The sequence below is a fragment of the Heptranchias perlo genome, chromosome 16 (genome assembly GCF_035084215.1).
Source record: "Heptranchias perlo isolate sHepPer1 chromosome 16, sHepPer1.hap1, whole genome shotgun sequence".
Lineage (NCBI taxonomy): Eukaryota > Metazoa > Chordata > Chondrichthyes > Hexanchiformes > Hexanchidae > Heptranchias > Heptranchias perlo.
Genome location: NC_090340.1, coordinates 3706238 through 3778326, shown reverse-complemented (window position 1 = coordinate 3778326; position 72089 = coordinate 3706238). Strand labels below are relative to the sequence as shown.

The window sequence follows — 72089 nt, the reverse complement described above, 5'->3', positions numbered from 1 at the left end:
CATGATTATGTTCGTAATTGGAAATGCCGATTTTAGACTAGTATTTACTAAATTACACTCAAAATCGCAATGCCTGTCGGAATTTTATGTTTGGGGAATGCGACATTTCGAAGCAATTGGATTCACACTGCATTGGTCAGACCACGCTTGGGGTGCTGACTTCAATTCTGATCACCCGACTAGAAATGATATACCTGTACTGCAGATTCCAAATGTTAAGGGGTTGAACAATGAGAAAGAATTAGAAAAGTTACATTGTTACAATCTGTAATGAAGGGACCTCATGTAAGTACACATAATTAAAGCAAACTGAGGAATTGAATACAAAACAATCCATGAAAAAGTGCCAGATGATATAATTGAAAACTGGTAAAAGTACATTTTTAAAAGTTCAGAAAATAACACTTATTTACCCAAAGACTGGCAAATAGTTGAAACAAGCGACATTCGGGATTTTCAAAGTGCTTTGGAAAGCTGTAACGGGTGATCAGGATGCTTGTTCTTGTTTTCCATTATGTTCTGAAAAGAAGTGAAATTGATCAATGCTGTCAAGACAATAGCAAACACAGGGAGGGGCAAATCCTGCCTTTGTGCGACAAGGATGATACCGTGTCGGCAGACGGTTTTACATTGATTCTCTATCTCCAGCTTTACACCACGCACAAAATCACAATCTACCACATTGATTTCAATGGAGATAAAAATTGGGACAGATGTATAACGTGCTGCCAACTCGCTATTAACCATTTTAAAGTATTGCACAAAGTCAATATCTACCCCAATAATTCCAAATGAGATTTACTGGGACAGATTTTCACCTTGCCGACCCGCTGTAGAAGTGGCGTTACCTATCGGCCGTTCCTAGTAGAACCCGCTCGATTTTCATGTCCATTGATTTCAGTACCGATTGCAAAATTTGAACTTTTCCATTCCTTTCTCGTTTCTCATCGCCTTAACATTTGAACTCTCTCTAGTACTGGTGTATGTTTTATGGTACGGTAGTCAGAATGTAATTCAGTACTCTAAGCGTGGCCTTTGCTTTTAAATAACGCAACCCCCTCCCCAAATAAAATTCCTACAGCCATTCAGTTTGCTATTCTACTTTACCCAGTGCCAGTTTAAAATCACCCCATTGGGTATGTATATGGGTCTGATTATACAGACGTTTTATTGAAAATCTGTTAAACATTATTACTATTCCGTATTCTTTGTCCTTGGGTCCTCCTGACGCGGTTTCTAATATAATCATCAGTGCGAATATCAGTCTGCGATCCAGGTGATATATCTCTTGGTTTTTTCGTGACTCCCAATGGCTTTTATCACCCCTCACAACCTCACCGAAATGTTGAAAATCTCGCATAACATACCCAAAACACACGCCATTATATAATTAAATATGCAATTTTATGTTATAATTTCTAATCCTATACCAACATTAATTGGTCTTAAAGCAAACAAATTCACAGCAAAAATAAATAAAGCATAAAAGGGAAAATGTGAAACGTTTCCCTGACATTTATTTGACGTGGCAGCGGCTGTGGTTGTTTTATATTGTCCCTAATCTCATCGAAATAATTTTCTTTAATCCGGCACGGATACCCGTGTGTTTGTTGAGAAATCACACAATTCCATTAATCGATTAACTTACATTAGTGATCCTTAATAGATTATCGAATCTATATACGCTTAGCGAGCATATGCGTGTTGTGAAATTTCAAACGTCCTGGTGATATATAAAATATATACACTAATCACAGTACGGGGTGAAATCGTTTATGTGCCCGCCATAATTCAATAGCATTAGAAAACCTAGTCAATAATACGCAATGCGGTAATTGATGAATAGAGTTAGAGCATTCATTACGATCAGGTTTTCGGCAATTTGGAAGCTTCCTTCACTTAACTGTGTGACTTCGTTTTGCATAATGATAGAAATGAGAATTATACACGGCAGAAATGAAAATAAAGATAAATGAAATCAGATAACAGCAGTTAATTTCTCTTCTGCAATTAGACTTTATTAAAAGTTAATGAACACTTACAAAATGAATCCAAACATTATACTATTGACTGCAAGGTTTAGAACAATGGCATTCATTATTGTGATGATAAAGCCATGATTGTTTTGAAATGGTAACTTTGCAACTCCATGAATTATACTATCAAGTTCTATGTCAGAAATCGAACCCCAAGCTTTCGGTCAATAATTGAAATTTACAGCAGACTTAAAGTGAAGCGCCATCAGTGGGGAACTAAATTGGACCAACTTTTTTTCTGCAGGGAAATCTGTGTAATTTTATCGTTGATCCGAGACTTCCATACTTCGTAAGGGCGCTGACAACTACGGTTATTTTATCCAATATTAAAATGTGCTGCTTCTCAAACTGATGATATTGTTTGCAGATTTCACCGAGCCAGTAAAATGTAGAGCGGCTTAATCAATCTTCTTCTCCTCTGCTCCTTGTGCAGCCTGAAGAAAGATAATTTAATATCGTGGTTGGAATGAATGGAGATAGAAATGAAGCACAACTCGTAAGTTTAACGTCTTCAATCAATTGCCTCTTTGGAACCAAAAAAAATACACCTGCTATAAATTACCTTTTACTCTATTTAGTTGATGTTCAATAACTAATGTTTATTAGTAAAGCAATAGTTTCACAATCCACACATGAGAAGTGATACTATGTCATTAATATGAAAACTTGATAGATGTAAAAGGACGCTTGCTACGCAATGGACACACGCTTCCGGAGAGGACGCCATTATTCTGGATTGCTCCGTTCCCACCTCTAAGACCTTCCTATTCTGCATCCCCTATTTTGTAAACTACGATTGCATGATGCATTGAATCGAATTAAATCTTTGCAGAAAGTAAGTGTTAAATCTTCTAATTTGACTAGAAAATCGCACTGTCATACTTAGAGCCCCAAGATCTGCACAGATTCCAATGTTTACAATTAAATCCTTAATATCCAGCCAGTGATTCTGAATTGTTTTCAGTTAGCTGTCGCGTAAATTTAACGGCGCGACCGATGTCATGTCATAATGTACTCGATTCGATTAATCAAAAAGGTCTGAACCGAGACCCTGTGATGGTGAACGGTTCCTTGGATTTGACACCAATTCATAAAAGAATGATACCTATCCAAACACAGACCGCAAATGATGGTGATTAAAGTCATTAGAATGTATATTGAACACATATATATATCCATATATCCATATTCCCTCTCTCTCTATATATATATATAAAGAGAGAGGGAATATGGATATAGTCTTCTATTTTTCTGAGCTTTAATTTCACTCTATGATGTGGAGCCAATTGTCATACCAATCAGTCTTGGTGTCCTGATGCTGCCACAGGTTCCTGCATTTTTAAGGTACAAACAAGTTGCAACTCGTGACGCATTATTGTTTCAAGAACGGCTGTATTAAAATCGAACATCTAACATGGAAATTTTCAGAATTTGGGGTGCTTACCTTTACTTCTCCTTGAATTGGTGTCGCTTCCAAATTAGGACAAAGAGCAGTAGACATAACAGACCATAACCAATGCATCCAGAAATCAGCAGATAAATGAAGTTTTGACCGCCTACGAAGTTAATATTAAAAAAAAGATATCAAACATAGTGGAGAATATTGTCCACTCAATTTGCAAGATGAAAGATTGTGTTTTCAGTAACCCCACAGTGTAATAGTTGAGCAGCCATGTTTTAACGACCTTACCAACTCAGTTGTTCTATTTTCAAACCATGATTTCCGAAACAAGAATGTTTTTGTTGGTCAGTTACATCATTGTCAGTTTTGTAGCCAGTGGAATAAAGCTGCATTTTACATGAACCCTCTTGGCGCGATAGCTGTGACTTCGTGCTGTGCATTAATTGGAATCACTCTGCGGTTGTCAGGAGCTCAGGAGATCAGACCCTATTTCCTTGTAGGCAGGACGGTGTTCCCTAAAACTGCTCTGCACCAACACTGTAGCGGGGATTTATTAACAGCACAGTTTTAATGAAAGGTCCAATGGGGTGAACATGATAAAACCAATTATGCTGTGGGATGATTAGACATCGATTCTTGTCGGCGATGGTTTGCTTGTTGCAATAGTCATATTGAACAGGGTGGCACTCAGGAGAGGCCACGATGTGGAGCGACCAGTGTACACACTGGAGTAATTTTAACTTTTATGTTGGGGGTGGGGGGCAATTGAAGTCAATGGAAAATAAAATCGAGCGAGCTGTAAAACGGGCTGCGGATTCGCTGTCACTCTTGCCCAGCAATAAAAGTTACAACTAACTCCACCGTAATCTGAGAATAAAGGCTGCTCCGCGCTTGGAAAAAAGAGTAACACGTAAAATAAAATCAGAAGCGGAGCAAACAAAACTGAATGTTTATCATTGAATAAGAGAAGGAAATTTAATACATTCGTAAGCTTAATTCTTCTTTTTTCACTTCTCTATCGCAATCTGCGAACATTGATATAGTAATTACTAAAACGTTCAAATAAATCCATGATGAACCTAATCATTGATTTAGAACTTTTGATTTATATATTGAAGTCATTTTCCGTGCAACAAGTTTAGAATATTGTGTTATGAATTAACGTTAAGGGTGTCCTTGATGATCAATGAGGTTTGAACGACAATTGAATATCTCGGTTATAATGTTGGCCTCTTTACCTGCGTCAGAATATGTAACAATGTGTGTGACAATGGCCGGTGTCTCGAAGGTGATGTGAGAAACCAGACAGATATAAATAGTCCCGCTCTGAGCAGGCTCTGTCTCTTCCAAATAGCTGGAAGCGTCATACAATCCCTCTGATTTTCGGTGTTTAATGACATGTATCCCGGTTGTCACTTCGATACCATCTTTATACCAGCCGAACGTTACATCCCCAGGGTAAAATGCAAACGCTTCACACGCAAGTGTCAGGGACGCAGAAGAATCCCTTCCGGGTACTTTGGAGAAAGTTTTCAATGGAGTTGGAGGTACTATAAAATAGAACATAAAACATAAACAGAATAATATCACTCTTAATAGACAGACTGTCATAGCTTAAATCGGTATTAGGGCTTAATTGTATTTTTGTGCTTTGCGAAATAGTGTTGTTGTTTGCTTACCACTTACCACTTTTTCAGTGCACGTATGGAAGTAATGAACATGCTGTGAATTCTAATGAACCGAAAGCCGAATATAGGCGGGGGGGGGGGGGGGGGGGACAAGAAGAAAGTAATGGACAATTTCACGCTTGAAAGGCATATAAGCCGATCCTTGTTTTCTGGCTGGAACATCTCAACTTCTAACAACAATCATTGTATTGCAGATCGGAGTAACCTTTATTTGCAAAATTGTTTTGATTTATTATCTCGCTTTGCTCAAATTTGGATTGGAGAGAAGACATCGCTATCGATGGGTGAAGCAATCCCACTTGGAATAAAAAACTGGGAGGAATTGAATTTACTGCAGGTTCAGGCTTTCAAACGCGGAGCAAAGTATCAAATAAATTAATAGCTATGTTTATTCCCGCTGAGCTGGATAGATATAACACTGCAGCCCTGATATCATTATGTGACAAATGGATTTTTACCTGTAATATCAAATTTATTCCGTTCATTCTGGTTTTAATTTAAGAACGTTTTCTGCAGTTTTTTATAATCACAACATTTTAATGAAACGCTGCAATGCTAGGTAGAATATATTGATTTTTACCCTGTTACATGATTAAAATATGTACGTCTAAAATTAATTAACTTCCGTTGTTATTATTTTTAAACACCAATATTCCGTCGCGTAAAATATAATCACTGCAATCGTTCTGCGACATTTGTTCAATTTGCTACGAACATTATGAGTCAGAATTGCATCGCTCATTCTTTGCAATTTTTATACTTACCCCATACAATTAAATTTGATCCAACGCGGCTTTCAGTTGTATTTCCCTTTTGTTTGACAGCGCAATAATATATTCCAGCGTCCGAGAAACTCACGTTGACAATCCGAAGAAAGCCGCTGAATTTGCTCCTGAAACCGGACACTTTTCTGCTATCGCCTGCTGTACTCAGGTATTCATATTTACCCTCTTTCCTCCAGTCGATGCTCACCAGTGAGTCATCTTGAAAGAATGGAATTGAACAATGAAAGGTCACGTTTGTACCTTTGAGTGCGTTCGCGCTTTCAGGAAGTTGAGTCACTTCCATCGAAGTATCGGCGGGAACTATATAAAAATATAATTAGTTAGATGACAAAAAAACTTCAAGAAAAGAGAAAATGTAACTGAATGTATGTAAATAATAACGAATTCATTGTTTACATTGACACTGAGTGAAAAATAAATAAACAGCTACCTGCGCAAATGATCCACAAGACAGAGAGACACAGAACCACCTTACTTCTCAGCATTATGAACAAAGTAATAGAGGTCACTTGCTGAAGGCGATGAATCTCTTCGGGTTTGTAAGAATGCGTGTGCTGTGACGTGAAACACGTGACAGTGACGTTTGCCATCCTGTCTCTGTGGATTCCGGAAATGAGTTTCTTCTGTTGCATAATATTCACTGGACTTTCTGCACTGAATATTTTACCACAATTATCCATCGCATCGACAAGAAGGAAACATGAATTATTGCAGAAATAGTGAGAATTTCAAATTGAGCGATAACGTCCACTTTCTGAATCAATTATAATAATGAAAATAACCAAATTGCTGGAAACACGCAACAGTCTGATTAATGCACGGAACGAGAAAATAAAGCTGAATGTTTCGCGGCAAGATTCTTCATGAAAACTGAAAGGAGTTTTGAGGGAGATCTCCACCAAACATTTAAAAAAAATAACTTTCTTTTCTCCATTCAGATGCCAGCGGACAGTCTGTGAATTTTCAGCATTTTGGTTTTTATTTCAGATTCTCAGCACTTCAGATATATTTTGCGCTTTTGATCTCACTTTCCAACACTTGCCAGTGTATTCTGTTGATGGTCTCGCACCTCCTAGCCCCAGTTTCCAGGGGAATCCGTTCAGGGAGTTAAGTGCCGCTGTTGCCTCAGCTATGGGATTCCAAATCGAATCATTTCTCCGTTGGTTGCAAGCATTAGCAAATCAGGGCAGAAGTTACAATATGTGATATTGGGCTAAGTTTGCTTAATGCTTTCGACATGGCATTGTGCAGTATTTCACCGGGTACATTTAAAAAAAGTAAAACAGGCTAATGACTATAATAGTGGACAATGTAACACCACACAGACGCGTTTTGCGGTCACAAGCTATTGCACGCAGGAGAAATTCCTGCCAACTGCTCCCGCTCCGCCGGCGTTACTTCATCGGACATGTGACTGACCGAGGTTTCCGCTGCATATCGGATAAAGTAATTTCAGTGCAGCAGAATTAACTGAGGTATTTCCAGGTTAATAATTTCTGTATGCGAAAATGTGTTGCTATTGAAGACAGTGAGGGAGATGCGACCCGCTTTAAATCAGACATGAATGGAGCGGTATATTTTCGCTGCTAGGCGGTTTGAGTGCTTGGATCACATGAACTTGTGGCGATACGTTATAATATGAGCAAGCTTCCGGTGTATATTTGTCCAATATTTTTTTGCAATTATTGATGGGTAAATATAAGATCATAAATTCACTTGCAACTAAGCAGCGTCACGTGAAAATTCTTAACCACATTTACAGAGCCTTCTAATATTATAATGTATATTTCAGTCTTTGGAAAGGCTGTTTTGGTAACGAAAACACCTGGTTCCCACAATGAGGCAATCGTGGAGGCGTCAAACTGAAACTGTGGCCACGTGATAGAGTGACGCAACACGTTACGCCCAATCCCCCGTGATGGCTGTTCAAGTGAGGATTATGTTCCCCATTCGAGGACACCCTCCACCATGCAGAATAGCTAGAAGGAGGCACAGCAAAAACACTGAGACTGTAATTGACAATTGCTGCCTCCGCAAGTGCCAACCCTATGGAACGTTAGCCGCAGTTGCATTCCTCTGCATTTGGGTTATTGTCAACCAGTTAACTAGTTCTGCACAATAATTGCCAAGTAAGTGCGCATCTGAATTTTACTGTGGTTAGAGGGCACCAGTGGGTGGGCTTAATCTGCCTCTGTTGCATCCCTGTATTTGTCATCCTCCAATGGAAATAAGTAAAATGATAGCCTGACTTAAGAAAAGCATTTCCTTATTGGCTTTATGCTGGCTCCTCGCGGATAATTGAAAATAAAAAGTTGCTTCAAAACTTGTGGCCATGGATTGTAATCAATATGCCCTTAGAAATGCAGATCCTTCCTCCAGTTGACGCAAATTCCGAGGCCTTCTCAGACTCATTTCACTGACAAAAACGGCTAAAGAAAGATGAATATTTCCGACCATGAATGCAAGAAATAGAGAGCATACAATATTTTGGACACTCAGAAACTGCAGTACAGTATAATTTCACAAGAAAAACATACTATTTAGGGAACAAGCTCCTTGTAAAAAGCTTGGCAATAAGTAGAAGGACAGTAGATCAATTTTAAAACTTTTATTTTAAAATGTCTGCTGTCACAACATGGGAATAAATATATATGGCAAAAAGAAAAAATATAAACAATTTAGAAATTCACATTGGATAAAAATCAAATCTTCAATGTTAACAGTAAGCGGTCTGGTACAGGCATTTGGATATTCAGTATCATAAAATCTCTGGGATCAATCTGCAACATATTGGCAAGATAAGAAATACTGTAGTGTACAGCAAGGCCAAGAAGCCAGGAGTGCGTTAAAAGGAGGACATTAAGAAAGTAACAGAGTAGGTCCAGTATGAAATGGGCAGACTAGAGTCTTTTCTTCAACGATGCAACAAGCGGCAACCATAAACAAGAAGAAACAATAGCCTTCTATAGAAAGCGAAAGGGGGCAGACCATGCAACGGATGGAAATGCATATAAAATGGAGCCGAAAAGGAGGGGAGGGCAAAAACCTGGGAAAATTCGCATTCCACAAATGATGAAACACATTGATATACAAATAGGATATATTCCGTAGTATAGTAAGGGAAAGGGTGGCTCCCAAACTTTATGAAATTGAGATCCAGGAAATATATCAGTACCTTTGATTGGATTATTTTATCTTGGCCAAATGAAGGAATGAGGAAGAATAAATTGGAATGCATCGATCTGCACTGAAGACAAGTAGTGCAAACATAATCCAACGTGGAACTCTCCGAAACTAATAGGATGTGATTAGATGTGATGGGGTCGATTATGTTGACGGAGTCAGCCGAAAGCACCCGGCCCCCGCAAGAAATTCGAGCCATTTTCATCGGGCATCTTTTAAACGAATGAGGCCAACGGGGTTTAAAGGTCACGGTCTCTTGTCGACTAATTGATGGAACCTGATTGCTATGATTAGGCAACAACTCCATTGTCATTGTATCACGTAGTATAACTGCTCTACTGCACTGCCACAAAAATGCTCCTCACGGTTGCTTAACACCCACATTCTCCCACGAATCGACTCTCAGGGTGGCACAAGGTGAACTAAATTGAGCATGGTCTTTTTTTATCGAGCTATTACAATGCTTCCATCTTCCTAAGCGAGCGCCGATAGACAGCTCGCCGGTGGCGAGGAGTGGAGCAGGTCAAATAGCCCATCAGCAGAGACGGTTCGTTTGGGCTGATAGCGGGGTAGTATGTGTGGGGGCAGGGCGGTAGATATTGGTGGGCGAGAATGTTAACCAAACGAGAGGGGCATTTTATGTGGCAGTGCTGCAGAATAGTTACGTCATAGTAGCCCCACAACAGAGTGTCCAAAACCATCCAGCCACTTTTCTGTGAGGTACCTATCATCAGGGTTAGAGTTACTGAGCATTTGAATAACAATGAGTTGATTAAATAGATTCAGAAAAGATTTGTGAAGGATAGGTGGTGCTTTTGAGGAGGGCACTAGGATGGAGAAAACGGGAGTGTCTTTGGATGTTATCTATATCGGACTGCAGAAATCATTCAATGAGATTCTGCTCAAGGAATGATTCGCAAATATAAAGGGGCGAGGAATTGGAGGTAACTGATTTGGAGGCGGGTGACAGAGCAGAAATAAAGTAATGTACTCTGATGGTAGGATGCAACAAGTGGTGTTTCCCAGCGACCTGCATTGGGGCCTTAGCTTTTCAACATATATATCAGTGACTTGGTTCAAGGAACAGTGAGCTGTATATCAAAGGTTGCAGATTACACTAAGTTCGGAGGAACAGTAAGTTGTGCAAATGGGAACAGGATGTTATGAAGACACGTGGACAGACGATGTGGGTGGGCAAAATTGTGACAGATGGAGTTCAATGTGGGGGAGTGTGAGGTCATCTACTTTGGAATGAAGAATGACTAATCCGACTTCATGCAAACCGTCCTCATAAATTAACATATTAGGACCCTGTGTCATTCCGGTACCCCTGAGCTGCAGCGCCCCCAAGTCCAATATACCCTTCCTGAGGAGTGGTAACCAGAACTGGAGGCCAAATGTAACAAGATGCCTGTCTATGTCCCGTGCATTTTCTCTTTCCTTAAACTTACAGCGCGGCATTATTGCTACCCGGAGCTACGTTGCGTTGCGACCGAACTCCGACGTGCACACCATTCCAATTATATTCTGATCCTTGCCCTGCACGTCTTGTTTCCAGGTCCATTCGATGACTCCCTCGTAAACATTCACCGTCACTCCCTACAACTGTTATAAACACCAACACAAATCAAAAACGTGGGTTGTGTTGATGGTAAATTAGACGCGTGTGTTCAGGATGATTAACTCATCACGTGGGCTGGTGATAACAGGCCAGGAGAGGCCTGAGCCGAGGGCAAGTTCAGTTCCTAGCTCTGCCGAAGAGCTCTGAGATACAGTCTTTCGAAGAGCTGTATTCAAAATTATGAAGTTTCATATGCACCAGTAATTGCTTGACGCATTGGACAACCTGACAAAGTGCTCAACACTCCATGTCAATAGTAGGGGATCCTGCTTCCAGTTTATGTGGGATTCTGGTTCAAAGCATCAATATCCCACAGTCTATCATGGAGTGTATAGATCATCTCTTTGGACGTTTCAGCTGGCTTTTGTTTCCAGGAGTGTGTGACACAGGCAAAAGCATCTCTCATGGGTGATTAAATTTGCGTCATTCAGGCACTGGTCTCCACCTTCTTTTCAACCTTCTAAAGGCTGGGGGGAATTATTGATAAAGGTTGCAAGTGCATCAATGATCTCCTCCAATCTGCTCTCACGCAGGTCAGTGGGAGTGATGAGCAGCAGTCCCGTGGTATTGGAAGATTTGCAATGGGAGTGATATATTTTGCCCTTTATCACAATAATAAGATGCCGACTGTCACGCCACCCCTTCAATCAATACCTGAGATGCTTCCGTTTGCAAACAGGAAAGGTCCAAGGTCTTCGACGTCACTGACTACAAGTATCGGAGAAGCCCGCATCTGAGCGTCGGCAGACTTCCACCTCCCATGTTGATACCAGTCGTGGAGCTCTTTGCAGAAATAGTAGGATAACGAAAGTAACAACAAGTAAGAAAAGCACTACGGGTTGACACCTTTTTTTATTCGTTCATGGGATGTGGGCGTCGCTGGCCAGGCCAGCATTTATTGCCCATCCCTAATTGCCCTTGAGAAGGTGGTGGTGAGCAACCTTCTTGAACCGCTGCAGTTCGTGTGCTGAAGGTTCTCCCGGTTCTCCCATATTAACACGGGAGGTTATCATTGTCAAACGTAACGCGTTTTGATATTATGATGTCGTTGGCATTGTGTTTCCATGGTAGCATAAGTTATTGACCCCACAACGTAGGTGGCACGTATATCAATGTATATCAGTGATGATCACTGAGATGTATGTAACTTATTGGAGGATGGAAGGTCTAGCAGAGTTGCTGTGGTGGACAATACACTGTGGGTGTGATGCGGATGGTTGCAAGCAGCATCCAGCACCGCCGATCTTGCATACCCTCTGATGTTGAATGTTATCTTAATTTAGTAATCTCTGATAAATTAATGGAAAGGAAAATTGAACTGAGGCAGACGATCTGTTGCCATGCGTAGGCCATGCACAATTCTGTCTTTGAACCCTTCAGCCCGTCATCGTTTTCTCGGGCTGCAACAGTATATTTGATCAATAATGCCACTCCGCCTTTTCTTTGCTCCCTATTTCTTCTAAATAAGGACATTGTAGCCAGGAATTTTAACTTCCCATTCATGCCCTTGTTTGAACCAGTTTTCCTTTTTCCACTTTTTCATAATCCCACGTGGAAACTTGTGTCTGCAGCTCACCAATCATATTCGTCACTCCAAACCCGCCTCAATCTGTTTTCCATTTCTCCCCTGCATGATATTCTCTCTTTTATACTGCACTTTATTCTAATGGTTTTTGTCTCTCCCAGTTCTCTGTTCACCTTGCTTCTACTCTCTGATGCTTCATCCTGCTTCCCCTCCCCCACACCAAATTGGTATCACCCTTCCCTGCAGCACGAGTTAACCTCCCTCAGAGGACATTGGTCCCAGCCCTGTTTATGTATAACCATTCAATTTTGTACATGTCCCTTCCTGCTCCAGAAATGGTCCCAATGTCCGGTGTATCTGAACCCCTGTTTTCTGCACCATTTCTCCAATCAAATATTTACCTGCTTTCTCTTGCTGTTCCTATGCTCACCAGCACGTGGCACGGGGAGTAACCCAATGATTACCACTTTTGAGTTCTTGCTCGTTTGTCTCCGCATGTTTTCCAAGGACGTTTCTACGCGTTATTGCCTCTTGATAAGAATGTGTGGAATCGAGAATCAAACTGTAGCAATCAAACTCAGATTATTCAAGAATCTTTTTACCCCAGCTTTGATATGCGGACATTTGCTTCCGAGGGTTTGTAACTAATCAGGACTGGATGCTTTTGGCCAACGGTGTATTTTACTAATGCGTTGTCCGCTGTTACAACTACACCAGGAGCACAGAGGTCAAAGGCGAACAGCACAAACTGATGTCTCCGAAAAATTCAGTCTCCGTTGGCTGTAACTATTTGGCCATATCAAATGGTCAGATGAGAATGTTGCAGTGTAGGGAGCCATGTAGGCATCTCAATCAAATCTCCCTCGACATTGGAATAGTCCTCGGCAACAAAAAAAAACGCTTTGAATCATGTTGTCATGCACGAACTAAAAAACCTCAACTTAGGCTCCGTACAGCTTGCAACTACATGCATGCAAAAGAAAGCTGGAAATATCGCACCAGAACGGCCACGCTCCCATTGGCGGAACAGGTGAGCAGTAGCAGCAGATCAGCTACCTTCCGTGCTGCGCCCATACCGAATTTGAATTTTACGTCCTTCGTCTTTAATTAAACATTTATCAATTCTCCCTACGACATATGTTACAAAAGAACATAATGCGAATATAAGAAATATGAACAGGAGAAGGGTATATGACTCCTCTGCCTAAATGCACCATTCAATCTGATCATGGCTGATCTTCAATCTCAACTCCACATTCCTGCCCGATCCACATAGCCCTTGATTTCCCTACAGTCCATAAAAAAATCCATCTCAGCCTTGAATATATTCAACGACTCATCATCCAACGTGTTGTGTGGCACTATCACCGTGCTAAATGCGATAGATTCAGGACAGGTCTAGCAGCTCAAAACTAGGCATCCATGAGGCGAAGTGGGCCATCAGCAGCAGCAGAATTTTATTATATCACAATAAGTAACCTCATGGCCCGGCATATTCCTCACTCTACCTTTACGAACAAGCCAGAGGATCAACCCTGGTTCAATGAGGAGTGTAGAAGAGTATGCCAGAAGCAGCATAAGGCGTACCTAAAAATGAGGTCCAAACTGGTGATGCTACAACTCAAGACTACGTGCATGCTAAACAGCGAAAGCAACATGCTGTAGACAGAGCTAAGTGATTCCACAACCGATGGATCAGATCAAAGCTCTGCAGTCCTCCACATCCAGTCGTGAATAGTGATGGACAATTAAACAACTAATGGGATGAGAAGGCTCTGTAAACATCCCCATCCTCAATGATGGCGGAGTCCAGCACGTGAGTACAAAAGACAAGGCTGAAGCGTTTGCAAGCATCTTCAGCCAGAAATGCCGAGTGGATGATCCATCTCAGCCAGCTCTCGATATCGCCACCATCACAGAAGCCAGTCTTCAGCCAGTTCGATTCACGCTACGTGATATCAAGAAACGGCTGAGTGCACTGGATACAGCAAAGGCTATGGACCCCGACAACATCCCGGCTGTAGTGCTGAAGACTTGTGCTCCAGAATTAGCCATGCCTCCACAAAAATGTCCCAGTACAACTTCTACACTGGCATCTACACGACAATGTGGAAAATTGCCAGGTATGTCATGTCCACAAAAAGCAGGACAAATGCAATCTGGCCAATTACCGCCTATCAGTCTACTCTCAATCATCAGCAAAGTGATGGACGGTGTCGTCGACAGTGCTATCAAGCGGCACTTACACACCATTAACCTGCTCACCGATGCTCAGTTTAGGTTCCACCACGACCGCTCGGCTCCTGACCTCATTACAGCCTTGGTCCAAACATGGACAAAAGAGCTGAATTCCAGAGGTGAGGTGAGAGTGGCTGCCCTTGACATCAAGGCAGCATTTGACCGAATGTGGCACCAAGGAGCCCTAGTAAAATTAAAGTCAATGGGAACCAGGGCGAAAACCCTCCAGTGGCTGGAGCCATGCCTAGCACAAAGGAATATGATAGTGGTTTTTGGAGGCCAATTATCTCAGCCCCAGTACATAGCTGCAGGTGTTCCTCAGGGCTCTGTCCTCGGCCCAACCATCTTCAGCTGCTTCATGAATGACCTTCCCGCCATCATAATGTCAGAAATGGGGATGTTCGCTAATGATTGCACCGTGTTCAGTTCCATTCGCAAATCCTCATATAATGAAGCAGTCCGTGCCCACATGCAACAAGACCTGGACAACATCCAGACTTGGGCTGATAAGTGGCAAGTAACATTCGCGCCAGAAAAGTGCCGGGCAATCACCATCTCCAACAAGAGAGAGTCTAAACATCTCCCCTTGACATTCACCGGCATTACCATTGCCGAATCCCCCACTACGAACATCCTGGGGGGTCACCATTGTCCAGAATCTTGACTGGACCAGCAACATCGATAATGTGGCTAGAGGACCAGGTCAGAGGCTGGGTTTTCTGTGGCGAGTGACTCAACTTCTGACTCCCCAAAGTCTTTCCACCATTTACAAGGCACAAATCACCGAGAAGGACAATGGCAGCAGGCACATGGGAACACCACCACCTGCACGTTGCCCTCCAAGTGACATATCATCCCGACTTGCAAATATATCGCTGTTCCTTCATCGTCGCTGGGTCAAAATCCTAGAACTCCCTTCCTCACAGCACTGTGATAAAGCATTCATCACACGGACTGCAGTGGTTCAAGAAGACGGCTCACCGCCACCTTCTCAAGGGCAATTAGGGATGGGCAAACATTGCTGGCCACCCCAGCGAAGCCCACATCCCATGAACGAATTTTAAATATTCAACAGTCCTCTGGGGTAGACAATCGCAAAGATTCACAATCGACTGAGTGCAGAAATTCCTCCAAATCGCAGTCTTAACTGTCCGAACCCTTATCCTGCGACCACACCCTCTAGTTCTGGACTCTCCACCCAGAGAAACAACCACTCAGCATATACTCAGACATAATGAAAAATAACTAGATGGACGAATGGATAGATAGATTGAATGGATGGAGAGACAGATCGATGGATAGATAGATGTAAAGAGATTCGAAGGTTCAACTCCGGCACCAGTATACATCTACCCTATAAAGTTCATAGAATCATGGAATTCCAGAAAATTTACGGCACAGAAAGAAGCCATTTGGCCCATGGTGTCTGCATCGGCTGAGAAAAGAGCAACTCTGCCCAATTCCACTTTCCAGCATTTGGTCCGTAGCCCTGCAGGTCACTGCTATTCAGGTGCACATCCAGGTATTTTTTTAAAAGAGTTGATGGTTTCTACCTCTACTACCCTCTCAGGCAGTGAGTTCCATACCCCCACCACCATCTCGGTGAAAAAAATCCTAATTTCCGCTCTAATCCTTCTACCAATCAGTTCAAATCTATGTGCCTTGGTTATTGACACCTCCGGTAAGGGAAATAGGTCTTTCCTATCCCTCTATATAGTCCCCTAATAATTTTGTTCACCTCAATCAAATCATCCTTCAGCCTCCTCTGCTCCAAGGAAAACAACCCCATCCTATCCTATTTGTCATCGCAGCTGAAATTCTCCAGTCCTGGCAACATCCTCTCTATTGCAATTACATCCTTCCTGTAATGTGGTGACCAGAACTGTGTGCAATACTCAAGCTGTGGCCTAACTAGTGTTTTATACAGTTGCAGCCATAAGTACCCTGCTTTTATAGTCTATGCCTCGGCTAATAACGGGAAGCATTACATATATGCCTTCTTAACCACCTGACCTACCTATTCTGCTACCTTCAGGGATCTGTGGACATGCACTCCAACGTCTCTCACTTCCTCTACACCTCTCAGTATCCTCTACACCTCTCAGTATCCTCTCATTTATAGAGTATTTCCTTGCCTTGTTTGCCCTCCCTAAATGCATTACCTCACACTTCTCCGGATTGAACTCCACTTGCCACTTTTCTGCCCATCTCACCAGTCCATTCATATCTTCCTGCAGTCTACAGCTTTCCTGCTTACTATCAACCACAAGGCCTATCTTAAAGTCATCCACAAATTTCTTAATAATGCCCCTACTTTAAATCCAAATCGTTAATGGATACCACAAAAAGCAAAGGACCTAGTATGAAGCCCTGCGGAACCCCAATAGAAACAGCCTTCCAGTGGCAAAAACACCCGTCGACCATTACACTTTGCTTCTTGCCACTGAGCCAAGTTTGGATCCAATTTGCCACATTCCCTTGGATCCCACGGGCCTTTACTTTTTTGACCAATCTGCCATCTGGGACCTTGTCAAAAGCCTTGCTAAAATCGATGTAGACTAAATCAATTGTGCTACCCTCATCGATCCTCCTTGTCAACTCGTCGAAAAATTCAATCCACTTGGTCAGACACCACCACCCGTTAACAAATCCGTGCTGACTCTCCTTGATTAGTCTGTAACTTTCCACGTGACAGTTTATCCTGTCCCTCGAATTGATTCCGATAATTTGCCCACCACCGAGGTTAGGCTGACTGGCCTTTAATTACTTGGTCTATCTTTTGCTCCTTTTTTAAACAACGGAACAACGTTAGCAGTCCTCCAATCGTCCGACACGACGCCTGTATCCAGTGAAGTTTGAAAAATGATCTTTAAAGCCTCCGCTATTTCCTCCTTGGCTTCTCTTAACAGCCTGGAATACATTTCAACCGGCCCTGGTGATTTATCTACTTCCAAAGATGCTAATCCCCTTAATACTTTCTCTCTCACTATGTTTATCCCAAGCAACACTTCTCACTCTTCCTCCTTAACTTCAATATCTGCGTCATCCCTCTTCTTTGTGAAGACAGATAAAAAGTATTTATGAAGAACCATACCCATATCTTCCGCATCCAAACATAGTATACCTTTTTGGTCTCTAATAGACCCTAATCTTTCCTTAGTTATCCTCTTGCTCTTAACCTATTTATAAAACATCTTTGGGTTTTCTTTGATTTTACCTGCTCATATTTTTTCACGCCCTCACTTTGCTTTCCGAATTTACTTTTTAACTCACATCCTGCACTTTGTATACCCCTCTAAGCTTTCCGTGGTATTGAGTTCCTGGTGAATATCATCGGCTTTATTTTTCTGCCTTCTTTTACCCTGAATGCTTCTTGACATCCTGGCTTTAGATTTGGCAGTTTCTCCCTTTTTCTTTATGGTAACATGTTTACCCTGTACCCCTTGAATCACCCCTTTGAATTAGCCAGTAATAACACACCATGGATAAATAAAGACCTATGAATAACATTTAAACTGAAGAAAAGGGCACTGACTGCGTTCATAGACAACAGAAGAAAGCATGGCAAAACGGAATAAGATCACGTTAGGAAGGAAATTAAGAAAACAATTAGCAAGCAATGAGAAACTACGAAATTCAATTATCATCATTATAAAAAGAAATGGTGAAGTACTGCATAGACAGATGAATATGAAAAGAAAAATCAGCATAGGGATAGAGCTACTAACAGATAAATTGGCAGGAAATGAGACCGAAATGGCAGAAATCATAAATAATTAATTTACCTCAGTATTTATCAGGGAGGCTATTATGGTGGGCATGACTTTAGTAGCAAAGATCAGAGGCACTATTAATTATTTCTTTTAAAATTCATTAGAAAAAGGAATAGTGCCAGAGGACTGATAGACAGACAATGTAATTCTTACATTTTAAAAGGAGATAGAACACGTCGAGGGGACTATAAACCAATACGCTTTCTGTCGGTGGTTTGAAAAAATAAATGAATCCTTACTCAAAGATGTAATAGAAAAATATTTAGAAAACGAAAATATAATAAAGAATTAACAGCACAGATTTCAAAAGGGGAGGTCATGCTTGACCAACCTTATTGATTTCTTTTGAAGAAGTAACAGTAAAGGTAGACAAAGTTAATGCAATTGATGGAAAATATTTGGATTTTCAAAAGCCTTCGATAAGGTACCACATAGTAGACTTATAACTAAGGTCAGAGCATGTGGTGCCAGGGGACAAATAGCAGAATGCATTGCAACCTGGCGACTAAACAATGAACAGAGTAGGTCTTAAAGGTATTTACTCAGACTGGCAGAAGTTAAGAAGTGATGTTCTACAAAGATCGGCGCTGGAACCACTGAAGTTCACCATTTACATAAATGAATTGAACTCAAGAATCGGAAGCACAATCACAAAATTAGCGGAGGCGCAAAATTGGGTGTCGAGTTAATACTGAGGAGAACTGCAACGAAATGAAGAAAGACTTTAATAAACTTGCAGAATGGGCGTGTAATTGGCAATTTAATTTCAATAAAGCTAAGTGTACATTTTATGTAAGTGTCCAAGAATAAGAAAGTTATATACTTCTTGGAGAATGAGAGTCTAAATGGGATAGAGGAGCTGTATCTGGGGGCACAGATACAAAAATCAATAAATGCAGAGACGCAGGTTAATAAAGCAATACAAGAAAGAAAAGAAAGCACTGGGGTTCATTTCTAGAGGGGTAGAATTCAAACACAGGGAAATTATGTTAAATTTGGATAGAATATTGATTAGACCACACTTGGATAATTGTGAACAGATCAGGTCTCCGTATTATAATAAGTCTATAGGTGCACTGGAAAAGGTGCAACAATATTTACTAAGATGATACCAGAACTGAGAGGTTATCCCTATCAGGAAAGACTAAACATGCTGGAGCGTTTTTCTCTATTAAAGAGAATACTGATGGGTGACCTGATAGAGGTCTTTAAGATTATGAAGGGGTTTGATAGGGTAAACGGAGAGAAAATGTTTCCACTTGGGGTGGGGCCAGAACTTGGGGCCATAAATATAAGATAGTCACTAATAAATCCAACAGGGCATTCTGGAGAAATTTCTTTACCCAGACCGTGGTTAGAATGTGGAACTCGCTGCCACAAGAAGCGGTTGAGTCTGCCAGCATTGATGCAGTGCAGGGGAGTCTAGATAAACACATGAGGGAGATAGGAATAGAAGGATTTGTTGTTAGGGTTAAATTAAGATTTGTAAACAATTTTACAACACCAAGTTATAGTCCAGCAATTTTATTTTAAATTCACAAGCTTTCGGAGGCTTCCTCCTTCGTCAGGTGAACGATGTGAAAATGACGAAGGAGGAAGCCTCCGAAAGCTTGTGAATTTAAAATAAAATTGCTGGACTATAACTTGTTGTTGTAAAATTGTTTACAATTGTCAACCCCAGTCCATCACCGGCATCTCCACATCATTAAATTAAGATGTGTGGGAGGAGGCTCGTGTGGAGCATAAAAACCCCGGTGGAACTGTTGGGCCTAATGGCCTATTTCTGTGCTGTGCATTCTATGTAATTCTGTGATTTGTTGTGTCAGGAAGTAATGCGCTCAGGATATTGTGTGTCATCTTTTCCTGTTCCATTTTAAGAAAAACATTGCTTTTACACTCATGCCAGATTATCCCAAAGCGTTTCACCTCTGATTATTTTTTGAAGTGCTGTGAGTGTGGCTTTTAAGAACATAAGAACATAAGAAATAGGAGCAGGAGTAGGCCAATCGGCCCCTCGAGCCTGCTCCGCCATTCAATAAGATCATGGCTGATCTGTTCCTAACCTCAAATCTAAATTCATGTCCAATTTCCTGCCCGTTCCCCGTAACCCCTAATTCCCTTTACTTCTAGGAAACTGTCTATTTCTGTTTTAAATTTATTTAATGATGTAGCTTCCACAGCTTCCACAGCTTCCTGGGGCAGCAAATTCCACAGACCTGAGTGAAGTAGTTTCTCCTCATCTCAGTCTTGAAAGAGCAGCCCCTTATTCTAAGATTAAGCCCCCTAGTTCTAGTGTCACCCATCCTTGGGAACATCCCTACCGCATCCACCCGATCAATCCCCTTCACAATCTTATATGTTTCAATAAGATCGCCTCTCATTCTTCTGAACTCCAATGAGTAGAGTCCCAATCTAGTCAACCTCTCCTCATATGTCCGCCCCCTCATCCCCGGGAGTAACCGAGTGAACCTTCTTTGTAATGCCTCGAGAGCAAGTATGTCTTTTCTTAAGTATGGAGACCAAAACTGTATGCAGTATTCCAGGTGCGGTCTCACCAATACCTTATATAACTGCAGCAATACCTCCCTGTTTTTATATTCTATTTTTGGTTAAAGGCGGCATTAAATTTGCATACAGCGAGAACCCACAAACAGGAAATGGAACGAATGGTAAATTAAACATTTTCTCGAAGAGGGAAGGTTGAATTCGCCCACGAGAGTATTCTCTGTCCTTCCTCCAATGCTGTCCTGCGTCTTCTAAGCCTACCTGAACCATACGGTAAGGCAGAAGGATCCGCCATTTAAGGTGTCACCTGACGAAAAGTAGAAAGTGTTGTGAACTGGGTGTTTGAGTCTTCAGTGCTGGGTACAGGGAAGACTAACGGTACAGTACGAGGAGTGCGATCCTGAAGGCAACGTGAACATCAGCTCCGTCAATGCTTTGGGTGGTGGAGTTAGTGGAAATTATTCACCATTGCAAAGACAACTAAGCTTCTGCATTAGTAACATCATTGGATATTTTATCTCTGCTGATTTTTAACAATCTCGGAGGAAATGGTCCTCTGCTAGGGACGAGTTAGATGAACTGTAAGCATGGACGGAAGTCTTGCTATGTTTGCAATGCCTAAACAAATGTGAAAACTTCTTAAAATAACGATAGGAGTGGCATGCAAGGAGTCGACAGAATTCATTGTAAGTTCGATATTGTGTATCGAGATGGCTCGTCATCGAATTATTCAGATGTGGCAAACAGGCTGTTGGCGACACAGTCCTCTGAAATTCGACCTCCCCCTTTGTAGGACAAATAGAATTCTTACTAAACTGATCCTAGATCCTTAAAGTTGAGGCAATTTACACAGGTGAACACATTTCCTGGAGTTTAACGAATAATGCAACAATCCTGATTCGACAAGTCATGTTTAAGTATGAATTGGAACTTCTGCAAGCTTCGGGTAGCATTTAACTTTTTACTCTAAATAAAATGGACGATTTCTGCGACGGTTTAAGTGCACACCTCTTTTCCTAAATGAATAAACACTCACTTGGGAAATAGCGCAAAACGGGCGCTAATCAATCCAGAGCTCGTTTTACAACTCAGCCGAGTTTCTTATCCACTAACTCCATTGAATTCATACCCCACCTTTCCTAAAACTATACGACAATGATGTGGAACTTCGCTGTGACTCAATGCTGATGCATCTACCTGAACGTCTTACTTACAAACCATCCACCTCGTAGCTATACGCATTCTCAACAATTTGAGATATTACACAGAATGTTCGGAACTCTTCTGCTGAGGATTATCGTCACTGGGAAGTATGTACTCTGTATTCGAATCCCTTCCATATGAAGTAGGGGTGAAGCAGTTTTCCATTCTATAAAATATTTTCTTTCATACTGATTTACCCTCTGCCCTATAATATGAGAAATACCTGCTTGATTTATCTCAGATAGCCTCCGACGATACCTCGCTCAGTGTGCCTCAAGTTTCTGGGCGGATGACTGTGATCAAAGGTTCGAACGCCAGCATCTAATGCACATTTCCCTTATCTCGGAATAACTTCCAGGTAAACATATGTTGGTGGAGATACGATGAGACTCAATACCTGCACATAAGGCCAGATAAGGGATATGGATTCTATCTCCAAAGTAAAGGAGCTGGCTTCTTCCAGCTCCTGAATGTGAGTTGTCGGGATTCAGGAGTCTATTACTGCACAGTCATCCGTCAGGGAAGGAGAAGTGGAAATGGAAGCGGATCACATTTAGCAGTATGTGGTAAGTGTGAACACGGCGAATACTGTTGTAGTTTTATCTCAATATTAAACGCATTGCATATTTGTCACCGTTTTTGTATTTGTTAACTAATATATCAATCAGAACAATTAGAGGCACGCTGGATGAAATTGAATTCTTAGCTTTTAACATGTTTCAGCTATGATATTTTCCCATTCGATGCCGATTTTTATCTACGGATAATGGACACACAATAAAAGCGTAAGATATGTTATTTAAAGGTGTCTGTTAAAGTAAGGAATAGAATTGGAAAGATTGCCGTCGACTGACAAATAATCTGTTTTCTCGCAAAATCGGGGCAGCTCATGACATCCTTTCCATTAATTTTAATAGAAGGAACATATTGAGCAGTTCTGTCCCTGAATCCGGCTCTTTGGCTCAGGCGTTCAAGAGAAACGTACCCGATGTAATTACTTGACAGTTTGTAATATGCAACATCTATTCATAAACACGATGAAACCATCGCGTTATTCGCTGGAGTACTAGTGCAGCAATGCACACAAAGCAAAATAGTGTTACAATCAATCAAAGGAGTCCCGGTAATATTATTTTCTTTTGCATTTTCTGCTCTGCAGCAGCGCGGACTCCATTGAAGATCACCTCAGTGGAAAGTCGAAAAGCTTGATCTGCTTCTCTGACTCTGATATGTGAAACATCGGGATATTATCCGGAGGATCTCACCATCACTTGGTTTAAAAATGGTACCCAAACTACAACTGGGATAAATACAATCAAACGGCGGAATACACAGGAGGGCGTGAACGAAGTTGTTAGTTATTTGGAAGAGCAACAGCCAGTCCAAAGCGTGAGTGTTTATACATGTCTGATATCCCATATTTCTCTGCGCACTTCAGCCATAGTGAAGGTGATTGGTTTATACACAGTAAAGTTGTTCATTTCCTTACCAACTCTGGTTAAACTAATAAGCATACTTTAGGAGGTAATTAGAAACATTTCCTTATGTTAGCCAGCGCTGAAATATGAATTACAATACATGTTTTATAGAACCTGCCTACACCCCAAGAAAACAAAATTCATTTGGCTCCTGTGCCTGCTGGCTTCACACACGGGTCGTCGCATCTTTCCGTCTACTTGCTATACTAAGCAATTAATTGCTCTCCCGTGACACGCACATAGGCGTGTTTCTATCCTCAGCTGTATTATGTGAGGGGAAAATATTCATTGTGTCATCTACTTGCAACCAATATTGAAAATATTACAGCATATTTTTTCGCTTCTTGCGTCAGAGCTTGTTCGAGGGAAGAGCTTTTGAGAAATGTTTGACCTATGCTAAAACTGAAATATTATCCTTTGTATTTCATTGCCAGAAACCAATGCAAAACATTAACCTCACTGTGTCTGAACAAATTTCTTAGTAACGTCCATTCAAATCCGTACAGTGCCCACTACAACTCGAAATAGCACGTATCAATAAAAACAGTGTATACATGCGAATAGTATTTAGTAGCTAAGGAACTGTTAAATTCGTCAATCAGCTTTATCCCATTGATTATCAAATTCAAGCTCTCGGATGCAAACGAAATCTAAACAAAGACATGTATTTTGACTATCCGAGTGTGCTCGTCTATTATTTAATAATGAACGTCAGCATTTCTGTTCCACTGCTGAAGGTTTTATTTTTATTCCTCCATAATGTGACTTCTTTATGAAACACAGATTGTTTTTTTTATTCCGTCATGGGATGTGAGCGTCACCTGCAAGGCCAGCATTTATTACCCATCCAAATAGCCCTTGAGAAGGTGGTGAAGAGCTGCATTCTTGAACCGCTGCGACCTGTGTGTTGAAGTTTCTCCAACAGTGCTGTCAGGTAGGGAGTTCCAGGATATTGACCCAGCGAGGATGAAGGACCGGCGATATATTTTCAAGTCGGGATGGTGTGTGACTTGGAGGGGAACTTGGTGGTGGTGTTGTTCCCATGTGCCTGCTGCCTTTGTCCTTCTAGGTGATCGAGGTCGCGGGTTCGTAACATGCTGTCGAAGTAGCCTTGGCGAGTTGCTGCAGTGCATCCTGTGGATGTGACACACGGCAGCCACCGTGCGCCGGTGGTGAAGAGAGTGAATGTTCATGGTGGTGGATGGGGTGCCAATCAAGGCGGCTGCTTTGTCCTGGATGGTGTCGAGCTTCTTGAGTGTTGTTGGAGCTGCACTTATCCAGGCAAGTGGAGAGTATTCCATCACACTTTAGACTGTGCCTTCTAGATGGTGGAAAGGCTTTGGGGAGTCAGGAGGTGAGTCACTCGCCTCAGAATATCCAGCCTCTGACCTGCCACTAATCAGCCCAAGCCTGGATATTGTCCAGGTCTTGCTGCATGCAGGCACAGAACGCATCATTATCTGAGTGCTTGTGAATGGAACTGAACAATGTGCAATCATCAGCGAACATCCCAATTTCTGACCTTATGACCTTATAATGGAGGGAAGGTCATTGACGAAGCAGCTGAAGATGATTGGGCCAGGGACAGTGCCCTGAGGAGCTCCTGCAGCAAAGTGCTGGGGCTGAGATGATAGGTCTCCAACAACCACTACCATCTTCCTTTGTGGGAGGTATGTCTACAGCCACTGGAGAGTTTTCCCCCTGATTCCCATTGACTAAATTTACTTGGGCTCCTTGGTGCCACACTTGGTCAAATGCTGCCTTGATGTCATTCTCACCTCACCTCTGGAATTCAGCTCTTTTGTCCATGTTTGGATCAAGGCTCCAATAAGGTCTGGAGCCGAGTGGTTCTGGCGGAACCCAAACTTAGCATCGGTGAGCAGGTTATTGGTGAGTAAGTGCCGCTTGATAGCACTGTCGATGACACCTTCCATCACTTTGCTGATGATTGAGAGTAGACTGATGGGGCGGTAATTGGCCTGATTGGATTTGTCCTGCTTTTTGTGGACAGGACATACCTGGGCAATTTTCCACATTGTCGGGTAAATGCCAGGTATCTGCTGCCGCATGGCAACGCCCATTGGAACGAGGCCACAAGCCCCTTTTATTTTAATGTGAACAGTGACACAATTTATTTATACTGTATAAATAAAAACATGACAAGAGTTGAAGTTGATGCTCTTTCATGTCGAAGGAATATAACATAGAAGAATGCTAAAGATTACAATCGATTCTATACCTAAATTTAACACTTACTTTATAAATCTAATAATTTCCAATGGAGTTTTAAACCTTTCCAAACTTTTATTCAGAAAAGATCAAAAAAGACTTCTGATGTCTTTCACTCGCCAGGAGATACAATGGATTAATCTTACTTTGCAAACCTCCGGGTGGATAGAAGACTGGGTGGTACAGCAGGCTTTAAAAATGAACTTACATTCACCACTATAACCAATGTTTCATCTGAACCTAGACAAGTAACGAATGACTAGTTCTGCAATCAATCAAAGACTGAAGAATAGGCAATGTAATAAATTAAAACTTGATGTTGAGGCTAAAATAAAGTTACTGTGCAATCTTTGCATATCGAACATCTTCATGATTCACAAACTTAGAAGGTTTGGTGCTGAATAAAATATCATTGCCAATAAGACAAATTACACCACTTGACGCCGAACAATCACCCTTGAGTCAACTGGAATATCATAGAATTGTAGAATCATACAGCACAGAAGGAGACCATTGGATCCATCATCCAATGATGGATCCAATGGAGCAGAGAGTTGGGATAAATGGTTCATTTTCGGACTGGCAACCAGTAACCAGTGGTGTTCCACAGGGGTCGGTGCTGGGTCCCCAACTCTTTACAATCTATATTAACGATTTGGAGGAGGGGACCGAGTGCAACATATCAAAATTTGCAGATGATACAAAGATGGGAGGGAAAGTAGAGAGTGAGGAGGACATAAAAAACCTGCAAGGGGATATAGACAGGCTGGGTGAGTGGGCGGAGATTTGGCAGATGCAATATAATATTGGAAAATGTGAGGTTATGCACTTTGGCAGGAAAAATCAGAGAGCAAGTTATTTTCTTAATGGCGAGAGACTGGAAAGTACTTCAGTACAAAGAGATCTGGGGGTCCTCGTGCAAGAAAATCAAAAAGTTGGTATGCAGGTGCAGCAGGTGATCAAGAAAGCCAACGGAATGTTGGCTTTTATTGCTCGGGGGATAGAATATAAAAACAAGGAGGTATTGCCGCAGTTATATAAGGTATTGGTGAGACCGCACCTGGAATACTGCATACAGTTTTGGTCTCCATACTTAAGAAAAGACATACTTGCTCTCGAGGCAGTACAAAGAAGGTTCACTCGGTTAATCCCGGGGATGAGGGGGCGGACATATGAGGAGAGGTTGAGTAGATTGGGACTCTACTCATTGGAGTTCAGAAGAATGAGAGGCGATCTTATTGAAACATATAAGATTGTGAAGGGTCTTGATCGGGTGGATGCAGTAAGGATGTTCCCAAAGATGGGTGAAACTAGAACTAGGGGGCATAATCTTAGAATAAGGGGCTGCTCTTTCAAAACTGAGATGAGGAGAAACTTCTTCACTCAGAGGGTGGTAGGTCTGTGGAATTTGCTGCCCCAGGAAGCTGTGGAAGCTACATCATTAGATAAATTTAAAACAGAAATAGACAGTTTCCTAGAAGTAAAGGGAATTAGGGGTTATGGGGAGCGGGCAGGAAATTGGACATGAAGCTGAGTTCGGATCGGTCAATGCCCTGTGGGTGGCGGAGAGGGCCCAGGGGCTATGTGGCCGGGTCCTGCTCCGACTTCTTGTGTTCTTTAGATTTGTGGTTGGGATCAGATCAGCCATGATCTTATTGAATGGCGGAGCAGGCTCGAGGGGCCGATTGGCCTACTCCTGCTCCAATTTCTTATGTTCTTATGTTCTTATGTTCTTATCCCTGCGCAGGCTCTAAGGAAGAGCTATCCAATTGGTCCAACACTGCTGTTCACTATTCACAGATGCCAATCACCATTAACTCAATATCCACAATCTATAAATTACATTTAGTACGAACAGATATCTATCCTTTCTTCTGCATATAGAATTGAAATATTGCACAAAATTGCAGATTCTGGAAGCAGCTCTGTTTTTTATGAATGGGCATATTTCAATGCGTTTTTCAAAGGTACTAAACAGGATATCTCTGAAAAAAATGTACATTCTTAATCACGTTAAACTAATAGATTTTTCAAAACATTGCTCATATTTCCCAAAGCACAAAACCGTTCTCTATCTGGATATGAATACCGTGTGTTTGACTCAAAATTTTGGATATTTATAACGAAAGCTTATTTATATAACGTGTTATGGAGAATGTGATACTGAAGATCCTAAGTTTGAGCTCTGCAACTTAACTTCATACATATCGATTGTAAGCGTTTGAGAATCGATTGCAACACATTATGCACTATATAAACATGGAGAGAATGGGTATAATATGGCTACAATTAATTGCAGTACATACCAATTTTAGTAACACTTACTAATGTCCATTAACTTCTACAGCTACACTTTACATTTCGCCATTCCGATTGCCAATGCTCTTCAATGTTGCGGAATACAAAAATAGTTCGTGCTTTATTAATTTAAAAAGGTTGATTTCACAATACAATGTCAACTATCTCTTGCTGGGAAAGGCTGGTACCATTTCATTTTGCCGCGAAACTGTTAAATTTGAATGTGCTATCAACTATTGTTTAAAGTTACACAAATAATTAATAGTTTTACGTATCAAATATCATGCACTTAATAATGTACCTCTTTGGTAAATGTAAAGAGAACGCGTTTAATACGACGTGTGATATGGCAGGAGAGAGTGAATTGGACTGCGGAAAACAAAATGACAATTAGTTTCTAAATGTTTTGGCAATCATCTATCGTGTTGATCATTTTTGATAAATATATGGCTATCTCTTTTGATCTCTCCCTCTAATATTTCTCTCTCTGCCTCAGACATTTACGTTATAATTTCTGTTATTATAAGTCAGATCACAAGATAAAATGCAAGTGTACCTCACTGGGGATGTTTGATCCTGTCATATTGTCAAAAGTATTTTAAAAACGTGCTTAATTCGCAGCATTGTATTGGCTGTAAGTATTTTTCTGACATTGTTGATTCCTAAACATGCAATCTGGAAATAGAAGTTTTATTGCAGTAAGAACAATTTAGTCGCTTCAAATTAGGTGATTTCGTTTTATTACGATTTAAGATAGATAACTGTAACATATGTGTATATTCACATTTTCACAGATAATAAATGTACTATTTGATTCAGGTGAACATGTTTGTCTGATTTAGTGGTGATGTTTCGAAAATATACAAAAAAATGATTACATTGAATTGATTAAAGAAGTAACCCTGAATATTACATGAACGAAATGAATCATCTTTAATCCACGTTTAATATTATTACTGCACAACCCGTTTATTGTCTCAGGAAAAAGGCACTGAGACGATGATCCCTGTTAAAAACGAATCCAGTAAAACTCCAGAATGTGTGTACCAACATTTCAAAAAGTCTGAATAGATTAATATAACGTTACCAATTAGCAGCAATGTCGTGTAGCAGGACTCGTCTAGTCTCAAGAATTGTTAGTAATGCAGGTAAATTTACAGATTTGCTGTTAGATGCCACCCTCATCTGAGTTCCACACAGACACTAAAACGGAACATTAGGGGAATCATTTACTTTCTATGAAAGCCCCGTGAACTACTTTTCTTATTATTGCTTGAATTCATTCTCCAAAATGTTTACCCTAGTAAAATGAAAATAATAAATTAAAAGTTATTGTTGGTGAGCACTATATCAGTTTTGGAGCATTTTTAGACTATTGTTCAACATATCAGATTAAACGTTTCGCCACAACGAGGATTTAATTCCTGGACCGGAAAGCGAAACTCTTACCTCTCCAAATTTAAGATACTAATTTTAATAGCTGCTCACCTCTACAGTTTTAGCTACGAATCGGCTACATTTAGATGAAAGCGGTACATTTTCAACGCTCACCAGTACCACGTGCAGTTTCCATCGAATTGTCTTGCAGCATTTCTAGCAACATTTAGCATTCTAATGATTAGTTAATTCATTGAGCTCAAAATGAGAATGTTCTGTTTGAAAGTGATCTTATCTGTCTGTTTTTGTATTTCCCAAATTCAAGTGCTTTGAGGACATGAAAGTCCAGATTTCTGTCAATTTCTTCAATACAATTGCTCGGGTATTACATGGTGAGAAACGTTCCTACTCTTTGGAGAATACACGCGGAACATTTCCAGCAGAACCGTGACAGAAATGTGAAAACTTCGCGGGGAAACCCTCAAGCATTGATGTTTTCGTGCATAACTACAGTTGCTGCCAAATAAATAATACCGTGAAGCTCTTTGGCACGTTTGTCGTGATGAGGCACTAAAATGTGCCTTATTGATTGACATGTGTCACTGTTTTAACTGGGATGCTGCTTCTATTATTCAATATATTTGTCCTAAAGTACCAACACACACAATCACAGACAAAACGCACTCCGGGACGCACACGCACAATCTACGCCTCCAACTTTTAGCGGAAATATAAATCCAAACGACTCTCAGAATGGGCTGAACCTTCAAATTCGGTGGGGGCATAAAACTGGCGGTATCGAATCCACCGCCCGTTATATATAGAATGGAAAATCTGGTGGGATGCCGTGTGAGCGGCCGGAATTGTGGAAGAAAGTAGGGATAAGGTTGGGGCTTTCTTCAAATACTTTTCTAAAACCTCCTGCGCTAAGGAGTGGATTTTCTGCGCTGCCTGCAGTCTCACGACAACAACATGCAAGCCAATTTCAATAAACCAGAAAACTAGGCAATGGAATTCTGAGTAGGGGTAATTTGCATCACTGTATAGTCTGTAATGATGCTGCCAGGTACACTGTATTTTGCTCCAAAGTATTAAAAACATCTTCTTCCATATGACTTTAACTTCAATTTCTCGAAATAGTGTGGACATTTCATAATGATTCTCCAATCTCTTGCCCTAAGTTCAGAGGGAAATCAGCGAAGCCCAGAAAATAAACGGCTTAGACGGCTGAAGGTTGATAGGCCATTTCTCTGCGGGTGTCTCCCTACTTCCGCTGAAGATACAGCCGGAGATCGTGAAAAAGACTAGAGGAATTTCAGGGCCACAAGGCATTTACACCGGGTTAAAAAAGAAAAGCCACACACGTTGCCAGCATCTGTTGCTACCAGCCGAAGTGTTTTACTTTGGAGCTTGCAGACTGAATGTCCGTTCCAGAGGGATTGCTGGGTTGACAGTAGAATTTATAAAGGATTTTTGTCTTGTTATTTCCTTGCCTGTTATTTTGTTTCTTGACAGCATCAGGCCCTGTGACACTACCGGGATATATTCCCTCGCAACCGGAGAAAGCGGTTCAAAGTGCCAGGATTCCCAATAGATGTGAGAAGTGCACTGTTGTCTCATGATAAGAACCAAGTGGACGGCTTATTTCAGCCGCAGATCTTTGGTTTGCGCCCACAAGATTGCAACATAAGAGACACGCAACATGGCTCAATGCAAAAGCAACAAATATACCTCTGGAAGAAGTTAATTCTACAATCTCATTTTCCCCAATTCATAGCTGCACTCACTAATTTTGCACTGTAATTGTTACCCTGCAGAACTCCTATGAATATTGTTCTTCAATACTATGTTAAGGAAACATATTTCTCTCAGCTAAAATTGGTTTATAGCAATAGATTACGTCAGCAATCTTTATTTTTACAGAGAGGAAACATGTCCATTATGTTTATTAAATGGTCCTTTGTTATTTGCTTTACATATATATGTCCTGCTTTTGTCAAGAAGATCAAGATATGTCATTGCACCAGTGACATAATAGAAAATGAAATCTCTTGCATCAAATGATCTTCTCTGTTTTCATTCGTACCACTTGGATAAATTTCAAGTACCACTCACCGGGACCATCTTTGGTCTGCAACGAGTCTTCCAGGTACATATGACCACGATTTCAGTTCTGTTACCTTCATCCTGCGAATAAGATAAACTACTTCTGAGGCGCAGTGAAAAAACGACTCTCACTATGGCTATGTACTTATTTTAAAACCGCGCTGGCATTGTGCCTGGTTCGGTGAGAGAAAGAAAAACCCAACGTGAAGAAAGAAACATTGTGGGTTCTGCTCAATTTTAAAGGTGTTTTTTTTTTGCAGGTACATGTACGTCGCATGAGTATTCAAGTAGTGACTGTGCATGTAAATGCGACTTTAAATTTCAGATAAATATGGAACATGAGCCTAAGCGTGCACAGTTGTTGGGTAATCTTAACTTTACCACACGCATTGTCCTGGAATTTCCGGCGCCAGCTCTCCGGCGGCCTTGAACCGGCCGTTAACACATTCTTGTTTCTCCGCTTATCTTACGCCGTAGCTACAGTGGGATACCAGGAGAACCCCGCGGAAATTGCCCCCCAATGCACCGAGTTCTGGGATACTTCCTACCCAAGCTCTGATCAGGGCCAATGCAAAATGGGGAATGAAAATGTCTCAGAACTTTAATATAATGTAACAGCTAATCATCAAGTTCTCATTTTGTGAGGACTACAGATACAAAAGCAAACAAAACATTGTTTTTATCCTTTCATGGGATGTGGGCATCGCTGGCTAGGCGAGCATATATTGCCCATCCCTATTTGCCATTGAGAAGGTGGTGGGGAGCCGCCTCCTTGAAGCGCTGCAGTCCGTGTGGTGACGGTTCTCCCACAGTGCTGTTAAGAAGGGAGTTCCAGGACTTTGACCCAGCAACGATGAAGGAACGGCGATATATTTCCAAGTCGGGATGGTGTGTGACTTGGAGGGAACGTGCAGGAGGTGTTGTTCCCATGTGCCTGCTGCCCTTATCCTTCTAGGTGGTAGAGGTCGCGGGTTTGGGAGGTGCTATCGAGTTGTTGCAGTGCATCCTGTGGATGGTACACACTGCAGCCATAGTGCACCGGTGGTGAAGGGAGTGAATGTTTAGGGTGGTGGCTGGGATGGATGATACACACTGCAGGCATAGTGCACCGGTCGTGAAGGGAGTGAATGTTTAGTGTGGTGGATGGGGTGCCATGCAAGTGGGCTGCTCTCTCCTGGATGGTGTCGAGCTTCTTGAGTGTTGTTGGAGCTGCACTCATCCAGGCAAGTGGAGAGTATTCCATCACACTCCTGACTTGTGCCTTTTTGATGGTGGAAAGGTTTTGGAGAGTCAGGAGTTGAGTCACTCGCTGCAGAGGTAATGCCGTTGAAAGGCAAGGGGAGGTGGTGACACACTCTCTTGTTAGAGATGGTCATTGCCTGGCACTTGTCTGGCGCGAATGTTATTTGCTACTTATCAGTCAGACCTGGATAATGTCCCGGTCTTGCCGCTTGCGGGCATAGACCATTTCATTATCTGAGTGCTTGTGAATGGAACTGAACACAGTGAAATCATCAGCGAACAACCTCAGTTCTGACCTTATGATGAAGGGAAGGTCATTGATGAAGTAGCTGAAGATGGTTGGTCCCAGGACACTGACCTGCGGAACTCCTGCAGCAATGTCCTGGGGCTGAGATGATTGGCCTCCATCAACCACTAACATCTTCATTTGTGCTAGGTATGACTCCACCCACTGGGGAGTTTTACCGCTGATTCCCATTGACTTCAAATTTACCAGTTTTCCTTGGTGCCACACTCGGTCAAATGCTACATTGATGTCAAGGGCAGTCACTCTCACCTCACCTCTGGAATTTAGCTCTTTTGCCCATGTTTGCACCAAGGTTGTAATGAGGTCTGGAGCCGAGGTATCGTGGCGGAACCCAAACGGAATATCGATGAGCAGGTTATTGGTGAGTAAGTGCCGCTTGATAGCACTGTCGACGACACCTTCCATCACTTTGCTGATGATTCAGATTAGACTGATGGGGCAGTAATTGGCCGGATTGGATTTGTCCTGCTTTATCTGGACAGGACATACCTGGACAATTTTCCACATTCTCGGTAGATGCCAGTATTGTAGCAGTACTGGAAGAGTTTGGCTAGAGGCGCGGCTAGTTCCGGAGCACAAATATTCAGCACTACAGCCGGGATGTTGGGGCGGGGGGCATAGCTTTTGCTGTATTCATTGCATTCAGCCGTTCCTTGATATCACGTGGAGTGAATCTAATTGGCTGAAGACTGGCTTCTGTGATCGTGTGGATATCGGTCAGAGGTTGAGATGTATCATCCACTCGAAACTTTTGGATGAAGATGGTTACAAATGATTCAGCCTTGTCTTTTGCACTTACGTGCTGGAGTCCGCCATCATTGAGGTTGGGAATGCTTACACAGCCTCCTCCTCCCGTTAGTTGTTAAATTGTCCACTACCATTCACGACTGGATGTGGCAGAACTGCAGAGCTTTGATCTGATCCGTTGGCTGTGAGATCGCTTAGCTCTCTCTATAGCATGTTGCTTCCGCTGTTTAGCATGCATGCAGTCTTGAATTGTTGCTTGACCAGTTTGGGACCTCATTTTTTGGTACGCCTGATGCTGCTTCTGGCATGCTCTTCTGCAATCCTCATTGAACCAGGGTTGATCCCCTGGCTTGTTGGTAATGGTGTAGAAAGGAATATGACGAGCCTTGAGGTTATAGATTGTGCTGCAATACAATTCTGCTGCTGCTGATGGCCCACAGTGCCTCATGGATTTCCAGTTTTGAGCTGCCAAATCTGTTCTCAATCTATTCCATTTAGCACGGTAATAGTGCCACACAACACATTGGATGGTATCCACAGTGCGAAGACGGGACTTCGTCTCCACGAGGACTGTGCGGTGGTCACTCCTACCAATACTGTCATGGACAGATGCATCTGCGACAGGTTGATTGGTGAGGACAAGTTCAAGTAGGGTTTTCCCTCGAGTTGGTTCGCTCACCACCTACCGAAGGCCCAGTCTGGCAGCTATGCCCTTCAGGACTCGGCCAGCTCAGTCAGTCGTGGTGCTACCGAGCCACTCTTAGTGATGGACATTGAAGTCCTCCACCCAGAGTACATCCTGTGCCCTGGCTACCCTCAGTGCTCCCTCCAAGTCGTGTCAACATGGAGGAGGACTGATTCATAAGCTGAGGAAGGGAGGTATTTAATGACCCAAAACATTTTATGAGGCAACGCGATATCCAGAGCCAACTAACATTACACTGATATGGTTACACCTAAGATTTCCTAAACACTCGTCTGAGAGACAGAGTTATCTGAGGCTTAAGTGAAACTTCTATTGATCCATTTCATCCTCCTTTTTTAATGATCACAGTACCTGATGTATACTAAAATCTCACTGTTCAAGGAGAAGGGCATATTCAGTACTTAAACTGTTCAAGGAGAAGGGCATATTCAGTACTTAAACAGTAATTAAAATGTTCAATTTATATATGGGTTACATGGCGGAAGATTCACTGTGATAGCATGTTACTGAGGGCCGCTCCACCTGTAATTCTCTAGTTAATAATGTGGCTTGCACGACGTGAGTAATTCGTCATCAGCGGACATACCTGCACATGCTCCAGGTGTTGGGGTTAAATGAAATTCCAGATTACGTCAATCATACTGTCCCTAAATGGGAAGACTTCTCTGCATTTTTTTTCCATTGCGGTCCATCGTTTTCCCAACCTGAGTGGTTATGTGCGGCAATTTCACATCTTGAGGAAATCTAACGAGATTGTAACCACAGCCTAATGCGTGTCGTCATGCACGTTGCTCTTTTAAAATTTAGCTGCAACTAAAACACCCTCAAAGTCTGTAGAAAAAAAACACAATTAATTTTATTTTCCAAGCTTAGGAGCATTGTTTCAAAACAGCAGTATCCTTCAATGTATGAACGCAGGTTTCATTTTGTTGTCTTTAGTATCTAAGTATTTAACCATAAATAATATCTGCTGACATTCTAACCATTTGAACTAATTTATCTCCCTTGAACCGTAAAACTTTCGAAGGCAAGCTTTCAGTATAGGTATGGGCTGCCAATTAAGACCACAAGAAACCGAAGGCACTTTTAGCCGGGTTACGCAATTCAGGCTGATCTTGACCAAAGATTTCCAGGCATTCATAATTTGTGTGATGTAGTAAATCACAATTTCTTGATCACTAAGAAGAATCATTTCCCCTTTTTAAGTGTTTCGGATTCGATCAGGTCCCGCGAATAGTGGAAAAGATTGAACTCATTGGTCATTGCTCACTCCATTTTGTAAACGGGCCGATAGAGAGCTGGGTCTTAAAGTCAATCGGATATGGTCCCGATCTCCGCCACCCCCCATCATCTGCCATGTATGTCCGTTTCTCCGTGGGAGAGGGGCGGGACCCGCCTATCTGCAGCAGAATTAAAAGTTGAAGATTGAAAATACCCTTGGGGAATCTGGAATTCGAACTGAGAGGTAGCAGGAAACCTGAAACTAGAGTCTAGGCATGGAGGTAGACTGGAGACCGATGCCTTGGCTTGGAAACCTGAGGAACCGGTGACGTAGCAAACAGGGAATAAAACGGTGCGGAGCGAAAAGAAAGGCCTGAACCTCGAAGGATCGGGGCTTCGAGCCACAGGTCGAGGCAGGGAGAACGATTGGATTGAGGTTTGGGGGCGGGTTGGGGAATGGAGTCACTCTCTTGGCGACTGAAATTATTTTTTTGCCACTATCTGATTGGTTGTATTTTTGAACTGTGGTTCTTTATTGTCAATTTTGTAAAATGAGAAACCGATTTTTTTGGACAGAGCTGGGAGGTTATGCTTGAATTGTGTAAAACACTGGTTAGGGCACAGCTTGAGTACTGTGTAGAATTCTAGTCACCACATTACAGGAAGGATGTAATTGCACTAGAGAGGGTACAGAGGAGATTTACGAGGATGTGGCCAGGACTGGAGAATTTTAACTATGAGGGAAAATTGGATCGGCTGGGATTGTTCTCTTTGGAAAAGAGGGATGATTTGATTGAGGAGTACAAAATTACGAGGGAGCTCTATAGAGTGGATAGGAGGGACCTATTTCCCATAGCAGAGACGTAATTAACCAGGGGGCATTGATTTCAAATGATTGGTAGAAGGATTAGAGTGGAGCTGTGGGTAGATTTTTTCACCCAGAGTGAACTCACTGCCGGAAAGGGTTTTAATGGCGGAAACCCTCAACTCATTTAAAAAGTATCTGGATGTGCACTTGAAATGCCGTGACCTACAAGGCTACGGACCAAGTTTTTGGAATGTGGGATTCGGCTGGGTGGCTCATTTTTGGCCGGCGCGGACACGATGGGCCGAATGGCCTCCTTCTGTGCCGTAAATTTTCTATGATGATTCAGATGACGTATATTTGTGAACCATGGCAAAAGCGCTTCTGATCAAAGGTTGACTTAATCAGGGCGCATTTCCATTAATAGGAACAGATTTGGCCATTCCTTGTGTACCACTTTTGCAGCATATCCGCACGGGAACATTGCGTTTAACCCTTGCACACAAGGGGTTGGCGACCCACAGCAGTTGTCTCGGCCGTTGAATTTACTATTGTAGGTTGGTGATCTCGGACAGCTTTCACCAGCTCCATAGTAGCGCACTTCCTGAACTATGCTTTTCCAGCACGTATTCTATGTGAGGAAGCGACAACATCTTCCTTGGTCAGAGAGTTTTAGATAATTCGGTATGGTCGTTAATTATCTACGGCTGGCGTTGAGCAGGTTCCAAAGCATGGCATGTTTTTACCTGTTATCAATACTCCCGTGGAGAATGCTTCAAGTGGTTGGCCGAGTTCCCAGGCGAGAGAGAGGGAAATAATTCTTACAGACCTAGAGATTCCGCCGGGGAGACCACTATCCTGGTCTCGGCGGTACATCGGTGCCAGTGCCACAGAATTTCAGTTCGTAGACGTTACAACAAACGTCAATATTATCAGATCAGTCATCGAACGGACAGAGATTGAGGCTACTGGCAAAAAAAAAGTTCGGTTTCCATGTAATCTTTGGTAGAATGGAGGCTGATGACACGCAGTGAACTCTGTTGCACATATCAAAATAAATGCAATGTTCAGTGAAAAGCATAGGCACCTAAGTGGCACAATAGAAGGCGACGGTTTGTCATTGTCATCGCCTATTGTTATGTTTGTTGTTAATAACCTTCAATTGATAATGAGGTTAGTTTGATACCTGATGTCCATTCTGTACCGCTGCTTCATTATACTTGTGGGAGACGGCCAATGTTTTTGCTTAGCTAATTAAGCAAAACAGCTGTTTTAAGACGTGGCTCCAATTTATGCTTTGAATTCGACGCCATCTGCAGGTGCAACGGAAATGACTGCGCTTATGACATTCAGCTAACAGCTGGTACTGTCGTTTTTATACTTGCAAAGTTTCCAACACGTTTTCCCTCTAAGCGGTCATCTTACATTGTTGGACATGTTGCTGACAGATGTGTTTCAGTGCGCGCCGTTGCTGTGGATCATCCATACTGGTATATTTGTTTATTTTCTTTCATTTTCCGTGCTTCACCATTTCTGCCGCTGGTATTAATATTTTTTTTTCCCTGAAAGTTGTTGCTGATGCTCTCTCCAAAGTATCCTAAACCCCTGAATGTACGAATATGATCGCTGGTGCAAACGTTGCTTTTAATTTCACATTACCATCTTTCGAAAATAATTCAGACGTGACTCTTCATTGGTGGAGACTTTGAGAAAAATATATTCAATCGGGGTCAAGCAGCAGAATTAAATGTATCTTTAACAAATTAAGCTTCTCCTTACAGCTTCTATCTGCCCGTGTCGAGGACTCCGGGGTCTATTACTGTGGAGTGAGTTACCAGGGAAGGCGGATGGATTGCGGCATTGAGTCGAGACTTGTTGTGCACGGTGAGTGACAATTGTGCAATTGCAGATATCCGTGACAAAATCAAATAATTTCTAGTCATGTCACGAGACGTGACCTATAAATTTGTTATGTAGTAAATATTGGGTCCCTCTCGTTCGTCCGCCGGACTTTCGGCAGAGGAGCTTCAGAACCCCGAAAATGCGGCGTATTATACTCATAGAACTAATTATATTACATTACTTTTATGTATACGTATTTGCATTGCCAATTCGGCCATATATTGTTTTGAATGTCGAAAACAATTTTACCAGTGTAATAAGTAACAGTTACCCAAGGCTCGTTCAGATAACACGGAATTCACGTTTATAAATATAATCGAGTTTAACTACATCTCTGCCAGGTTTATTTAAGAGTCTTAGAGACTGCTTCCGAATACATTTCAAACTTAAGAAAGGATAAAAGACAATTCCTTTAGTCTCTGCTCACCTCTTTCACAACCGCATCATCCATGTGTGATTTGAATAATTTGTGTTGTTTTTACGTCTACTTTGAAAACTATTCCAAATATTCATTCCATTAAATTCTTATATATTTTCTTGCATATTTAAGTCGTTTTAAAGCAAAGCAAAGGCTCATTTTACATTATATGTATCATTTTTTGGCGTGTTTGAAGTCGTGCTCCCCAATTGAAAGTCATGGAACAAAAATATAATTGCGTTCTAATTTCCCTCTAACATGTTCTATAGCTTCCCCAGCTCCGTTACGGATAGTGCCGAAAATAGCTGAAGAGAACTCATCTGCTTTGACTTTCGTATGTGAAACCGTCGAATTCTACCCGGAGTTTCTCACCTTTACTTCATATGAAAAACACATGAAAACTGTGACTGGGAGAACACCATTAAGATGCTGTATTGGGAGGGAATATACGAAGCTTTCAGTTGTTTTAAAGCGGCACAGACTACCCAGCGCGGGCTGTATATACTCTGCAGAGTCCAGCTATTGCTATTTACTTTGATTCCAGTTCTAATCCAGGTAAGATGTCAACATTTTACAGATACAGAGAACTGTGCGAACCGTGAAAATTATGTTTGGTCATTAATATACGATACAGCCACGACTACTGAAAGACCTATAGTGACAGTGGTAATTTACAGATGATTTTATTTACTGGTTTATAAACCAGAAAGATAAGCTGCATTCTTGCTCATAATAAATACTTCACCTAAACTGTAGTGTAATATGCAACACAAGTGATTGAGCTCGTATTAATTTTCTATCCATTGTTCACAGTAAAATAAAACAAACGAAATGCAATGCCAAATTAATTTATCCCATTATATTTTTTTTTCCATAATTCATTAATGAAAATCACTTGTGGTAGAACATCTGCCCTGCATCTGTTACTTTCGTGTTGCAGCTATCCTGTTAGAACAGATATTGTCGTTTTGAACGTGATTCTATTTTTGCTTTGTAATTCACAATGGACTTTATTTGCTCGATCTGATGTTCTTTAGTCTCATTTTAGTTCAATGGATGTACTACATAATGTTAATAAAAAAGACTATCTCTGACATTCAACGGAGCATACTAGATCTTCAGCCGAAGACCCGGGAAACCCTCAGAGAAAAGATTTATTTGCGGAATTTCTTTCTGGTGTCCCACCGGAGTTAGGGCGGGAGGCTCGGAGAAACTCCGCTGAATTTCATGCCAGAATTAACATTTTAAAATGGTAAACTAACCAATGGTTCTGAGGAACGCTAACATAGGAAAGACTGAACAGGCTGGGGTTCTTTTCTCGAGAAAAGGGAAGACTAAGAGGTGACCTGGTGGAGTTCTTTAAAATTTTGAAAAGTTTCGATCGGGTATGTATGGAGAAGATATTTCCACTTGTGGGAGAGTCCAAAACTAGAGGCGATTAATATAATATTGTCACTGATAGAACCACTAAGGAATTCAGGAGAAACTTTGTTCTTTGAGACTGGTGAGAATGTGCAATATGCTACCACATGGAGCGGTTGAGGCGAATAGCACGAGGCATTTACGGGGAAACCAGATAGGTACATGTTGGAGAAATGAAGCGAAGGACATGGTGTTAGGGTTAGATGAAGAAGTGTGGGAGGAGGCTCGTGTGGAGCATCAACAGCGGCATAGAACGTTTGGGCCGAATGGCCAGTTTCTGTGCTTTGAAATTCAATGTAATTCTATGTAGATCCCCGGGTTTTGATCGCACTATGTTTGAATGGACGGCACCTAGCTTGGGAGTGAAGAGCCAACAAGTGATATTACGCAGTCTACAGCGGGGCCAATTGATCTCCGCTTCTCTAGGAGGGCGCCGTTGCTGAGGGCAGAATGGCTTCCACGGGGAACCGTGGGAAAAAAAGATTAGCAGAATCCATGCCAGCGACTCATCCATCTATTCTGGAGTCAGATATTGCTTGAATCATATATTCAAGGCAAACAAATATAAAATCTATGATGTTCTCTGCGTTAAACCTGCTGTGCTTTAAAGTATCAATTCGAGCACATATTGCACGGTCGTTCTCCAGTTCGTCCGCCCTAAGATCGTCAAAAGAGCCGCTGGAACCCTGAAACAATACTGTTCTTTCGGAGAGTTCAGCCGATCTTTCACCGAAGTTGTTTCAGTTGATTGGAAGAAACCTCGCCTAAATTTCAAGCCTTGACGATCAGATCTTAACCCAAGCGCATCGCAAATTAACAGGGAGAATTTAAGAGATTAGACTGTTTCACGGTGCTGACCAAGATTTCTTCTTCAATCACCATCACCAAAAACAAATTATCTGGCTATTTGTGTGAACTAGATGTGCCCAATTAGGATTTCGAGCGCGCCTACATTTATGCATTCATACTTGATTTCTTTATTTTCCTTCTTTTCTTTCTTTCTGTATTACATTCCTTCTCTGCTGTAATTATCTTTAAACAGCAACATTTCAATAAAAAGGTAATATTTATTTTAGGAATGTGTATTAACACTGTAGCAGTTGCAGTTATTTCCAATTAATGTAGTTATGGAATCCGTTACATATGTTGCAATCACGCGGTATTCCGTCATTGAAGGGCATCTATTCATCCTTTTCCAAATACATCTCACTTATTTATATGATTATTCATCCAGCTCTAAATCAATGCATTCGAGCTGTAGAAAGAAAAAAATGATTTCTTTATTTGCATACGTTTCAAATGTGCAATAAATGATCATTATAATTGATATTTTTTCATAGTACAGCACAAAAATGCCAACTGTTTCTATTAGCGCTTTGAATACATAAACAATTTTATTTTGCAGCATTTTGATAATAGGCGAGTGCGGTATCTCGTTAAATGTCCCCCAAAAAGCACATCGACCAGGATAAATGGCACACTTTTACCTGAGTCACGCCTTGTTATAAGAACATATTTAAAATTATTTTCTTAACCTTCGTTCCGCATTCTTATGGTCTGAAACAAATTATAAAATATTCCTGTACTGGCGTATATGGAATATTAATGACTAATTGACGAAACCTTAATTGATGTTTATTCGATGCGTGTGTTGCTGGAAAGGTCACATTTATTGCACTTTTTGTTTCCCCGAGAAAGTAAATGTGTTGCTCGTTAACAACTAACGTATCACAGAGGGTAAAAATAAAACCCAACAGTAGAACTATATCAGTATAAAAAAAATGCCCGTGTTCAATAAAATGCATCACGAAGAACGCTACAAACAGTGAATCGGAATGGTACAGTTTAGCACCACATCTAATTTAGGTAACAACATCCTTCGTAGTTTTTAGTGAAACGCAGAGAAAGAAGAAATTTAATGGCTACGGTACGATTTTTCCCAGAGAATAGCACATTCACAGATGATGAATATGGCGCGAAGACGCTGTAAGGTTAAAGATGAAATCGGCTTTTAAACCAAACCAACGTGTTACTGCAGGCAGTATATCGATCAATGGCATACATATATTAGGGACTCTTTAACCAATTTCAGATTATCTCCTCCGACTATTTTGCCTCTCGAGCAATTATTTATTAACAGCGATCGGGCACTGTTGAAGAAAGTTCATGTGTTTCCTGCCTCTCCGTTTGAATATTTAAAGAACAGCTCAAACAATATTGTTTAATAGTGTTTCCAAGCCTACGGTAAAACTTTTATTTCTCCATAGTTCAAAGTTGTTGATTAAATGCATATAGTAGCAATGAAGTACTAATTTGTCTCACTTCTTTCTTTGTCTCAATTATTGACTTTATTTTACGACAAGAATATTCCATAACAAGCACAGCCCCATAAATCTGCATCGATATATTTTATAGGTTCCGATTACAGACTGCTTTGATTTCCAAGTTAACATTTGGTTTCTTAATAATTCTGTTGCGATCTTTCCTTGCTGTCCACCATTTTAATGACAGCCTCTTTTGTAGGTAAGGCATCATTTATTGTTTCAAACCATCCCTACTTCAATTTCCAACTGCTCATTCTGCGTTGGTGAATCGTTATTAAGCGATAGCAGATATGCCGACTGTTAATGTGTAAAATAATTGACCACAGCCTACAAAGTATACATTAATGTTTTGCGCTTGCATTGGTGGATCCGCTGTTAACAAATCACCATTGGATGGACTTTTATTTTTATTTAAAATAGCAGTTCCTTAATCAATCAAAACAATAGGCTTGAAAATTGCAGAAACCAGAGGCAGAAAAAAAACGGTTTTCAATTGAGCTACGCCAATATTAATGGAGTTCCATAGTAATCAGCGCCAGGACAATTAACGATAACAGACCGTATAAATTATTTGAAACTCGGTACATAAATAAAGCTGTACAGCTTAGCAGATGATACCAAATTGAGGTTGAATTGAAAGGACGGAAAATGTCAATCAAATAGAAATGTAGCTGGGTAGCTTGGGAAAGTCAGTATATGAGTAGGACATAATATTTACTGTGGGAAAATGTTAGATACTAGGACCAAATAGCACTTGGTTACAGCAAACAAACAGGAGAGGGATCTGGTGCTATCAGTGTAAAGCTCATGGGAAACAATAACGCAGTTGGGGTGATAGTAAGGAAAGTTAACTAGATATAGAGGTGTCCAGTAAGCGGGAGAGAACATAAATCCTAGGAGGTTTTACGCACATTCGTACGGCCATACCTGGATGTCTGTGTGTTGTTGTGTTCCCCGTATTAAGGCAAGGATATCCAGACACGGAAACAATACAGAAGGAGTATTCTTGAAATCTCGAGTAAGTTTATGAGCAGAGAATCATCACTCTATGATTTCTTATTCTGGAGAGGAGAAGTTTCAGGGAGAAAATACCCAAAATCCAGAAGAGAATAAATCAATTGAACCGCGAGATAATTTTTCTGATGTCCAGAACAGGGGGGCACATACTTATGATTAGCAGACAGAACGTGCATGGACAGTTTAGATGTAACTACGATAAGCGGTGCGGCGAACAGATTTCTCAAGGAAGCAGTGAATGGAAATGGTTTGGAAAATGATAAGGGAGAATGGGACAGTTATTGGAGGAAGTGGACGATTGCGAGACATTGTGTAACAATGATACAACATTGTAAATATCTTCACATTTATTTGAATCTGGAAAGCTCTCAATAATTAAGTTTGATGCTGTAATATGTGTATCCTGTGAAAATGCCTTTCAAAATTATGCAAGGTTTATGTTCTGATTATTTATAAAATGTACTACAGCAGAAGTAAAACAACCACCACTTTAAAAAAAACTTTAATTGTGGAGAAATGCAGAAAATGTACCAACGATTGTACAACTGAACCTGTTGATTGATGATAATGTAACCTAATTAGCTAGTAGAGTGACACATGGCAAATAGTGAAAACGATTGTCACTGCAACCTTGTCTATTAAAACGTATCCACTTATATAGGCGGAAAATGAGACTTGATGTAAGTAGCCAGCTAATTTTGAATGTGGAAATTTTCCCATGCGAAATTCTTGTTCTTTTATAGATTCCTTACGGAACATGCCACTTGATTTGAGCTACTGGCTCTGCAGTAAGAGCGAAGGGAAAATACTCTCCGTACAAATCGAACTGAAAAACAGGGAAATATAAAAAAATAGAACCACGCTTATGGAGTGTTAGAAATGTAACGACGCATAATAATTTGTTACTCACGAAAATCTTGCTTTGAGTTCATAGCCTCAGCCATGTATTGCTACTTGTAACGGGATAAAATCCTATTCTGTATAAAATATGTTATTATTTTAATTCATTTCGATTGTACTCGATTATAAAATTTTTGATCTGTTGCGGTTTTTAAAAATATTAAGTATTTGGGAAATATTACCAGTTCCAAATAATGACCAATAGGGGGCAGCATACATCCACCCATTTATTGTTCTGCGATTTGGTATGATCGCATTCGCCACAACCACGCTGAACGCATCACATCTTTACGTATTGCTGTAATCTTAGTATAACTTCAAGTGACCAAATTATAAACAATTAATTGCAAGTGCATGCTGAGGAGGTAAGTTTATTATGTGAAGAGAAACTTAAATGGCTTTGTATCTGTACCGTTATGTTCTATCAAGTAGTTTTAATCTTTACCACCTGGGCGTTAATTACCCCAGGATGAAGCGCAGAAAAGAAATAGTGATACGGGGAGCGGGGGTGGGGTTGGGGCGGTGTTGGTGGGGTGGTCGCATGCTAGTAGCAGAATCAGCCAGACTTTCCTTTCACTGAAATGAATGGAAGGGAAATCCAGCGAGTTTGGTTAGGTGCGTGCAAACATCCCGCCCGATTTTGCCTTCTGCTCTCCGCCCAGGCGGATGCTTAACATCCAGGTGGTGAAGATGAATTGCTACTCCTGTGACCATCTACTCAAATTGCTTTCTGCTGTGAAACAATGAGGTCGAGTTTGCTCTCAGTGCAACAAATTTTAATTCTGATCCTTGTTTTCAAATTCCTCCCTGGCCTCGCCCGTCCCTAACTCTGCAAACTGTGCCAGTCCTACAATCCTGCGAGAGATCTGTGTTCCTCCAATTTCGTCCACTTGTATATCCCCGACTTCTTTCGAACCACCATTGGCGAACGTCCTAGCAGCTGTTTAGTCCCTGGAATTCGCGCCGTAAATCTCTCTGCCTATCTCCGTTTCTATCCTCCTTTAAGACCCTCCACAAAACCAACCACTTTGACCACCTTTTGACCACCTGTATTCATGTCTCCTTCTTTGGCTCAGTGTCAATTTTGATTTCTGATTAGGCTTCTGTGAAGTTCCTCGGGACGTTTTACTACTAAGAAGGTGCTACATCAATGCATGGTGTTCTTGTTCTCAATGGCAAGAAGGTAAGTGGAGTGAGAGCAACAGCAAACTGGAGGAGCTGACGGTCGACCTTTCCCAGTTTCCCCATTGCCTCGCACTTGAAGTTCGATGTGAACTGCCAACAAGAAACGTGCTCTCTGTCGGCATCTCGCTGATTAGAAAGGGGAAATCAGGTGCGGTTGAAGGTTCGTATAGACTGCAGCAGCGTAAAGAGGAGGTGCATTATTTTTGTCCAAAACAAGGAAACAATGGCGCAAAGCTTCACGATGTCTGAAGCCAAGTACAATCGTTTCAAGGTCCAAGGGTTTCAGATACAGCCATGTAAACGTTGGTATAACCAATTCTAAATAGCAAGGAGGTCCTCTTCCCCAGTGATAGTCGGCGGGCGCTAAGGCCAATTGGCGAATAGGAATGGCATGAGATGGCATCACATAAGAATGTGATCAATATTATCTCCAGGAGCTGGTTACATTGCAGAAAGATATTTATGGATAGAATTTCAGCAGGATTTCGCCAATTCTCCACTGCAGTTACAGACGTAATTCAAACCAATACCCATGGGATTTATTGGCATTCATGATCTCAACAGGACTGCCAATTTAAAGCTCTCCTTCATTTCTCTGATAGATTCCGCAGGACTTTACCTTCACCACAGCACTATCAATCCTTTGCAACCCAATTGTCATAGCTACCCAAAAGTCAGTAGAGAAGGCCTTACTGCACCTCGTTTTTTCTTGAACTCACGCCATCAAAAGTTGATGCCGCCCTCAGAGCTATTTCTTTTTCTTGCCCTAATTATCGAATTCTTCCTGTCATCATGCACAGTATGGTAAAATGAACGATACATGTTGAAGGTTCAAAGCCCCTGCCTAGGTTACATATTACCCCAATTCAACTTTCCTTGCAGAGAACGCTGATACACATCAGGAGGAAGACAACCAACCAGCACAGGCAGAGGTCCTGACAGGCTGTAAATACCCATCCCTATGGAATAGCCTATAATTGGCATCATAGGAACAGACTGTTTTAATCTATAATTGTATTCGGAATCATATTTTGTTAATCATGTAATCTCGTTGTATTTTGTATCACCGAACATAGTTGTAATTTGTATTTGCTTAATATTATTTTATTATTTAAAGCTGGTTGTGAATAGCAGGAATCCACTAAACTGGTAAACCTATTGAAACAAGAAGTGTTATAGAAAGAGCCTTGAACTCTGGCATCCAATAATTCAATGAAAGGAAACTTGAGATAGAATAACAAAGAACAAGTATTGATCATTTGCGAATATCTGAGTCCCATTGTTGAAACCGTGGTAATGTGTAGGGGTGAGAGGAAGCATCTTTTTGGAAAAGTTGAGTACTGATGGAAAGAGTTTGTTTGTATGTGGTTGATGGGGGGTATAGTGCGTGATGCAGTTGGTAGGAGATACCGCTTGACAGTTGACATCACTCACCTTGAGCACTCATGTCAAAGTATTGAACATCTTCCTGCACTGCATCCATGTTCATGATGCTGGTATTGACTTCCTCCCATGCTGCCTCCCCCTGCCTTTTGGATACATGTCTGGAAGGTCTCTCGCCCCCCATCCACCCTCCCTAAGGATATCGGATGTCCATCCTTCTGTCCACCTCTTGCACCAAGGTCTCTAGTGCATCAGCAGAGAACCTTGGTGCACGCACTCTTGTAGGTCTGGTAACAACTCAGGTCGGCAGATTGGTGAGGTCTTGGGTGCAGATTCGAGGATGTGGGATTTAGTTCTGAGCAACCTTTTTCAATGTTTCAACATAACTCATCCGTGTGTAAATATAGGGATGGGACCTGATCCTGTGTTTTACGTATGTAATGTCTGATTTCCGTTCAGACTCCGTGCAGACAGTTAACGTTTATTTTCAGGAAATAGCAGGTACCAGCTACCTTCAAGAGATTTCTGAGAAAAATTCTCCCTTTCAGTAATTAAGCTCCCCCTGGTGCAAATTGCATTGATTCCACGTGCAAAGCCCGGAATGGAACACTGATTGCAGGTGAGTCCTCAGGGCTGCCGAAATTCCCTGCGCAGGGGTCATTGGGTGCTGGGTAACAGCGCATCACGCTACCGGCGCCCATAAACGGCCCTATCCAATTTTTCTCCCCCTATTTCGGTTCTAAGGATAAGACCCTTTAGATTGGCAGAACTTTGTTTATAAACAAATGGAACATATGGAGCTAAACATCCAACCGGAGAGCAGGAAAGCTCCGAACCTTCAGACAACGAAGCATCGAAAGCGACCCAGCCAGAAAGCAGAAGGCCACCAAACAAAAAGAAAGAAGACATCTCTTCAGATTAAACCGTTAGATTATCTGTTTATTCACTGCTAAAGCAAATGTAAAAATCAAATAGCGTGCAATCAAAGCAGCATTACATATTTTTCTGCCTCTTAACTTGGGATTCCTTTTTCTAAACCTTTATCGTTAGCTGGTATACACCGGGTTAATATTAGTTAGGTTACGTCCTACTCTCTTAACAAATTTGGAGATAGTACACAAGATACAACATCCAGCAGTGGAGTTAGAGTGGGCGGAGGCCTAATGCAGCATTGCCTATTGACATTTTCCCTTTACCTTCTCTTTCTATTCAACTCTTTCAATCTACAAACTCACAGAGTCATGCAATGAAGATGGCAACCTAGTTGTCCAGTGTATTTTCATTGATGAGATGTTGCTCATCCTCAAATCTATAACCCTTGACCCTCTCCCCTTCTTCGACGTCAACCAGAATTCACAATCGCCAGCGCCAAACAAACTAATAATCAAAACCCAAATGACAATGCAATGTCTTTCCGCCTTACCCTGCCAAGCACAGAGCTGCAGACGTCAGGGTTCCAGCATTTGAATGGAAAATATTTCTGTCCAACAGAAATTGCTGAACGCCATTATGTTTTTTTGGATTTTTTTTATCCTTCCTTTATAGGTGTGTACACTCAGAAGAATAATCGAATGATAGAATCGTTACAGCTCAGAAGGAGGCCTTTTGGCCCATCGAGTCAGGGCCAGCTTTTTGTAAGAGCAATGCACTTAGTCCCTTTCCCTTGCTCTTTCCCCGTAGCCCTGCATTTTTCACCTTCAAGTATGTATCGAATTCCTGTTTGAAATACACGATTGAACCTGCTTCCACCACCCTTTTAGCGGCACCTCCCAGATAATAATTAAATACGTTTTTTTTCACGTCACCTTTGGTACTTTTGCAATTCACCTTAAATCTGTGTCCTTTGGCTCTCGACAATTCCGCCAATGCGAGCACTTTCTTTTGATTTACTTTATCTGAACCCTTCATGATTTGAACACTTCGATCGCATCTCCTCTCAACCTTCTCTGTTCTATGGAAAACAAACCAAGCTTCTCCAGTCGATCCACATAACTGAAGTCCCACATCCCTGTAACCGTTCTAATATATCTTTTCTGCACCCTCTCTAAGGTCTTTACATCCTTCCTAAAGTGTGGTATCCGAATTGGACGCAATACTCCAGTTGTGGCCGAACCATTGTTTAATAAAGTTTTAACATAGCTTCCTTGCTTTTGTACTCTATTCCTCCGTTTATAAAGCCCAGGACACCGTCTGCTTTTTTAACCGCTTCATCAACTTGTCCTGCCACCTTCATAGATTTGTGCACATATATCCCCAGGTTTCTCTGTTCCTGCACCCACTTTGGAATTTTACCATTCAGTTCTCCTCGTTCTTCCTGCCAAATATATCATTTCGTGCTTCTCTGCATTAAATTTCATCTTCATTTTTCCGCCCATTTCAACAGCCTGTCTGTCCTCTTGAAGTCTACCACTATCCTCCTCACTGTTTACTACGCTTCCAAGTTTTATGTCACCTGCAAATTTTGAAATTGTGCCCAAGTCCAAGTCATCAATATATATCAAAAAAAGCAGTGGTCTTTGTACCGACCCCTGGTGAACATCACTGTGTACCTTCCTCCAGTATGAAAAATAACCGTCCGTCACGATTCTCTGTTTCCTGTCATTCAGTCAATTTCGTATCCATGCTGCCATCGTCCCTTTTATTCCATTGGCTTCAATATTGCTAACATGCCTATAATGTTACACTTTATCAAATGCATTTTGAAACAACATCAACCGCATTGCCCTCGGAAAATAAGAACATAAGAATTAGGAGCAAGAGTAGGCCAAAGGACCCCTCGAGCCTGCTCCACTATTCAGTAAGATCATGACTGATCTTCGACGTCACCTCCACTTTCCCGCCCGATTCCCATATCCCTTTGATTTTCCGAAAGTCCAGAAAGCTACATATACAAGCCTTGAATATACACAACCTCTCAGCATCCAGAGCACTCTGAGGTAGCGAAATCCAATGATTCACAAACATCTGAGTAAAAATCTGGAATTAAAATAGTAGTATCAGTAATGGTGGTCATGAAACTGCCGAATTGTCGTAAAAACCCATCTGGTTCACTGATGTCATTAGGGAAAGGAAACCAGCCGTCCTTACCCGGTCTGGCCTAAATGTGACTCCAGACCCACAGCAATGTGGTTGATTCTTAATTGCCCTCTGAAATGGCCCAGCAAGCCACTCAGTTGTAAAATCTCGCTGCAAAAAGTCATAATAAGAATAAAACCGGACGGACCACCCGGCATCCGTCCACTAGGAGCTGGACACGACAACGGCAAAGCAAGCCCAGTCGACCCTGCAAAGTTCTCCTCACTAACATCTGGGGACTTGTGCTAAAATTGGGAGAGCTGTCCCACAGACTAGTCACGCAACAGCCTGACATAGCCATATTCAGAATCATACCTTTCAGCCAACGTCACAAACTCGTCCATCACCATCCCTTGGTATGTCCTGTCAGACCGGCAGGACAGACCCACCAGCGGTGGTGGTACAGTGATATACAGTCAGGAGGGAGTGGCCCTGGGAGTCCTCAACATTGACTCTGGACCCCATGAAATCTCATGGCATCAGGTCAAACATGGGCAAGGAAACCTCGTGCTGATTACGACCTACCGTCCTCCCTCAGCTGATGAATCAGTCCTCCTCCATGTTGAGCAACACGTGGAGGATCCACTGAGGGTAGCAAGGGCACAACATGAACTCTGAGTGGGGGACTTCAATGTCCATCACCAAGAGTGGCTCGGTAGCACCACTACTGAACGAGCTGCCCGAGTCCTGAAGGATATATCTGCCAGACTGGGCTTGCGGCAGGTGGTGAGCGAACCAACACGAGGGAAAAACTTACTTGACCTCGACCTCACCAATCTACCTGTCGCAAATGCATCTGTCCATGACAGTATTGGTGGGAGTGATCACTGCACAATCCTCGTGGAGATGAAGTCACGTCTTTGCACTGAGGACACCATCCAACGTGTTGTGTGGCACTACCACCGTGCTAAATGGGATTAAGAACAGATCTAGCAGCTGAAAACTCGGCATCCATGAGGCGCTGTGGGCCATCAGCAGCAGCAGAATTGTATTCCAGCACAATCAGTAACCTCATGGCCCGGCATATTCCTCACTCTACCATTACCAACAAGCGAGGGGATCAACCCAAAGCAGGACAAATTCAATCCGGCCAATTACCGCCCCATCAGTCCACTCTCAGTCATCAGCAAAGTTTTGGAAGGTGTCGTTGACAGTGCTATCAAGCGGCACTTACTCACCAATAACCTGCTCACCGATGCTCAGTTTGGGTTCTGCAAGGACCACTCGGCTCCTGACCTCATTACGGCCTTGATCCAAACATGCACAAAAGAGATGAATTCCAGAGGTGAGGTGAGAGTGACTGCCCTTGACATCAAGGCAGCATTTGACTGAGTGTGGCACCAAGGAGCCCTCGTAAAATTGAAGTCAATGGAAATCAGGGGGAAGACTCTCCACTGGCTGCAGTCATACCTAGCACAAAGGAACACTGTAGTGGTTGTTGGAGGCCAATCTTCTCAGACCCAGATCATTGCTGCAGGAGTTCCTCAGGGCAGTGTCCTAGGCCCAACGATCTTCAGCTGCTTCATCAATGACATTCCCTCCATCATAAGGTCAGAAATGGGGATGTTCGCTGATGATTGCACAGTGTTCAGTTCCATTCGTTATCCCTCAAATAATGAAGCAGTCCGAGCCCGCATGCAGCAAGATCTGGACAACATCCAGGCTTGGGCTGATAAGTGGCAAGTAACATTCGCGCCAGATAAGTGCCAGGCAATGACCATCTCAAACAAGTGAGAATCTAACCACCTCCCCTTGACATTCAACGGCATTACCATCGCCGAATCGCCCACCATCAACATCCTGGTGGTCACCATTGACCAGAAACTTAACAGGACCAGCCATTTAAATACTGTGGCTACGCGAGCAGGTCAAAGGTTGGGAATTCTGCGGCGAGTGACTCACCTCCTGACTCCCCAAAGACTTTCCACCACCTACAATGCACAAGTCAGGAGTATGATGGAATACTCTCCACTTGCTTGGATTATTGCAGCCCCAACAACACTCAAGAAGCTCGACACCATCCATGATAAAGCAGCCCGCTTGATTGGTACCCCATCCACCACCCTAAACATTCACTCCCTTCATCACCTGCACACAGTGGCTGCAGTGTGTACCTTCCACAGGATGCACTGCAGCAACTCGCCAAGGCTTCTTCGACTGCACCTCCCAAACCCGCGACCTCTACCACCTGGAAGGACAAGAGCAGCAGGCACATGGGAACAAAACCACCTGCACGTTCCCCTCCAAGTCACACACCATCCCGACTTGGAATTATATCGCCGTTCCTTCATCGTCACTGGGTCAAAATCCTAGACCTCCCTTCCGAACAGCACTGTGGGAGAACCGTCACCACACGGACTGCAGCGGTTCAAGAAGGCGGCTCATCACCACCTTCTCAAGGGCAATTAGGGATGGGCAATAAATGCGGCCTCGCCAGCGACGCCCAAATCCTATGAACGAAAAATAAATCTGATTGAATAAATGTGTCCATTTGTCAGTCTAAAATGGCCAGCCCTTTGTGCTGAGACTATGCCACCTAGTTCTAGACTCATCAGCCAGTGGAAACGACCTCTTAGCATCTACGGTCAAGCCCCCTCAGAATCTTACTTTTTTCAATGAGACTGATAATGCTCATCAGCCACATCTGTTACCTCATGAAGAAACTCAATCAAGTTAGTTAAACGCGAATTGCCTTTAGCAAATCCGTGCTGGCTTTCCTTTATTAATCCAAACTTGTCCAAGGGATTAATAATTTTGTCCTGGATTATCAATTCTAAATGCTTCCGCAACATCGAGGTTAATCTGACTGGCCTGTAGATACAGGATTTATCCCTGCACCCTTTGTAACATTTGCAATTCTCCAGCCTCTTACTACCCGTTTATTATTTGTATGCCTATAGAAGCCTTTTGGATTCCCTTTTATGTTAGCCGTCAATCTATTCTCATAGTCTCCCTTTGCACATCTTATTTCCTTTTTCACTTCTCTTTACTTTCTATTTTCAGGCTGATTCTCACTTGTATTCTCAACCCGGCATTTGTCATAAGCTCCCCTTTTCTGTTTCGTCTTACTCTCTAGATCTTAAGTCATCCTGGGAATTCTGGCTTTTGTTGCCCTACGTTTATCCTTTGTGGGAATGTACTTCGAAGGTACCTGAACCATCTCCTCTTTAAAGGTCACCCATTGTTCGATTACTGCTTTACCTGCAAATCATTGATTCCAATGTACCCGGTCCAGATCCGTTCTCAACCCACTGAAATTGGGTCTCCCCCAATTAAGTATTTTTAGTCTAAATTACTCCTTGTCCTTTTCCATAACGAATCCAAACGCACTATGATCACTGTTCCCTGAATTTTCGCCCACTCACACGTGTTCCATTTGATCCACCTCATTCCGTTTTATTGAACAAGGGTGTAACATTTGTAATTCTCCAGACTTCTGGCACCACCCCCTTATCTAAGGAAGATTGGACGGTTATGGCCAGCACCTCTGCAATTGCCAGTCTTGCTTCCAGCAGCAACCGAGGATGCATCCCATCCGGACAGGGTAGCTTTAAGCATTGCCAGCCTTTCTAGTGCCTCCTCTTTCTCAATTTTAGCCCATCCAGTGTCTCAACTACCTCCCCTTTTGCTGTGACTTTGGCAGCATCTTCTTCCTTGGTAAAGGCTGATGCAAAGTATTCACTTAGTAACTCAGCCATGCCCTCTGCCTCCATGTGTAGATCTCCATTTTCGTCCCTTATCGGCCCCAACCCTCCTCTTACTACCTGTTTACTATTTATATGCCTTTGGAAGACGTGTGGTTTCCCTTTTATGTTAGCTGCCAATCTATTATAAAAATCTTCCGTTGCACCTCTTTTTTCCATTTTCACCTATCCTCTTTACTTTCTATATTCAGCCTGGTTCTCAATTGTATCATCAACCTGACATCTGCCGTTTTCTGCTTCATCTTATTCCCTATCTCTTTCGTCATGCAGGGAGCTCTGTCTTTGTTTTCCCTACCTTTCTCCCTCGGGGGAATGTACGTAGATTGTACACAAATCATCTCTTTAACGGCCACCCATTGTTAGATTGCAGTTTTGCCTGCCAATCATTGATTCCAATTTACCAGGTCAAGATCCTGAAATTGGCCTTCTTCCAGTTAAGAATTTTTATTCTAGATTGCTCCTTGTCCTTTTCCGTAAATAATCATAAACGTTATGATACTATGATCATTATTCCCTAAATGATCTCCCACTGACACTTGCTCCACTTGACCCACCTCATTCCTCCTTGGCCAATCCCTCCTTCCACATGGAGCCGGACACATATTGGCCAAGAACATTCTCCTGAACACACTTCCTTCCCCGCATTGTCCTTAGCACGTTACTATCTCAGTCCATAGTAGGGTATTAGAGGTCCTGCATTAACACCACTCTATAGTTCTTGCGCCTCACTGTAATTTCCCTGTAAATTTGCTCATCTATATCCTTCCCAATAATTGTTATTCTATAGATTATACTCAGTAGTGAAATGGCACGTCTATTGTTTCTTATCTCTAACTCTAACCAAATAGGTCTGTCTTTGACCCCTGAAGGACATCCTCTTTCTCCGGCTCTGCAATATTCTCCTTAATCAATAATGTCACCCCCTCCTTTTTTAATATTCCCTATTTTTCCTGAACACGGGAATATTTAGTACCCGATCCTACCCTTTTTTGAGATAGGTGGACGTCTGATTAACAATCTCGATTGCTGAATGAAACTAATATAACATTGTACATGCAATGCTCATGAGATCGTCATTACAATCCTTATGAGCAGAAAAATCATGAGGTGCGTCGCAAGCGAAGACTGCTTAGCAGTTCACGCTAGCCCAACACGAGACTGGAAAAAGTCCCTCAACTGTACTGGTGGGCTGTACCACTATCGGGTTAACTATGTAATTCAGGTGTTAGGATAATACGTAAGTGCGTTTTCGTTACGTGCCGTTAATGCGTGCATGCATTTTAGTGATAACTTCACGTTATTACCGTGATTATCTCAAAAGTACATATGCACACGCGTGACTTAAATGACCACCTGTTTATTGTTCTCTCGTAAACCTCTCCCATTTCTGACTGCATTTTACCATAATCCCTTCACTTCCTTATCTCTTGTAGATATCTATTACAGAGAAAGTCTATTATTCTCACATACTCCCAACCTAAAACCAGATGTTCTGGCATCAAGCCATAGTAAAATTATTCTTCCCTGTATCTTCCCACACTTCAGTGTCAGACTGAATGTACCTTTGCATTGCATGGACTGTTATAGCTCAATTAATCAATTCTAACACTACGGTTTTCCAGCTCAATATGGTGCTGGCTGTTCTAACTATTATATCTATTCTTTCACATTGGACTAATGAAAAAAGATCTAGACATTCTGATGGATTTCACTGTCAACTTGTATGGAGTTTGCAAGCATGGCATCGATGCTCTGCTGTCCAACATCGAGTTGTGTGATCACCACCATGGCCAATACAGTTGAGTCCTACGCTGCAGGAGTCTGTGACACTCGCAACTGCATTTCTCAGGGCTGTTCAGTCTGGTGCTATGCAAGCTCTGGGCTCAACCATCGCGATGCATTGGGCAGCTGGGAGGGCAAATAGATAGAGGATTCAGTCAAATCACCGAACTTCTACAGTCTGCGCTCTGACTGTTTAGTAGGTGCGCTGAGCTACAGCGCAGTATCAGCATTAGTCCTTCGATGGGAATGGAACATTATCTCATGGTGGCCACACTTCTGTACGCTCGCAACCCCCTGAAACCTAGTGTCAAAAAGCAAATTAGATCAGACAGTCTCCATCTGGGCTCTCTCAGGTCCGATATCCCAAAGGTCGACAACCAGGAGCCTCTAGTGAAGCTATCAGAGCTATTACAGCCTACATTCTTACAACCATAAGTGGGATCTTGTAGTAAAATTAGTGTAGGTACAAGACCAGTTCATACACACAGTAGTGCAGACACAGAGGTGAGAAAAGTTGGTGTTCTTTCTATAAGTTAGTAGTCCATTCTGTAAGGTGAAGGGCATGGTAAAACTATAATGTTGTTTTAAATATTTACTTGCAAATAGTTTCCTGCAGTAGATGGTGCCTTTGCAGTTTGTTGACAAGAACTTTGGTATTTGGGAAGAAGCTGTTGATTATAGCATGGGAAAACTCGGGTACGTTACTGTTGTGGTTATGTTACTGGACTAGTAATCAAGAGGCCTAAATCAATAATCCAGAGACGTTTTGCAACACTAGGGAATAATCTACGTAGCGTCATCCTCACCACTCTACCTGTCCCAAATGCATCTCTCCGTGGCAGTGTTGTTTGGACTGATCACACACAGACGTTATGGAGACCAAGTCCCTTTTTCACACTAAGGACACTCTCCACCGTGATGTGTGGCACTACCACCACGGTAAGTGGGATAGATTAAGACACATCTAGCTGCTAAAAATTGGGCATTCATGCAGCCCTGTGGTGCGTCAGCAGCAGAGTTTTATTCCACCAAAATCTGGAACCTCATGGCCCGGCATATCCCTCACTCCCCCATTACCATCAATGTCAGATTATCAATTCTGGTTTAAGGAGTAGCGTAGAAGAGCATGCCAGGTGCAGCACCAGAGGTGCCTGAAAACGAGGTGCTAAACTGGCTACAACACACATGCTAACATCGTGGAAGCTGAATGCTATTGACAGAGCTAAGCAATCCCACAACCAACGAATCAGATCCAATCTCTGAAGTCCTGCCATATGCAGTCGCGAATGGTGGTGGACATTTAATCAAACAAACGAGAGGAGGAGGATCCATGTACGTCCTCAACCTCAATGATGGTTGACCCCAGCACCTGAGTGCAAAAGGCAAGGCTGAAGCGATCACAGCCGTCTTCAGCCAGAAGTGTTGATTGGATGATCCTCCACGTCCTCCTCATGAGGTCCCCATCTTCACAGAGCCAGTATTCAGCCTTTTCAATTAACTCCACGTGATTTCAAGAAACGGCTGAGCGCACAGGATAGAGCAAAGGTAACCGTTCCCAAAAACATTCCGGCTGAAGGCCTGTGACCCATTTCTAGCCGCACCTCTAGTCAAGCTGTTCCAGTACAGCTACAACACCGACATCTGTCACACAATGTGGAAAATTGCCCAGATATGTCCTGTCCATAAAAAAACAAGGTAATGTAACCCACCCTGTTACCGTCAAATCAGCCTGCATTCAATCATTAGCAACGTGATGTAAGGAGTCGACCGTAGTGCGAACAAGCGGCACTTGCTCATCAATAACCTGCTCACCGATGCTCAGTTTGTGTTCGGTCAGGAGCAATCAGCTTCAGGCCTCATTGCAGCCTTGGTGCAAACATGGACAAAAGAGCTGAATTCCAGAGGTGAGTTGAGGGTGATTACACTTGACATTAATGCAACATTCGACCGAGTCCGGCACCAAAGAGCCCTAGTGAAACCGAAGCCAATGTGGATCAGAGGGAAAATTCTCCAGTGGCAGGAATCATACCTGGCAGAAAGGAAAATGATTTTTGGTTGTTCGAGGTCAAACACTTCAGCACCAGAACATCGCTGCATTTGCTGTTCAGGACAGTGTACTAGCCCAACGGTCTGCAACTGCTTCCTCAATGACCTTCCGTTCTATCAGAAAATCAGAAGTGGGAATGTTCGCTGATGATTGCACAGTGTTCAGTTCCATTAAGAATGGTTCTGATATTGAAAGAGTCCATACCAGCTGGCATCAATGATGAGCTGCTATGTGGCAAGGAACATTGCACCAGTCAAGTGCCAGGCAACGACCACCTTGAACGAGATAGAAACTAATCACCTCCCTTTGACAACCAATGGCATTACCATCATCGAATACCCCACTATCAACATCCTGGGGATCACCATTGACTAGAATCTCAACTGGTACAACCACATAAATGTGGTTGCTACCAGAGCAGGTCAAACGCTAGTTATTCTGCAGGAAGTGGATCACCTTTTTATTCCCCAACGTCTCTCCACCACCTGCAAGGCACGAGCCAGCAGTGTGATAGAATAACCTTCTCTTGCCTAGATGTAAGAAGCTGCAACGAAATTCAAGAAAATCGACACCATCAAGGACAAACCGTCCACTTGATTGGCAGCACATCCACCATCTTAAAGCTGAAAAACCCCAAAACACGCAACCACCTACCTAAATGATCATGGCAGCATTATTACCACAAGGACTGAAGTGGTTGAAGAGGAAGGTCCATAAGCACATTCTCAGGAAAATTACAAATAAGGAGAACATTTAACTTGCAAATATCAGCTGCATCCCGAGAATAAAAGCAAAACAATCGTACCAGAAAGCAAAATTTAGTGTTTGGCCAATAATTCTGCGATCAGCCCCCAGCGAACGCCCATTCCCACACTGCAAAGTCACGAATAATGGCTTATACCCGTGGAATTACCTCCTCTACGGAGCCAGGGATTTCTGCGGCTTACCCGATGGGGAAAACATGACGTGTACCTGTAATACACGGATTTCAATGCGTCAGAATATGATGTACCTGCCCTCAACTCATCTTCCTGTGGCTTCGGCTGTTGAGCAACCATTTGCAAGGTTATCACGAAGAGACAGGGATTGAGACTTTTCTCTAGACACTTTCAGATTGGAGAGTCCATGGCGGAAGTCGGGGCAACGGAGCTCTGAACTTCTTACATCCTGAGGCAGCCTGACTGCTGCTGTGTAACTGGCTGATTGGCTATAGGCCCTGGACACAGGCCACACTGGGAAATCGGTCCAAAGTGCTTACTTTGGATTCACGACCAAACCTGACCTTATAGCAAAGTATGGTGATAATGAGTGTGTCACCCTACTTGGCGCCCGAACGGTTCAGGCCTTAAACCGCAGTTTAGAAAACGCAGGCTTCGGATAGAAACTAAGGCCAAACTGTTCGACAGGACACCAACACTGCCTTTAAATGCGCCCTAAGATCTAATTTCGAATCTGTGATGAAGTTGCTTAATCCGAAGTATCAAATCAGCCACGGAGCAGCGAAATATAAACAGAATTGTTTTTTTTTTCAAGGCATGGCAGTTGCTTTGCCATCCATATAATAAGTAAATTGGCAAAATCCTATTCATCATTACTTTTAAGTTCAAGCTGACTGGATTATTACGATTTTGACGTCAGTGCCAATTACCCCACTAAACCCTCATAACAATTTCCCAGCAACTTTTACTATTGCCCAACTATTGTTAAATTCACATTACCAGAAATGTGATGCACCTGGTTTGCAATCACTACGTAGTTATCATGTATCTTGTCGCGATTTATTAGCCTCGGCCAGGATGCATACAGATCTGTGACATTACTCTATTCTAAGAAGCTAATTTCTCATTTAATCAGGAATTCTTAGTTTCTTGATTAATAAATATGTTTAAATTCCTCGTGGTTCTGAACCTAATCTGAACCTTTATAAATCATTGGTTAGGCATTAGCTATTGTGCCAAATTTTGGGGACCACACTTTGGGAATGCCGTCATGGCTTTGGAAATGGGGCAAAGGAGATTTACCAGAATAATACCAGGGTGAAGGACTTCAGTTATGTGCAGAGACGAGAGAAGGTTGAATTGTTCTCCTCAGAGCAGAGAAGCTTAAGGGGAGATTTAATAGATGTTTTCAAAATTATGAGGGATTTTCATTGAGTAAATAAGGAGAAACCAGAGGAAGCAGATCGAGGATAATTGGCAAAAGAACTGGAGGCGAGATGAGATATATTTTATGCAATGAGTTGTTTTGATCGGGAATGCACTGTCTGAAAGGGTGCTGGAAGCAGATTCAATAGTAACTATCAAAGCGGAATTGGGTAAACATAGAAATATAGAAAATAGGAGCAGGAGTAGGCCATTCGGCCTTTAAAGCCTGCTCCACCATTCAATATGATCATGGCTGATCCTCTATCTCAATACCATATTCCTGCTCTCTCCCCATACCCCTTGATGCCGTTTGTGTCTCGAAATCTATCTCGCTCCTTCTTAAATATATTCCGTGACTTGGCCTCCACAACCTTCAGTGGTAGAGAATTCCACAGGTTCACCACCCTCTGAGTGAAGAAATGTTTCCTCATCTCAGTCCTAAATGTCCTACCCCGTATCCTGAGACTGTGACACCTCCTTCTGGACCCCCCAGCTACGGGAAACCTCCTCCCTGCATCCGGTCTATCTAGCCCTGTCAGAATTTTATATGTTGCAATGAGGTCCCCTCTCATTCTTCTAAACTTGGGTAAATACAGGCCAGGTCGACCCAATCTCTCCTCATTCGACAGTCCTGCCATCCCAGGAATCAGACTGGTGAACCTTCACTGCACTCCCTCTATGGCAGGTATATACTTTCTTAGGTAAGGAGACCAAAACTGCACACAATACTCAAGGTGTGGTCACACCAAGGCCCTGCATATCTGCAGCAAGATATTCTTGCTCCTGTACACAAATCCTCTTGCAATGAAGCCCAACATACCATTTGACTTCCTACCTGCTTGCTGCTCCTGCATGTTTGCTTACAGTGACTGGTGCACAAGAACACTCAGGTCCCGAAGTTCGTCAACATTTCCCAATCAGCCACCATTTAAGCAATACTCCGCCTTTCTGCTTTTCCCTCCGAACTGGATAACTTCACATTTATCCACATTATACTGCATCTGACATGTATTTGCCACACAATCAATTTGTCTAAATCGCCCTGAAGCCTCTTTGCATCCCCCTCACATCTGTCGACCCCAACTAATTTTGTGTCTTTAGTAAACTTGGAAATATTACAGTTGGTTTCCTCATCCAAATCGTTGATTTATACTGTGAATAGCTGGAGCCCAAGCACTGATCCCTGCGGTACCCCATTAGTCACCGCCTGCCACCCCGAAAAAGACCCATTTATTCCTACTCTCTGTACCCTGTCTGTTAACCATTTTTCAGTCCATGCCAATATATTACCACCAATCCCATGTGCTTTAATTTTGCACACTAACCTCTTATGTGGGACTTTGTAAATGGTCTGCTGAAAATCCAAATAAATCACTTGCAAAGGGAATTTTGGCAGGAGTATGGGAAAGAGTACGGGATTGGGATTAATTGGATAGCTCTTTCAAAGAGCTGGCAGAGGCACAAAGGGCCAGTTCATTCTTAAAACTGAGGAATCTTTGTCCAGATGTTCGAATATCTTAATTACAATGATCTTTCAATGAACATGTTGTGAGACCTTGAATGGGCTCATTTCTCTCAAATTTACTGCCTTGTGGGGATGATTCCGTGCTTGATCAAGTAGATTGTTGGATAAAGTACAGATTGATTAATGTGATAATACGTCGATCAATGTATTGGAAAATGTAATAGCTCTTTGACTGTTGATCTTTGGTATGATTGCCAGTTTGTTTCACACTTAATAACAACACGACATTACAACCATGATGCAGGTTAAAAAAAGATATTTGGTTAAGAACATGAAACAATTCATCTGCAACAGTCGTAGTTTTAAACTGTGGTGCCTGCTATTCACGCATCCGAATAAAATACATTTGCAGGTCTGGCCGTCCATACATTGAACAAGAAGTAGGTGACCTTTTGGGCCTCAACTGAATTGCGGTTTCTGCTTTATTTGATTGAATTGTTGAATGTGGATTTAATCATAAGCCTCGGGGTAAAGAAAGGCAATGCTTTATTCGTGCATTTCCGTGTACCGGCAGTTCAGACACTAAACCTACGCTTTGTGTTTGCAACACATGGTGTAGACACGCATGTAGTTATTGCCTGGAACTATTCTACACAATCCTTCAACATATATTCAAAAGCTGAGATATTGTTTCAATTAAACAGCAGATTAATTCTACTCACCTGTATACTTATTGATTCAAATTCCACTGGTACGCCTTCACACAATGTCTGAAGTTTCTTAGCACTTTTTGGATATTTGTATCGTTCTTACTTTGCTGTTTCTGGCCCGCTCGCTGAAATGAATCAATTGATGTCTTATGAATTATATGGCCCGTCTTATTGTTAAATCAGCGAGACATGACACTCAATTTATTTCTTCAGGACGGAAACAGACAGACCGCAAAATGCTAAACACAAACTCACAAAGGTCTATGTTCATTAAACGCAATGCCAAGCAGAACTGACATTATTTATTGCGCTGTTTTGTGTATTGTAATTGAGCGTCAAGTCTGAGACTGCCGTTCGCTGTATTGATGGCGGTTCGCTATCATTTTGTCTTAAAGTTAGTTGAATGTACATGAAGACATATGGCGCTGTATGAGATCAGCCAATCGTGTTGACTTTTTGTCGAGAAAATGAATTCCATCAAAGGTGGGATCCTTCTAGTTCCTTAAAGATATTTGCTGCTGCTACAGCCTTGGTATTAAAAACTGTTGTGTTGAAGTTATAGCTCACCATAAACTCATAACTACGTGCACAGATCTTATCTCTTAACCAAATTTCCGTTCTGACAGCACAGTTTGAGCCGCATGCGTCATCATCTCTCCGTTCGAATCGTGTCCTGAGTAAGCCAGTGTTTGCAAACTATCAGAGATTGGCGACTACCCATAGCATGCAGTCAATTCTATTTCTAAACATGTTTATACTTCCCTGGATATTGGTCTTGGAGATTACATATACAGGTATTTCCCTGTGTTCTACATTTCTATTCATCTCTTGTGTTTTATGGTATGTTTTTTAGTTGTTTCTTGTTATTATTGTTTTTTTTTTCGTTCACAAATCCAAGATTATGTAAGCCCCGAGGTTCGGGCATTAGGGAAAATACAAGTTGCTGAATGAGTAGCCACAAGGACACTAGTAAAAATATAGTGAAAAGTCGTGGTAGCAAAGCAAGTTCTTTTTCAGCTATGTTAAACATCATAGGCTCATCAAAGAATGGACAAGGCAATTGAACGATCGCCTGGGCAGATTCAGCAGGGTCTTAGCATCTGACAGGGGTTTTAAAAGGTTATTTTGCATTTGTCTTCCCTGCTGACACTGATGCCGTTTTACCAATAATAAAACATGAGGCTGATGTTAAAATTGAACCTGTTGATCTGCATACGGATGCAGTCCTTGCTGCAATTAGTGTGGTAAATCTGATCGCTATGCTGGCCCTGAAGGCATTCACCCGAGTGTGTTCCAATAAATGTGGATGATGTTATATTAGCCATTTGCACACATACCTAACAGTTCTTTCCTGTGTGGGATTGTTCCCATGGATCCGTGAGGGGCCATGTCGTACCTCTATGTCAAATCGCACAAAGTGAGAACCTCGAAACTATAGGATCATTAGATATGCGCTGTACTATCACATTAAAAGAGAATGGTTTGTTAGGGAATCTAGGCATGTCTTCTGAAAAAGAAGGTTCTGTCTCAACAACTTGCTTGCATTTTTCCAATAATTTACAAATTTGGAAGGTGATAGAAGCCATTTTGATATTGTGAATTTAAACTTTTTAAAATAGTTTGCTAGAATTCTGCATAAAAGGCTACTAACGCAGGTTGGATCTTGGAGGATCAGCAAGCGGATTTTGATTGGGTTGTTACATTCAGGGCACAGAAGAGAGTTATTAATGGCTTAATGCAAGGACCATTGCATTATGTATCCACTATTTGGGCAGAGGCATAATGGAAGCTATATGCAAATATATAGTTTGCACGAACATATGTGCGGATATAAGGAACTTAGATAAAATTAAATTCGACTGCAGACCAAATTGGATTCAATGAAATAATGAATCGTGTCTGGTAGATATATTTTAATATGGACGCATATAGCGACATGCACTTGGATAGAGACAACCCCATTTATGCACGATGCCGGCTGGTATGCTCAAGGATATTTCGTGGGAGAAAGACGTGAGGGTTATAGTCCATAATTTATGATCAGTGCCACGAGACGATTGTCAAAGTGAATATGGTGATCGTATGTATTGCCAGGGCACATGAACATAATACAAGAAAAATCTTTCAATGAAGTCCTTTCGTCCCGGAGTTACCTCAAGAACCTAATCCCTGCTTTGTATCAGCCAAATCTCAGTTGATCTGCTCCATGTTTGATCCATCTGACCTTCAACATCTGTCAGAGAAGGCATGTACAACTTACATTTACAGGTGTGGTCTGCGCTACATATCAGGTTACTTTGAAAATAGAAATTGGAAAATAAGGCACAATAAATGCTACGGATTTCACTGAGTAAAATCAACTAATTACAGACAGCACAGCTAAGGCTTGTCATATCATACATTGTTGCCTCAAAGATTACATTGAATCATCTGCAAATGCTTCTTACTACCAAAGATTGATAATTATTGTCCGCAAGCAGTGTGTGTGCGATATATATAATTGTTGCTGCATTTGTTTTCTCACAGCTGTTGCAGATGCGCAGATCAGAGCGTTCCAAGCCCCTGAAAGTGCTCAGGTGATCGCAGGTGGAAACATTACTTTTCAATGTGAGTTCCCTCTTTTTCAAGATAATTCAAATGTGAGTGTTTACTGGTGGAAACTCGGCGAAAATGAGTTTCTAAAGTTAGGTTCAAACAGCAGAAAACGATTTATTCATTTGAAGAAAGGTGAGGCCTGTCTTCAGTTCCTGAATGTCAGTGCTGAGGACTCTGGAGTTTATCACTGCGGAGTGAAATATCCGGGTGGTCGGATTGCTAATGGAACTGGATCAAAACTTCTTATCCACGGTAAGTGGAATTTGTACCTGAAATTATTTCACAAACTTGGAAAGCGAACAAAATAAAAAACGGTACCGGCTGCTTTTTAATATTTTATCATGATCCACGTGTGAGGCATCCACGAGTTTGCATTGTTTCTTTTGGAAGTTACATTTAAATTCTTATTCAATGCCTTGCTTCATGTACAGACGTTCCGAATTAATTAACATTTTGGAATGGACAGCACTGCAATATAACGTTCAGTAAAGTGACATTTAAATATAATGCTACCAAGGACTGATCGTGACACATATTTGCCATTGATGATTTTATTTAATTGCTTCTACTAAGATGCAACTTGTAACGAATATGAGGTTCAACATTACTGATACATTAATATCGTTACAAATACATTATTGATATTAGCATAGATAAACAATATTTAAATCAACACACGGAGCGCAATAAATCTCATTTCACTACGACGATGGAACATCATTTGCTGGGTTTAACTGAGTAGAATGTATTTTAGGGAGGACGACTGGTAGACGTTCACTATTAAACCTGACTCTTGACTGAGAACATGACGAATAACATGTATGCTTAGGTGACAAGTTAACTGTTGAATTCAAAGCGTTATATCTCTCACTCTGCAGCATTCTGGTTTAATCATTGGGTCCCTCTACGACGAGTCCCCCGCACCTTTCCTGTTTGTCTATTATGTACAGCTTTCCCTTTCTTCCAGCTTATGTTCTTCTTTTACCTCTCTTGTTCAACTACCTTTAGCTGTATTTCAACTTAACCTTTCCAAAACTGTTCCCAATAACTACTTCAAAATCCTCTCTAACGTTCTAAAACTGCCTCGGAAGTTACTAAACTTCTGACAACTTTTCAAAATATTCCAGTTGAGATGAATGGTTTTCAATCTGTTTTTTTAATATATACAGTATTAAAGCAATTTGATCGTGAATCGATCATTCTTTAAAATTAAAAAGTTAGAACGTCAAAATGCGAACTACTGCAAACCATATTAACAATTGAACCCCTTTTTACTTGTTCTTAATTGCGAGTTATGTTGAGAGATGTATTTGTTACAGTGATTTCATGACCCTCCATACATTTCTATCGTCCATCTATATTTTTTCGAGCATTGATATATAAGGTATCATTGCTTAGCTTGCCAGTGTCTCGTTAGAAATTGTATTCTGTAAGTTAATGGGGTAGATTTTCAACTCGACGCCGAGTGATTGATCCGCTTCGCCTGCATTCCACCCAGACAGAAAGTTGAAAATTCACCCAACGTTTCCATAAATGAACATGCCATTTGATGTGTATAAATTATTAATATCGCAATGACTATGATCTAGTAGAAATAGAATAACTTCCGACGTTCCGAAAGATCCTAGTAGGTACTAACCTCTTCTGTAACTTGCTATACAGTTCCCCCAACCCCACTGCATATTGCCGCCAATGAGGCTGAAAGGAACACATCTGCTTCTCTGATTGTTGTGTGTAAAACTGCGGAGTTTTACCCAGATAATATCAATATTACTTGGTACAAGGATGGTGTGAACATTGACACCGGCATAAACACAGTCAAACAGCTGAATGCAAGAGGTCTCTATGAAGTGTCCAGCTTTTTGGAAGAGGCAGACTCTGTGGAGAGTGGGACTATTTTTACCTGCCAGGTATCTCACCTCACCGTCCAAACGGCAGCCGACTTCCGATTCTTTTCTACCAGTACTGGAGGTAAGAACCAATTCTCACAAATGCAAACAACATCTTCTAACTAAATGGAAGTTCCAGCTTAGATTTTTTCAATTCATTCTCGGGATATTGGCGTCTCTGGCAAGGCCTTGATTTATCGCCAATCCCTAGTTACCGTTGAGAATGTGGGGGTGGGCCTTCTTCTTGAACCGCTGGAGTCCATGTGGTGAAACTGCTTCCACAATGCTGTAAGGTAGAGTTTCGAGCATTATGACCCAGCGACGATATAGGTCCAATGATGTTCAGACGGCTCTGGAGCAGGACTTCAACTCATGACTTTCCGACTCAGAGGCGAGAGTGCTGCCACTGAGCCAAGACTGATAGTTAAAGTCATGGACGGTATGTGGCATTTGCGCAATTCCGTCCACAGTCCGTTAAAAGTGCATTGATGGGTTAGAACTCTTCAGAGGAACAAGGACATGGATGAATGGGACAGTTCCAGGCCTGTTGGCGAATGGGTCTTTGTACTGTACTTTATTCAATGGAGAGCAGAGGTACGGTAGTATAATTGTTATGTTACTGGAACAGAAATCCAGAGCATGGACTAATGATCTCGGCATGGTAGTTTGAGAATTGGACGGCAGTTGAAAGAAAAATCTGGAAACAAAATGCTGCTTTCAGTAAAAGTAACCATGAAGCTGGCCGAATTTCTCATCAGCCCAACTGGTTCACTAACAATTGGCGACCGATCTAGAATCACCCTCCATATCGAACTCATTTTTAACTGGGATAATGTAACAAGTGATATAAGAATTTTAAACCAGCCATAATCGTCTTGAATAATGTTTGGTCGGTGGGGGGTGTGGGGGGTGGGGGGGTGGGGGGAGTTGGTGGGTTGTGGTAAACTGTTACGCTTCACGCAATAGAAAAGTTCGCTTAAATAGTTTAAATAAAGGTAACGACTGAAAATGGAAAAGGAAATATAAGAAGGTTAATATGACTGCACATACATGCCTGAAATAAACTGTCGCTTCGTCCAAACAACACCTAAAATTAGAATTGCCAATTGTTATCCGTGTCATTGTGAACACAGCGTATTCCGCAATGCACAGAGACCGAATGGAGGTAACTAAAAACTCTGAATTTTTAATAAAATTGCCATTTAAAGAACGGAGAAAATGACTCATTAAATGTTTTAATTGTCTCCTCATGCTGTGGGACACCAACACATTGAAATAGCTGTTCATAGGGTTGGTAAGAGATATTGATCTGTGGGACTGCAGAACACTTTGTCACAATGTACAACTTGAAATGTTATAAGTGACATTTATTTTGCAGGAGGTGACAATGTATTATGGTACATACAAGTCTATGGATCCGCAGGAGTTGGCATCTTAGTTGTATTTCTCGTGATAATCATTGGGAAGCAATGTCCATTGATCAAGTGCAAAGGTAGGAAAGAATCCAGTTAACATCAGTTCCACGTGTCCTTCAGTATATTCTTGATCAAGTGAAGATGCCTCGGGAGGCGATAAAATAAATTGCTTTCAGCCTTGGCTCAGCGGTAGCACTCTCATCTCATAGTCCGAGGCCGTGGGTTCAAGTTCCTCTTCAGAGACATGAACACATTAACTAGGCCCACTCCCCAGTGCAACACTGACGGACTGCTTTCGGATGAGACATTAACCCGAGACTCCGTTTGCTCTATGAGGTTGAAGTAATAAATCTCATGACACTATTTACGAAAGAAGAAGAAAGGTCCCTCGGTATCCTGCCAAACATTTACCCCCCAATCCACATCAGTAAAACAGTTTAATTCCCTATTGATCACATTGCTGTGTGTGGAAACTTGCTGTACCTAATCAGCTCTCGCGTTTCCTGCATTACAACAGTGACTGCACTTCAAAAGCACTTCATTGGCTGTGAATCTGTTTGGGACGTTTTAGCGCAGTGGAGGGCGCTGTTTAAATATGAGTTCTTTCTTCTCTAGTGTAAATGGATGGCGTGGTGCGCTACTGGTGATAGAAGCCAGGGAGATGGGTCAGCAGATTTTATGCGCTGAATTTAATAATCTGTCCCAAAGCGATGAGGCAGTCGAATCGCCTTTTACCTCTTAACAGAGGATAGGACAATGGGTATTGTTTCGGATCAAAGTGCTGTGACCTATTTCTGCAGGTATATTACCTGTGTGGAAGTGAGTGGACGGCTGGACCTGATGTGGTGCGTTTTCCCGTCAAGTAAACTGATAAGACTCATCCTCTAGGCTCAAACATTAAGTTTATTACGCGTCAAAATAGGAAGGCTCTAGACCCCGTGGGATCAGATTCGATTAAGACCCAGTAATTTCACGAAATCGGGGGATGGGTATTTGAGAGTGAACATTGAATAGATTTAGGTATCGAGGAAGTTTTAGGTTGTGTTACTGAGCATAAAGTTGGACTGTCCATTAAGCCTGCCTGAAATGGATTTGGAATCATGGAGAATGATATATCAAATAATTGATGAGGAAATCTCCAATGCCATTCATTACCAGGAACAAGGGATGTCATGGAGCGACCACAGCACCCCAAAGTTCCGGTAGGTTCTTATCATTCATTCTACCGCGTTTGACGTGTAAAGTGAAAATGGGTAGTGAGGTTAAGCATGAAATACTTTCTTCGTACGATTAATCCGCTGGACTGAAATTCGTTATTTCGCTACTGAATAGAAACCATCAGACCATTTAAAATACAGAATTATTGTTTCTTTCATATTTCAGCGAGAAAAGTCTAAATTCAATTTATCTCTTACATGTATTAAATCTAGTTTGCTACATTTTGAAATCGTTTCCGAAAGACATGATGTACATACTATAATGCTGATGTAGTTATTAGCAACAACATACAAGTAAACTATAAACTCGCGGGTACATGCGCCTCAAAGTATTTAGGTTTCATTAGGCCTATGTGCTATCACACGTAGCAATTACTAAATTGTAACTTGTGTAACAACTTTAGTTATAATATGACCGTAGTCCACATCGTGAGAGTAAATTATTATATATGGTGCCTTAATTATATCCTATTATATTATTGAAAGAGTAAAAACTTGCTTTAATGTTTCACTTTCCATCTCCGGATTTAGTACTACTGACCGTTGGGTTCAATGAGTAATCAATAAGCTACAATGTCACAAATGTAATGAATAAACTATATAATATGCATTACTTTGCGATCTGTGCAGGGATCGGCGAATGAGACAGCGCCTTACGCTGTATTAAATTTGACCAGGTCAATGAAAACTGCAAGAGCCAAGTATCAAGAGGAGAGGACTGTGTATGCCCAGGTAGGCAACATAAAAAACGGGTCACCCTGGTAGCGGAGTCACTATATTGTTTTGCTAATCTGGTATATTTAAATCGCATTCCGTGTTGGCTTTCTTACTTGTGATTGTTACTTTGACTCATAACACTGGCCATGTACTGATGGTATTCCCTAACGATCGTTTTACAGACAAAGCAAGGGACAGCAGAGAACAATCTGACATACGCTGCGCTGGAATTGGCTGAATCCAAGAAAAAAGAAAAGCCTAAACGAAAGGTCAATAGTTCAGTCTATGCGCAGTTACCAATAGAAGCCCAAAGAGGAACAGCAAAGACCATCTACACCGAAACAAAAATCACATAATTTGTTCACCTATTCAGAGACCATTATATTCGTACAAATTGCTTGCGCTTGCCTTTGCTGTTGCAACTGTAACCATTTCCGTTGAAATTCTGCCATTATACTTTCAAGAGCAACAAGTTTTAAAAGACAAATGCATCAAATGAATCAAGTGGTCAAGACTTAAAATATTAATACAGTTGATTTCTTGAAAAAGTCACTTCGAATTTTATTCCTTCCTTTTGTAATCAATTGCTTAATGTTTAACAAAGCTGCATTCTCCAATGATTAAAATGACGTTCTGGTATTTCAATGTTTTGTTTTCCGTCAACCTTGACTTATCACTTTTCACAGTGTATGGCATTCACTTCACCCAATTTGTTTCTGCCTTCAAATCCTTTCCTGATGTATGACATTCCTTTGCCACTTATATTAAATCAGACATTAATAAATCGTTTAAAATCTTTAGCGAAATAATTCAGTTCAACCCTTTCTGATAGCAACACCGTTGTGTACTGGGTTCTTTCCTATAAAAGCCACGTCGTATTACTGGTAAGACACGAAATAGATAAGACAAGGTGATCTGTTGCCTATATAACAGTTAGCACTAAATTACATCAACCCTATTTCGTACAAATTCGATTAATCGAAGAACGTCAGCATATGAGTAATTTGAGACATGACATCTGGTAAGTGTAGCATTCTTGGGAGGAACAAGGTGACTTTAGACCAATGCTTAGTTAAGCTCTCCATCAGTAGGTTTTTTTCCCGTGTCATTTCTGAGTCTATTGTAGATGAATTGATTATTACAGTGCATCATGTAAATAGTACTTACTGAACCCATGGTGCACCAGTGGCGGAGAGGACGTTTTTATTTAATTCATGTGGCAAAGGCAGGGATCAAGCAGAATTCAGTGCTCTTGGTAGTGCGGAGATCCTTGCATCTTCAGATGTACCCATCTGTTGAATAATGTGCATGGTTTCAAATTCCAAACTTGAGCCTTGTGGATGGCATAAAGCGGCTCACAGTTAGATAGGTGAACCAATCGTTGCAAAGCTCCCAGCTTCTGCCCTGCTCTAGTAGCCACAGTTGTTCATATGACAGGTTCAGTTAAGTTTCGAGGAAGTTGTTAATGCCTAGAATGTAGAGGGTGAGGTTCAAGCTCAAGGGAAGTGGATCTGCTTTTCCTTAGACATTGAGCTGGTCATTGCTTGGCATTTCTGTGGCAAGAATGTTACCTCAGAATGAATGTTGTCCTTTAATGGATTGTATCAGAGAATCATGATAGAATCATGCAGCACAGTAGAAGATCATTCTGCTCACCGTGCTTATGTCGGCTCTTCTGAAGAGCTATGCATTTAACCTTAGTCGCCTGTACTTTTCCCATAGTCATGCAATTTCTATCCTTTTCAAATATATATCCAATCCTCTTTTGAAAGCTCTACTGCTATGGGGTGATTCATTAACTAAGGTGTTGTCATTTGAGCTGAACACTGTATAATATTCAGCCGCACTCGTGATCTGATGGTGGAGCAGCTAAAGATTGTTACGCTGAGGATGCTTCTGTAAGGATGTTTTGGGGCTGTGATGATTGATCTACAACAACTGGGATCCTCTTCTTTAATGCCCAACTACTAAAGCATGTTGCCTTGACTATACAAGCCTTTAGTTTGCTGTCACTTCTTGAAGCCATACGCATTGGAATGGTGCTTTGCTGTTCAGGGCAGCTGATTTCACTTCTCTGAAGCCGTTCAGTTCTTGTATGCCCGGAATAAGGCTAACAAGAGGTCTGGAGCTCAGTGATTCTGGCGGCCCTATTGGAGGCAGAGCGCGCACGATATCCGTGTGTACATGTAACATGATGTCACAATTAATGACTTGTTCCATCACTGTTGATAATTGGAAGGAGGCTGATGGACTTGTAATTGTCTGGATTAGATTTTTGCTAGGGTTTATCTTTTGGTTAGTAC

General features: G+C 41.8%; 2 protein-coding genes across 3 annotated transcripts; one reads left to right on the top strand and one right to left on the bottom strand.

Annotated features, from left to right (window-relative positions):
* Positions 1-1996: 1996 nt before the first annotated feature.
* On the bottom strand, positions 1997-6432 carry LOC137333229 (immunoglobulin lambda-1 light chain-like). 2 transcript variants are annotated; one of them, XM_067997388.1, is made up of 5 exons: positions 6342-6432; positions 5891-6211; positions 4677-4988; positions 3481-3592; positions 1997-2470 (listed from the first exon to the last, which is right to left on the bottom strand). In XM_067997388.1, the coding sequence occupies exons 1-4, from the start codon at positions 6394-6396 to the stop codon at positions 3483-3485; spliced, it is 798 nt and encodes a 265-aa protein (XP_067853489.1). In that variant the 5' UTR covers positions 6397-6432; the 3' UTR covers positions 1997-2470; positions 3481-3482. The 2 variants fall into 2 exon arrangements, with proteins under 2 accessions (XP_067853489.1, XP_067853490.1); XM_067997389.1 differs by having other exon boundaries at positions 5891-6109.
* Positions 6433-14236: 7804 nt separating this feature from the next.
* Positions 14237-70315, top strand: LOC137333873 (uncharacterized). The gene is made up of 10 exons (XM_067998259.1): positions 14237-14363; positions 30857-30937; positions 31708-31812; positions 62580-62747; positions 64480-64800; positions 66211-66519; positions 67816-67929; positions 69011-69054; positions 69700-69801; positions 69969-70315. The coding sequence occupies exons 1-10, from the start codon at positions 14237-14239 to the stop codon at positions 70140-70142; spliced, it is 1545 nt and encodes a 514-aa protein (XP_067854360.1). The 3' UTR covers positions 70143-70315.
* The last annotated feature ends 1774 nt before the right edge of the window (positions 70316-72089 follow it).

Excerpts from the sequence above, each read along its gene's own strand:
- LOC137333873 (XM_067998259.1), top strand. The coding sequence starts at position 14,237 with ATGGACCCCGACAACATCCCGGCTGTAGTGCTGAAGACTTGTGCTCCA. Across the intron at positions 30,938-31,707 it reads TGCCAGGATTCCCAATAGAT|GTACATGTACGTCGCATGAG; the intron begins GTGAGAAGTGCA and ends TTTTTTTTGCAG. Across the intron at positions 67,930-69,010 it reads TCCATTGATCAAGTGCAAAG|GAACAAGGGATGTCATGGAG; the intron begins GTAGGAAAGAAT and ends ATTCATTACCAG.
- LOC137333229 (XM_067997388.1), bottom strand. The coding sequence starts at position 6,396 with ATGCTGAGAAGTAAGGTGGTTCTGTGTCTCTCTGTCTTGTGGATCATT. Across the intron at positions 6,212-6,341 it reads CTTGTGGATCATTTGCGCAG|TTCCCGCCGATACTTCGATG; the intron begins GTAGCTGTTTAT and ends ATTTTTATATAG. Across the intron at positions 4,989-5,890 it reads ATCAAATTTAATTGTATGGG|TACCTCCAACTCCATTGAAA; the intron begins GTAAGTATAAAA and ends TCTATTTTATAG.